The sequence below is a fragment of the Ranitomeya variabilis genome, chromosome 4 (assembly GCF_051348905.1).
Source record: "Ranitomeya variabilis isolate aRanVar5 chromosome 4, aRanVar5.hap1, whole genome shotgun sequence".
In the NCBI taxonomy this organism is placed as follows: Eukaryota; Metazoa; Chordata; class Amphibia; order Anura; family Dendrobatidae; genus Ranitomeya; species Ranitomeya variabilis.
The window spans coordinates 733,293,607-733,360,668 of record NC_135235.1 but is presented as its reverse complement, the minus strand read 5'-3'; the positions used below and the strand labels follow the sequence as shown (position 1 = coordinate 733,360,668).

At 44.5% G+C, this 67,062-nt stretch overlaps 1 protein-coding gene across 1 annotated transcript; it reads right to left on the bottom strand.

Moving 5' to 3' along the window:
* Positions 1-35,648: 35,648 nt before the first annotated feature.
* On the bottom strand, positions 35,649-64,556 carry LOC143768257 (uncharacterized). Its single transcript, XM_077256950.1, has 6 exons — positions 64,412-64,556; positions 64,103-64,282; positions 63,896-64,019; positions 63,715-63,812; positions 51,810-51,897; positions 35,649-38,632 (listed from the first exon to the last, which is right to left on the bottom strand). Exons 1-6 carry the CDS (start codon positions 64,487-64,489, stop codon positions 36,456-36,458), a joined length of 2,745 nt encoding a protein of 914 aa, XP_077113065.1. The 5' UTR covers positions 64,490-64,556; the 3' UTR covers positions 35,649-36,455.
* Positions 64,557-67,062: the final 2,506 nt, after the last annotated feature.

The following is a 67,062-nucleotide window of genomic DNA, read 5'->3' as shown; positions in this document are numbered from 1 at the left end:
GATAAATTGGGTTGATTTGGGTATTTATTGGCTGTAAGCCATAATCATCAACATTAACAGAAATAAACACTTGAAATAGATCACTCTGTTTGTAATGTCTCTATATAATATTTGAGTTTCACTTTTTGTATTGAAGAACTGAAATAAATTAACTTTTTGATGATATTCTAATTTTGTGAGATGCACTTGTACATTAAATCACGCCTGCAGGAGATGTGCTGGTATGGCTTGAGCCCTGGTATCATGGATTCACTCCATGTCCTAAATTACATAATGTTTTCAATCCTAAGAAATTCACATTACTGCTCAATCTCTCATGAAATGGGGCGCTAATACGTTCTGTTCTCTTCTGGTCAGGACTCACAGTAGCTCCAATGTTCCACCATAAATGAGTGTTAGTTTATTGTTGAAGCTCTCCCCTCAAACATATGTTGTTGTTAGAGATGCAACATACAATAAAAAAATGTCTTTTTTTTCCAGATTGATCCTTAATATAGTTTGATTGCGGTGGGATCGGCCTGCCTCACTTATGTGAGTCTACAACTCCCTGGTATCTTTAGAAAAGGGTCTCCATTTCTTCTGCCAAATGCCCGAGATCTAAATTTAAGACACCTCAGCTCTGCACTATTATGAAAAGTTCTCTTTAAATGTCCAATTTTCCTCTTGAATATCCTCTGACAGAAAATATTGGCCCTTGCAATAGTTTAGATTACCAAGAGCCACTGAGCCCCATACTCTAATTACCCCAGAGAGGTTTCACCACTAGTTACTCATTTTTTATTGAAGAAGACTGTTGAGTTTGATCATTTCAGTAGATCTTTTTTTGTTTATACTCAGTTTTTGACTACAGAAGTGAGTGTCCAAAATACTCTGAATTAACATCTTCCTGCAGCCAGTGTTGTGTTCCTAATCAGAGCCCATTTTTCAAATCTGACGTGTGTCACTTTATGTGGTGGTAACTTTGAAATTCTTCACAAAGGATAATAGGAAACAACTGGACCTTACAAATTATTTTCAAAATTCTCTTGAATCTTCTCGTTCCCATGTCTTCTCCACTACCAGCGCTGCCTGCTGAATGAATAAGGCGGCTCCTGCTGACAGAAGCAGACGTTGCAGGAGCAGATACCAGAGGAGATGGGACACGCTATGTGCACAAGACCTAATGTGACAAAAGTGCAGAAAACTAGAGCAATGGAAATCCCCATAAAGTGACACCATTTTGGAAATTATAACCCAGAATTAATTAAACTTTAGAATATTTTGACTCCACAGCCACTTTCTGGATATTAGCATGCAGTGGATGCTGGAGAGTGAAAATTGCCCTTTTTTAATTTTATTACCTGACACATAGTGCCCAGATTGTGCTCCAAGAGATGCGCACATTGTAAATTAAGTGGGTTCTTCTCACAATAGTAATCCCAAATACATTGATTCTAAATGTGGTTTGGGCACACCGCAAGGCCCAGAAGCGAGGGGGAGATTTGACTTTGGAAGAGCAGGTACTGCTGGACTGGTTGATGGAAGCCATGTTGCTTTTCAAGAGTCTTTGAACCACTAATATTGTGGAAACCTCTGTTTTTCCTTTGAAAGAAGATGGACCTGAGTGGTGATTTATTTTTTTTGTGAGATGAGTAGAAGTTTTTATTGGTATTATTTTTGCCTACATAACATTGTTTGGTGGCTTTTTATTCCATATATATGGGATGGAGGCAGAAGGAACAAACAGTTCATTCTATGGGGCTTTCTATTAGACTGAGAACTGTCATTGTATTGGTGAATAATTCAATATTTTTGCATAACTTGCTATTTTTACTGACAGTTTAAGTAGAAATGTTCAAAAATATAAAATTAAAGAATAATTTATAAAAAAATAATAATTGGTTTTATTCTTAGCAGATATCCCGAAACCGCTGTCTGTGGATGGATACCATGTTTTGGCATAGGTGGTTTTCCCTTATTGGATGCTGCCCTTCCCGTGGTTGTTCCTTCCCAGTGAAAGACCTGGCTATTCATTGCTTGCGTTGAGAAACACGTGATGGTGTCTCCGCGGTTTTTCTATATGCATTTGCATAGTTCCCATAAGGGATGGGGGCAGTGTTCTGGTTCACTGCGTTGAGAAACACGTGATGGTGTCTCCGCGGCTTTTCTACATGCATTTGCATATTTCCCATAAGGGATGGGGGCAAGGATCACTGCGTTGAGAAACACGTGATGGTGTCTCCGTGGTGTTGGATGTTTTGATCTCCCCGAGGTCATCATTCATCCTTATGTTCATAGCCTTTTCACTAGGCACTGCTCCTAATAGCCAGTTTCCTACTCCACACTGATGAGGGGCAAATAGCCCGAAACAGCTGTCTGTGGATGGATACCATGTTTTGGCATAGGTGGTTTTCCTTTATTGGATGCTGCCCTTCCCATGGTTGTTCCTTCCTGGTGAAAGACCTGGCTATTCATTGCTTGCGTTGAGAAACACGTGAGGGTGTCTCCGCGACTTTTCTACATGCATTTGCATATTTCCCATAAGGGATGGGGGCAGTGTTGTGGATCACTGCATTGAGAAACACGTGATGGTGTCTCCGTGGTGTTGGATGTTTTGATCTCCCCGAGGTCATTCATCCTTATGTTCATAGCCTTTTCACTAGGCACTGCTCCTAATAGCCAGTTTCCTACTCCACACTGATGAGGGGCAAATACCCCGAAACAGCTGTCTGTGGATGGTGTTGTGAATTCCGCTCTTGGGCTCCCTCCGGTGGTTGTAAGTGGCACTTTTGTGAGTTCTGCTCTTGGGCTCCCTCCGGTGGTTTTAAGTGGTACTGCTGCTTCTTGGATTTAGTAGTCAGCAGCTGCTTCCACTGATTGTCTTTCTGGCTTGGCTATTTAGCCTGGTTCTATCCTTCAGCCTGTGCCAGTTGTCAATGGTTCCTGGTTGGATTCACATCTCTGCTTGGATTTCCCTGATATTCTGACCAGTTCAGCAAAGATAAGTCCTTGCTTTGTTCTTTTGCAGTCCACTTGTTGTGGACTTAATCTTTCTGCACTTTCTATGTTTTTTCTAGTCCAGCTTGTCAGTATGGATTTATTCAGTTAAGCTGGAAGCTCTGGGAAGCAGATTTACCCTCCACACCTTTAGTCAGGTGTGGAGATTTTTGTAAACTCTGTGGTGGATTTTTCTAGTTTTTAATACTGACCGCACAGTATTCTTTCCTGTTCTATTTATCTAGCTAGACTGGCCTCCTTTGCTACATCCTGGTTTCATTCTGCGTATGTCATTTCCCTCTACACTCACAGTCAATATTTGTGGGGGCTGTCCTATCCTTTGGGGATTTTCTCTGAGGCAAGATAGCTTTCCTGTTTCTATCTTTAGGGGTAGTTAGTCCTCCGGCTGTGACGAGGTGTCTAGGGAGTGACAGGAACATCCCACGGCTACTTCTAGTGTTGTGTTTAGCTCAGGAACTGCGGTCAGTACAGGTACCACCTCCTCCAGAGCACGTCCCATGTTGCTCCTAAACCATCAGATCATAACAGGATGGATACCATGTTTTGGCATAGGTGGTTTTCCTTTATTGGATGCTGCCCTTCCCGTGGTTGTTCCTTCCCGGTGAAAGACCTGGCTATTCATTGCTTGCGTTGAGAAACACGTGATGGTGTCTCCGTGGCTTTTCTACATGCATTTTCATGAGATACTATCCCGTCACTGGGAATTAAGTGCTAGGTCACCTCGACGGGATAGTGCGTCATATGGGATTAAGAGGTTAATTATTGGTTATTGATTTATTCTTATTACACTCATTTCTGTACTGAGCCTTGTGGAAAGTTTTGCTGACATTACATGTGCTATTTCTGTATATTTAGCTCAGGGTAAATGATGACACCATGTAGAGAGAACACGTGCTCTGTGGGACACATATAACACATGACCCACAGGAAGAGAGGTCGCTTGGCTCTCTTCGAACACTTCGCTCACACTTCACACAGACATCAGATGGACAGCTGATATGTGAGTTAAACACGTGTTTCTTTCTTCAACCATGCTCTTGACAGAGACAGATTCCATTTACCATTCAGGGTCCTAGGAAAATGAGGAACAAACTTTGATATGGACAAATGGACAATTTCTTTTTGTAACTATTTCACATATTTTATGTTTTGCTGCAATGATGCTTTTTGGTGGACAATCCAATAAATAACTCAATTTTTTATAAGAAAAATCAGGACATTTTCTTTAGAGTATCGCATCTGGTAAAGAGTTTTAAATAAATAAATGTACAAAATAAATATTTTTAACATGACCTGGAGTAAACTTTATACCTCCGATCACAGCTGAGCGCTCACGCTGTCTTTTGACAGTGTGCGAAGCACGGCTCTCTGGCCAGCAGGGATAATTTCACCACCGATCAGAAGCGGTGTTTGCTGCGCTGTCATGTGCATGACACCCGGTGTTCATGAAGTCCGTGTTCGGTGTCCGTGCCTGAACAGTAGGTGTTCTGTACCGATGCCGAATTTTACTGTTGGAGTTCACCCATCTCTACTGATGATGGTTCCGGTGATGAATACAGCACCAGAACCATAATCATTACATGAATACCTCACCAGAACCATCAATAGTACATGAATACAGAACCAGAACAACTATCACTGCATTAAGAGGTCACCGCAATCGCCATCAGTACAGGAATATGAGACCAGAATCTGAATCCATAGAGGAATATGGCACCAAAACCACCATCAGTTTAGTTGCAAACTGTATTTGTTGCATGATGGGGTCTGTTTAGCTCCATTGGATTATCCACCAAATGCTGTGCTGCACACCTATTGAAACCAAATGGCCCCCATTACAGTTAATATTAGCTTCCATGATTGTCCTTGGGTTTGACACTTAATATATAGGATGTCAGGGATAAATATTGCTATTTTTCCCTGTAAATGGTCAAGCAATGAATGATTTCATATCTATATAAACATACTCCCTATTGAGCCTCCCCCTCTAAAGTACACAACTCTTTACTTTAGGGGCTATTTTTTGGTGAAAAAGGTAACAATTCTAGCAGAAGTGGTCGTCGAAGCTTGTTACATGGGGGATGAGGATTCATGTGGGCGGGGTCATCGGCATCAACTGCCTAGGGCACCAAAATACCTTGTTCCAGCCCCATGTACAGTAGGATCATCATACTGTGCATTCGGAGAGTTCTCTGCAGGAATTTACTTTGGGGGTATCTTACAGTATTTGAGGGCCAACTTAGTTGGCATCTCACTTTATAGGAGCAATTAAAGGGGAATCTAGGGCTTTAATAGGAGGAAAATTACTCTGTAAGTGCTGTAAAGTGAAATCTGCTCTTTTGGGCCCCATGATTTCTGTGTGCACCCCTGATTATCATCTTTTCATCTCTTTATTACTCACGTGTTTTGTTACCTGCTATGACCTTTCCTTGCGATTGGTCATGTTTGATCATGTGCATTGCAGGATATCATATAAGATGCTGACCAATTCACAATTGTGTGCAATGAATAAAGACAGCAGTCGGAAACGTGTTTGCGTGTAACAGACGGTTACCAGACTTGTGACCTTTTAAATATTTTTTCAATAGTGTTTTATGAAGATTTGGATGATGGAATTTCTGTACCTACCTTTTTCCTGTGGCACCACATGTTTCCTCTGCCTGGATCTTCCATATGTGGCTGAGCTGACCAGTTTCTCCTACTTTGTCGCTAGATTGGAGTTACTTCTGCGAGGATCTTCCTGAATCAACTCCAGTCTGGACAGATGAGTACTGAGGTGACAAGAATGGAGTTGTTGGAAGCAGTGGCGCACCGCTAATGGCACTATCCTCACAGCTGCTATGGGGTCTGTGAGACGGAGGGGGCCCACCCAACATCGTAGGTTGAAGTGTATCGGCATCCTGGATGCCAATACAGTTGAAAGCAATGATGAAATAGGGAAGCCGTCAGCTCCCTCCTCCATCATTCTCCCTTTGTAGATGGGTCATTTAATTGTGCCCCTGTGCCGAGAAGTGAAGAGTTTCAGAGCATTGTATTAAGGACTATGTGTGGACTATTATACTATATGGAAGGCAATGTGGTGGCCATTATACTATATGGTGGACTATGTGAGGCGATTATACTGTTTGAAGGGTTATGTGGGGGCTATTGTACTGTTTGCAAGGCCATTATACTTTTTTTTAGCACTTTGTGTGGGCCATTATACTGTGTTCAGGGCTATGTAGAGCCCAATATACTGTTTGAAAGGCTATTATAATGAATGCGAGTAATTAAATTGTGAAGGTTTGTGTGGGGTCCACCATACTGTGTGGAGGGCTGGGTAGGAGCCTTTATGCTGTTTGGAAGGCTGTGTAGAGTCCATCATATTGTTTTAAGGGCTAGCGGGGGCCATTACACGATGGTTGTGTTGGGGCTATTATTCAGTCTGGGGGCCATTATAATGTATGCAGGGCTATGTGGGGGTCATATTTGGACATTTGGGGTATCATACAGTGTTGGGGTCACCATACTTTTCTGGGGGAGTTGAGGTGGGGGAACAGGAGGGTCGTCATACTGTATATGTCATAGAATTCAATGTGAGGGTATCATACCATGCTTGGATGGGCAGTTTTTGTTGGCATCATTCTTTATGCAGTGCCTTGCGTAAGTATTCGGCCCCCTGGAACTTTTCAACCTTTCCCCACATATCATGCTTCAAACATAAACATACCAAATGTAAATTTTTGGTGAAGAATCAACAACAAGTGGAGCACAATTGTGAAGTTGAATGAAATTAATTTTTTTTTTACATTTTTGTGGAAATTCAAAAACTGAAAAGTGGGGCGTGCAATATTATTCGGCCCCTTTAACTTAATACTTTGTTGCGCCACCTTTTGCTGCGATTACAGCTGCAAGTCACTTGGGGTATGTCTCTATCAGTTTTGTACATCGAGAGACTGAAATTCTTGCCCATTCTTCCTTGGCAAACAGCTCGAACTCAGAGAGGTTTGATGGAGATCGTTTGTGAACAGCAGTTTTCAGCTCTTTCCACAGATTCTCGATTGGATTGAGGTCTGGACTTTGACTTGGCCATTCTAACACCTGGATATGTTTATTTGTGAACCATTCCATTGTAGATTTTGCTTTATGTTTGGGATCATTGTCTTGTTGGAAGACAAATCTCCGTCCCGGTCTCAGGTCGTTTGCAGACTCCAACAGGTTTTCTTCAAGAATGGTCCTGTATTTGGCTCCATCCATCTTCCCATCAATTTTAGCCATCTTCCCTGTCCCTGCTGAAGAAAAGCAGGCCCAAACCATGATGCTGCCACCACCATGTTTGACAGTGGGGATGGTGTGTTCAGGGTGATGAGCTGTGTTGCCTTTACGCCAAACATATCTTTGTTATTGTTGCCAAAAAGTTCGATTTTGGTTTCATCTGACCAGAGCACCTTCTTCCACATGTTTAGTGTGTCTCCCAGGTGGCCTGTTGCAAACTTTAAACAACACTTTTTATGGATATCTTTGAGAAATGGCTTTCTTCCTGCCACTCTTACATAAAGGCCAGATTTGTGCAGTGTATGACTGATTGTTGTCCTATGGGCATACTGTCCCACCTCAGCTGTAGATCTCTGCAGTTCATCCAGAGTGATCATGCGCCTCTTGGCTGCATCTCTGATTAGTCTTCTCCTTGTTTGAGATGAAAGTTTAGAGGGACGGCTGGGTCTTGGTAGATTTGCAGTGGTATGATACTCCTTCCATTTCAATATGATTGCTTGCACAGTGCTCCTTGAGATGTTTAAAGTTTTGGAAATCATTTTGTATCCAAATCCGGCTTTAAACTTCTCCACAACAGTATCATGGACCTGCCTGTTGTGCTCCTTGGTCTTCATGATGCTCTCTGCATTTCAAGCAGAACCCTGAGACTATCACAGAGCAGGTGCATTTACAGTATAAGGAGACTTGAGTACACACTGGTGGATGATATTTATCATCATTAAGCATTTAGGACAACATTGAATCATTCAGAGATCCACAATGAACTTCTGGAGTCAGTTTGCTGCACTGAAAGTAAAGGAGCCGAATAATATTACACGACCCACTTTTCAGTTTTTGAATTTGGACAAAAATGTAAAATAACCAATAAATTTCATTCAAGTTCACAATTGTGTTCAACTTGTTGATTCTTCACCAAAAATTTACATTTGGTATCTTTATGTTTGAAGCATGATATGTGGGAAAAGGTTAAAAAGTTCAAGGGGGCCAAATACTTTTGCAAGGCACTGTAGGTGCAATTAATGTGCGTCAATAGGAGGAAAATTAATTTGTAAGGGCTGCAAAGTTGTGAGATATGCTCTTCTGTGACTGCACCAAATATTTTTTTTGGGGGGGGATTCCATTTAGACACAAAATGAGAGACATCTGTGCTAAAAGCCTTCAGAGAAGGCTAGCCTATGGGAGAAAACAAAAGCTGCAAACAGGTATGTTGCACACCCAGTCAAACGTCTGCAAAGTTACATAAGATACACTCAAGAAACCATAAATAGGTATATAGCTTTTGCGCTATTATGCCGGTCTCAGGAACATGTAGGTGAGTGTGCTAAATTGTAAAAAAAACGTTATGTATACTGTACATCAAAAGCACAATAGGTATATATGTAAAAGAAAACCAATAAAAACACAATAAGCGGTAGTTTGTGTGCACTGTACACCGAATAGCAAGCTTTGGGGTAGTGACAAACCAGGCTGCAAATAGGTGATTTATAAAAATTAAAGTATGGAGATCAACCTAATCTGCCCAGCCTGCCATCGTTGCGTATGTGCCAGTAAGCATTCAGCTACACATTAAAAACCACAACAAACAGAGGAAACACTATACAGTAATGAAGTATGTAATTAACCCATTCCACACTATGCAGTCCAGCAAAGTTCTTAGTTACATCCACTTGAAAGGAGAGCCGCACTCGGCGGTGTACGGAGGTCCTTGGCGAAATAAAGAAGCAAGTAAAGCTGCAATATAGCCAACAGGCGGGCCTGGATGGTGGCGTGTCTGATCACAAAAACCAAGGCAATGCGGGCACAGGTACAGCAGCATGTGACGTCACATAGTCCACGGAGCACGAAAGCCGAAGCGATCCACCAGTCCTAGTCTATACACGTTTCGGAAAACTTGATTTCCTTCTTTAGAAGGTGTAACGTTGGTGGGTTTGTACCTTGCTAATCCAGCGTTAATCTGCATGTCTCTGCTTTAACCCTTGGCTCCTCTCCCCCTAACTAGCAGGGATACTGTTGTCTGTTACCTCTATGGATGCTGCTCAGTTCCCTGCTCTGCTGCGTAACGGTACATGTGTTGTGATCTCTTTGCTCCGCTGCATGACCATCCGCATGTGCGGTCCCTGGCTGCCACTGTGGAAGCTATCCGCGGGTTGCAAGGTCCTCTGCAGCTGGTGCATGACTTTTCATGTGTGTCCAGGCTTGCAGCCGCTGCCAGGTGCCCTAAGCCTCAGTTCCTGTGCTGACCGTGCTGTAATGGTTTCTGTTTGTGCTTAAGGTGCACGTGGCCACACCTTCCCTGCTTTTATTAGGGTTAGTGTGTGCACCTGAGTTGCCTTCCCCAGCCTATTGTTGAGGAGCAGCTCCTATATAAACTCCCTATTTCCTGTTGGGGTTGCCAGAGCTTCACATTAAGTTTCTGAGTCTTGCCATGTGTGTTGGGTGTTCAGCTCCTCTTCTGCCTGCATTCAATTCTGGGAAAGCTGACACCTGTTCTTCTGCCTACTCTGGGGGCTGAGTACCCAGATTCATTTCTGTTTGTGTCTTGTTTTTCCGCCTGCTCTGGGGGGCTGAGTACCCAGATCCACCTTTTCTAGAGGCTGCAAATCCAGGCCTGTTTCTGTTGTGTTTTGTTTCCCGCCTCCCTGAGGGCTGCATTCTCAGGTCCAAACCCTTGATCCTGTTTCCATTCCTGTACCTGACCCTGTCTGAACTGTGTCCTCTGTGTTATGTTCCTGAAGTCCCTCTGTGTCTGGAACCCTGTACCCAGTGGCTGTGAACTAACCTGGGTTCATCTTTTAAAGATGGAGTCTGGTGTTTTTGCTGAGCGTTTACTATGCTGTGCTCAGCCTCCTATGCGGTGCTAACTCCGTCCGGCCCCAGAACAACCCGACGGTGCTGGCACCATCCCGCTTGAGTTCCTTCCTAGCTCCAATGCCCGGAGCCTGACGGCCGTAGTTAGGAACCTGACAACTGCTGCCTGGTGCCTGGAGATGGTGTCCGATATCCGGAGACTGGCGACCGATATCTGGTTCCCGCAGCCCAAACACTGCTGCCTGGTTCTATGCCATCTGTGTCCCAGCTGATGACCTAGGCTGCCACACCGGTGTCCCGATGTCATGCCTGTGTTCTGATGTCCTGCCTGTGTACTGATGTCCAGCCTGTGTCCTGATGGTCAGATGTCCTGATGTCCAGCCTGTGTCCAGATGTCCAGCTTGTTCTGCCTGTGTCCCCTCGGTACCCCGGGGTCCACCCTGTGATGACGTCTGTCCTGGGTCGGTGCCTGATGTTCTCCTGCTGAGCCTGTGCTACGCTTGAGGCCTGAGAGAGGCTGTCCTAGTATACTCGTGCCAGATGACCCTGGACTGCATCAACCCATGATGACCCCTGCCATTGTCTGACGTCTGTCCGAGGTCGGTGTCTGATGTACTCCTGCTGAGCCTGTGCTACGCCTGAGAGGCCGTCCTAGTATGCCCGTAACAGATGACCCTGGACTGCATCAACCCGTGATAACCCCTGCCATTGTCTGACATCTGTCCGAGGTCGGTGTCTGATGTACTCCTGCTGAGCCTGTGCTACGCCTGAGAAGCCGTCCTAGTATGCCCGTACCAGGTGACCCTGCACTGCATCAGCCCGTGATGACCCCTGTTATCGTGTGAAGTCTGTCCGACGTCGGTGTCTGATGTTCTCCAGCTAAGCCTGTGCTACGCCTGAGGCCTGAGAGAGAGGCCGTCCTAGTATGCCCGTGCCAGATAACCCTGGACTGTATCAACCCGTGATGTCCTCCTGCCTTCGTCTGTTTCCCTGAGATGTGTTAACTTTCTTGATATGCGGAATCGGGAGCCTGGCATAGTTATGTTTTTTATGTACTGTGATTTTGTGTGAGTAAACTTTATATTTCTTCTTACCTGAAGTTGTGCGGTGTTATCTAGTTCTGCATGTCACCATCTCGTCCACAAGCTCAGCTGTCACAGACTCTGCTTGCTGCCCTTCCCTAGTCTGGGTAAGCCTAGGTTCTCTTCTGTGGTCCAGTGGATCCACATTCCGTTTCCCCTGGGACGCTCGCCCCACCTCGTCGTGGTATGGCGACATGGCGTCATCGGCTGGGCCGCGTCTGTGGTCGCAGCTGTAATAGGAAGCTCTGGCCATGGACTCCACTCAGCATGTGTGGACTGCAGAACTTTCCCCGAGCCCTCCCTTGGTCAGCGGATTAGACTGCTTGGACACCACCTGGTAGTGGAATAGATTTCTCAACCCAGCGTTTGGTCAGCAGTTTGGATTTTCTGAACTATGAACTTTGCTGCCATATTGTGAAATGTGGGACTTACCGCCTAACCTAAGAGAATTTTCTGGGGAATTTTTTTGGGTCTTCAGCAGAGGGGGCCTGAGGAGGGAATACTATAACGCCGGTGGGTTTGTACCTTGTTTCTACAGCGTTACTCTGCATGTCTCTGCTTTAACCCTTTACTCCTCTCCCCCTAACAAGCAGGGATACTGTTGTTTGTTTTCTCTATGGATATTGCTCAGTTCCCTGCTCCGTTGCAAATGTGTTTTGATGTGTTTGCTCAGCTGCATAATCATCTGCATGTGCGGTTCCTGGCTGCCGCTGTGGAAGCTATCCGCGGGTTGTAAAGCCTCTGCAGCTGGTGCATAACTTTCCACGTGTGTCCAGGCTTGCAGCCACTGCCCTAAAGGTACCTTCACACTGAACAACTTAACAATGATAACGATAGCGATCCGTGACGTTGCAGCGTCCTGGATAGCGATATCGTTGTGTTTCACACGCAGCAGCGATCAGGATCCTGCTGTGACATCGTTGGTCGGAGCTAGAAGTCCAGAACTTTATTTCGTCGCTGGATCACCCGCTGACATCGCTGAATCGGTGTGTGTGACGCGGATTCAGCGATGTCTTCACTGGTGACCAGGGTAAACATCGGGTTACTAAGCGCAGGGCTGCACTTAATAACCCGATGTTTACCCTGGTTACCAGTGTAAATGTAAAAAAAAACAAACACTACATACTTACATTCCGGTGTCTGTCGAGTCCCCCGGCGTCCGCTTCCCTGCACTGTGTCAGCGCCGGCCGGCCGTAAAGCAGAGCACAGCGGTGACGTCACCTGTTGTGAACTCTGTTTTCAGGCTGTGGTCACTGGTGGTATGGTTTGACTTTTGCTTTGGGCTCCCCCTGGTGGCTTTGTTTGTTATCCTGATGGTCTCTGGCTATCAGCTGGTTCGTTATCCTCTGGGAGGTTCCTATATAGCTCTGTTTCTCTTTCACTTGTTGCCGGCTGTCGATGTAATCAGTGCTACTCAGATTCCTTCTGACTACCTTGCTCCCAGTCCATCCAGGACAAGCTAAGTTTTGTTTGCTCATTTTTTGATCAGCAGTGTTTATCATGTTTTCTTGTCCAGCTTGCTAAAATGTGATTCCTTCGCTTGCTGGTTGCTCTAGTGGACTGAGTTTCTCCCCACACACCGTTAGTTGGTGCGTGGGTTCTTGAAATCTCAGGATGGATATTTTGTAAGGGTTTTTTATTGATCGCATAGACCCCTGCTCTATTTTCTGCTTTCTAGTACTAGTGGGCCTCTTTTGCTGAATCTGATTTCATCCCTATGTATGTGCCTTCTTCTTACTTCACCGTTAATATTTGTTGGGGGCTTCTATATCTTTGGGGATTATTTCTCTGGAGGCAAGCGAGGTCTTTCTTTCTCTTTAGGGGTAGCTAGTTCCTCAGGCTGGCTCGAGACATCTAGGAATTTTTTAGGCACGTTCACCGGCTACCTCTAGTTGTGTTGGATAGGTTCAGATTTGCGATCAGTTCAGTTACCATCTCCCTAGAGCTTGTCCTAAGTTTATTCACTTGCTGGTCTATTTGTGATCCTCAGCCACTAAGGATCATAACAGTACAGCAGGCCCTACAAAGTGTTAATTGCATGGCAGAAGCAGGAGAAAAGAAGCCTTGAGAAAAAAAAATTTTTGTTGTTGTTGCCGTGTGTCTAGCTGCTGTGGCTAGCTTCTCTCCTCCTCTTAATCTTGGTGTGGCTCTGAGTTCAGCTGCTGACATGGATGTCCAGGGCTTGGCTTCCAGTCTGGATCATCTTGCTGCTAGGGTTCAAAGTATTCAGGATTTTGTTGTTCACAGTCCTATGTCAGAGCCTAGAATACCTATTCCGGAGTTGTTTTCTGGAGATAGATCTAGGTTCACAATTGTAAGTTGTTTCTTTCTTTGAAATCTCGTTCCTCTGGTGATGCCGTTCAGCAAGTTAAGATTATCATTTCCTTTTTGCGTGGTGACCCTCAAGATTGGGCCTTCGCATTGGCGCCAGGGGATCCTGCATTGCTTAGTGGAGATGCGTTTTTTTCTGGCCCTTGGATTGCTCTATGAGGAACCTAATCTTGAGAACCAGGCTGAAAAAACGTTATTGGCCCTCTCGCAGGGGCAAGATGAAGCAGAGGTGTACTGCCAGAAATTTCGCAAATGGTCGGTGCTTACTCAGTGGAATGAGTGTGCCCTGGCTGCAAATTTCAGAGAAGGTCTTTCTGAAGCCATTAAGAATGTCATGGTGGGGTTCCCTACGCCTGCAGGTCTGAATGAGTCAATGACTCTGGCCATTCAGATTGATCGGCGTTTGTGGGAGCGCAAACCTGTGCACCATTTGGCGGTGTCTTCTGAACAGACACCTGAATCTATGCAATGTGACAGAATTCTGACCAGAAGTGAACGGCAAAATTATAGACGGCAAAATGGGTTGTGCTTTTACTGTGGTGACTCAGCTCATGTTATCTCAGCATGCTCTAAGCGCAAAAAAAAGGTTGATAAATCTGTCACCATTGGTACTTTACAGCCTAAGTTCATTTTGTCTGTTACCCTGATTTGTTCCCTGTCATCTTACCCGGTTAATGCTTTTGTAGATTCAGGTGCTGCCCTGAGTCTGATGGATTGGTCATTTGCCAGGCGCTGTGGTTTTGATTTGGAGCCTTTAAAATTCCCTATTCCACTAAGGGGAATTGATTCTACACCATTGGCTACGAATAGACCTCAGTACTGGACACAAGTGACCATGTGCATGACTCCTGTTCATCAGGAGGTGATTCGCTTTCTTGTACTGCATAATTTGCATGATGTTGTCGTGTTGGGTGTACCATGGTTGCAGACTCATAATCCAGTCCTGGATTGGAAAGCTATGTCTGTGTCAAGTTGGGGTTGTCAGGGAATTCATGGTGACGCTCCTGTGGTGTCAATTGCTTCGTCCACTCCTTCTGAAGTCCCTACGTTTTTGTCTGACTACCATGAGGTATTTGAGTAGCCCAAACTCAATTCTCTACCTCCTCATAGGGACTGTGATTGTGCTATAAATTTGATTCCTGGTAGTAAGTTTCCTAAGGGACGACTTTTCAATTTATCTGTGCCGGAGCATGCTGCCATGCGGAGTTATATAAAGGAGTCTTTGGAGAAGGGACATATTCGCCCGTCCTCATCCCCTCTTGGTGCAGGATTCTTTTTTGTGGCTAAGAAGGATGGTTCCCTGAGACCTTGTATTGATTATCGCCTTTTGAATAAAATCACGGTCAAATTTCAGTATCCTTTGCCATTGTTAACTGATTTGTTTGCTCGCATTAGGGGGTCTAGTTGGTTCACCAAGATAGATCTTCATGGTGCGTATAACCTTGTGCGTATAAAACAGGGTGATAAATGGAAAACTGCATTTAATACGCCTGAAGGTCATTTTGAGTACTTGGTGATGCCTTTTGGACTTTCTAATGCTCCTTCAGTCTTTCAGTCCTTTATGCACGACATCTTCCGTGAATATCTGGATAAGTTTATGATTGTGTATCTGGATGATATTCTGTTTTTTTCGGATGATTGGGAGTCTCATGTTAAGCAGGTCAGGTTGTTCTTTCAGGTCCTGCGTGACAATGCTTTATTTGTGAAGGGCTCAAAATGTCTTTTTGGAGTCCAGAAGATTTCTTTTTTGGGTTTCATTTTTTCTCCTTCTACTATTGAGATGGACCCAGTCAAGGTTCAGGCTATTCATGACTGGACTCAGCCTACATCTGTTAAGAGTCTTCAGAAGTTCTTGGGTTTTGCTAATTTTTACCGTCGCTTCATAGCTAATTTTTCTGGTGTTGTTAAGCCTTTGACGGATTTGACCAAGAAAGGTTCTGATGTGACTAATTGGTCTTCTGCGGCTGTGGAGGCCTTTCGGGAGCTGAAGCGTCGTTTTTTTTCGGCTCCGGTCTTATGTCAGCCAGATATCTCACTTCCCTTCCAGGTGGAGGTTGATGCTTCCGAGATTGGAGCAGGGGCTGTTTTGTCGCAGAGAAGCTCCGATGGCTCTGTGATGAAGCCATGTGCTTTCTTTTCAAGAAAGTTTTCGCCTGCCGAGCGGAATTATGATGTCGGTAATCGGGAGCTGTTGGCTATGAAGTGGGCATTTGAGGAGTGGCGACATTGGCTCGAGGGAGCTAAGCATCGTGTGGTGGTCTTGACTGACCACAAGAATTTGATTTATCTCGAGTCGGCCAAGCGGCTGAATCCCAGACAGGCTCGTTGGTCGTTGTTTTTCTCTCGTTTTGATTTCGTGGTCTCGTACCTGCCTGGTTCGAAGAATGTGAAGGCTGATGCTCTTTCTAGGAGTTTTGTGCCTGACTCGCCTGGAGATTCAGAGCCGGCTGGTATCCTTAGAGAAGGGGTGATTTTGTCTGCCATCTCCCCAGATTTGCGACGTGTGCTGCAAGAGTTTCAGGCGGATAGACCTGACCGCTGTCCACCGGAGAGACTGTTTGTCCCGGATAGATGGACTAAGAGTCATCTCCGAGGTTCATTCTTCGGTGTTGGCGGGCCATCCTGGGATATTTGGTACCAGAGACTTGGTGGCCTTCCTTGTCGCGGGATGTGCGTTCCTTTGTGCAGTCTTGTGGAATTTGTGCTCGGGCTAAGCCTTGCTGTTCTCGTGCCAGTGGTTTGCTGTTACCTTTGCCTGTCCCGAAGAGGCCTTGGACGCACATTTCCATGGATTTTATTTCAGATCTCCCTGTCTCTCAGAGAATGTCTGTCATCTGGGTGGTGTGTGATCGTTTTTCTAAGATGGTCCATTTGGTGCCCTTGCCTAAGTTGCCTTCCTCCTCCGAGTTGGTTCCACTGTTTTTTCAAAATGTGGTTCGTTTGCACGGGATTCCTGAGAACATTGTTTCTGACAGAGGATCCCAGTTTGTGTCTAGATTTTGGCGGACCTTTTGTGCTAAGTTGGGCATTGATTTGTCTTTTTCGTCAACCTTCCATCCTCAGACGAATGGCCAAACCGAGCGAACTAATCAGACCTTGGAGACTTATTTAAGATGTTTTGTTTCTGCTGATCAGGACGACTGGGTTACTTTTTTGCCGTTGGCCGAGTTTGCCCTTAATAATCGGGCTAGTTCTGCTACTTTGGTTTCTCCTTTTTTTTTGTAATTCGGGGTTTCATCCTCGTTTTTCCTCGGGTCAGGTGGAGCCTTCTGACTGTCCTGGAGTGGATGTTGTGGTGGATAGGTTGCATCAGATTTGGAATCATGTGGTGGACAATTTGAAGCTGTCACAAGAGAAGGCTCAGCTCTTTGCCAACCGCCGTCGCTGTGTGGGTCCCCGACTTCGCGTTGGGGACTTGGTGTGGTTGTCTTCTCGCTTCGTTCCTATGAAGGTCTCCTCTCCTAAGTTCAAGCCTCGGTTTATCGGTCCTTATAAGATTCTGGAAGTCCTTGGCCCTGTGTCATTTCGTCTGGACCTCCCGGCATCATTTGCTATTCATAATGTGTTTCATCGCTCGTTGTTGCGGAGGTATGTGGTGCCTGTGGTTCCTCCGGTTGAGCCTCCTGCCCCGGTGCTGGTTGAGGGAGAATTGGAATACGTGGTGGAGAAGATCTTGGATTCTCGTATTTCTAGACGGAGGCTCCAGTATTTGGTTAAGTGGAAGGGCTATGGTCAGGAGGATAATTCTTGGGTTGTCGCCTCTGATGTTCATGCGGCCGATTTGGTTCGTGCCTTCCATGTGGCTCATCCTGATTGCCCTGGGGGTTTTCATGAGGGTTCGGTGACCCCTCCTCAAGGGGGGGGGTACTGTTGTGAACTCTGTTTTCAGGCTCCCTCTTGTGGTCACTGGTGGTATGGTTTGACTTTTGCTTTGGGCTCCCCCTGGTGGCTTTGTTTGTTATCCTGCTGGTCTCTTGCTATCAGCTGGTTTGTTATCCTCTGGGAGGTTCCTATATAGCTCTGTTTCTCTTTCACTTGTTGCCGGCTGTCGATGTAATCAGTGCTACTCAGATTCCTTCTGACTACCTTGCTCCCAGTCCATCCAGGACAAGCTAAGTTTTGTTTGCTCGTTTTTTGATCAGCAGTGTTTATCATGTTTTCTTGTCCAGCTTGCTAAAATGTGATTCCTTCGCTTGCTGGTTGCTCTAGTGGACTGAGTTTCTCCCCACACACCGTTAGTTGGTGCGTGGGTTCTTGAAATCTCAGGATGGATATTTTGTAAGGGTTTTTTATTGATCGCATAGACCCCTGCTCTATTTTCTGCTTTCTAGTACTAGTGGGCCTCTTTTGCTGAATCTGATTTCATCCCTATGTATGTGCCTTCTTCTTACTTCACCGTTAATATTTGTTGGGGGCTTCTATATCTTTGAGGATTATTTCTCTGGAGGCAAGCGAGGTCTTTCTTTCTCTTTAGGGGTAGCTAGTTCCTCAGGCTGGCTCGAGACGTCTAGGAATTTTTCAGGCACGTTCACCGGCTACCTCTAGTTGTGTTGGATAGGTTCAGATTTGCAATCAGTCCAGTTACCATCTCCCTAGAGCTTGTCCTAAGTTTATTCACTTGCTGGTCTATTTGTGATCCTCAGCCACTAAGGATCATAACAGTCACCGCTCTACTTTAGGGCCGGCGCTTACACAGTGCAGGGAAGCAAACGCCGGGGGACGCGACAGACACCGGAATGTAAGCATGTAGTGTTTGTTTTTTTTACATTTACACTGGTAACCAGGGTAAACATCGGGTTACTAAGTGCGGCCCTGCGCTTAGTAACCCGATGTTTACCCTGGTTACCCGGGGACTTCGGCATCGTTGGTCGCTGGAGAGCTGTCTGTGTGACAGCTCTCCAGCGACCACACAACGTCAAAACAGCGACGCTGCAGCGATCGGCATTGTTGTCTATATCGCTGCAGCGTCGCTTAATGTGACGGTACCTTAAGCCTCAGTTCCTGTGCTGACTGTGCTGTAATGGTTTCTGTTTGTGCTTAGGTTGCACGCGGCCACACCTTCCCTGCTTTTATTAGGGTTAGTGTGTGCACCTGAGTTGCCTTCTCCAGCCTATTGCTGAGGGGCAGCTCCTATATAAACTCCCTCTTTCCTGTTGGGCGCTGCCAGAGCTTCACATTAAGTTTCTGAGTCTTGCCATGTGTGTGGGGTGTTCAGCTCCTCTTCTGCCTGCGTTCAGTTCTGGGAAACCCAGATCCGTTTCTGTTTGTGTCTTCTTTTTCCACCTGCTCTGGGGGCTGAGTACCCATATATGTCTTTCCTGGAGGCAGCAAATCCAGGCCTGTTTCTGTTGTGGTTTTTTTCCCGCCTCCCTGAGGGCTGCATTCTCAGGTCCGAACCCTTGATCCTGTTTCCGTTCCTGTACCTGACCCTGTCTGAACTGTGTCCTCTGTGTTATGTTCCTGGAGTACCTCTGTGTCTGGAACCCTGTACCCAGTGACTGTGAACTAACCTGGGTTCGTCTTTTAAAGATGGAGTCCGGTGTTTTTGCTGAGCGTTTACTATGCTGTGCTCAGCCTGCTATGTGGTGCTAACTCCGTCTGGCCCCGGAACAACCCGGCAGTGCTGGCACCATCCCGCTTGAGTTCCTGCCTAGATCCGATGCCTGGAGCCTGATGGCCGTAGTTAGGAACCTGACAACCGCTACCTGGAGATGGTGTCCGATGTCCGGAGACTGGCGACCGCTGTCTGGTTCCCAGACCCCGACCATCGCTACCTGGCTCTGTGCCATCCATGTCCCAGTTGATGACCTAGGCCGCCACACCGGTGTCCCAATGTCATGCCTGTGTTCCGATGTCCTGCCTGTGTCTGATGTCCTGATGTCCAGCCTGTGCCCTGATGTCCAGCCTGTGTCCAGAGGTCCAGTCTGTGTCCAGATGGCCTGATTTCCAGCCTGTTTCCTGATGTTCAGATGTCCAGCCTGTGTCCAGATGTTCTGCCTGTATCCTGATGTCCCGCCGGTACCCTGGGTACCACCCTGTGATGATGTCTGTCCAAGGTCGGTGTCTGATGTTCTCCTGCTGAGCCTGTGCTACGCCTGAGGCCTGAGATAGAGGCCATCCTAGCATGCACGTGCCAGATAACCCTGGACTGCATCAACCCGTGATGTCCTCCTGCCTTCGTCTGTTTCCCTGAGACATGTACCCTTTCTTGATGTGCGGAATCGGGAGCCCGGCATAGTTATGTTTTGTTTATGTACTGTGATTTCGTTTGAGTAATCTTTAACCTTCTTCTTACCTGAAGTTGTGCTGTGTTATCTAGTTCTGCATGTCACCATCTCGTCCACGTGGAGGCATCGGGTGGGCCACGTCTGCGGTCGCAGCTGTATCAGAGGGGACTGGTAACAAGCTTAACTGAGCAGCTTTTATGTCCCTTTAACGCAGCAGATTGGTGAGATTATGGTTAAATAACAAGTATATAATGACAAAATAAAATGAACATAAACATATACAAACAATTTATTTACAAAAGGAACTCAAGATTAAAAGCAAAAAAGATATATATTTAAAAATGTAAGTAAAATATGCAAATTATGGATATGCAAATACTGCCTTCAGAAGATGAATATACAGATGTATAAGGGGTATCGTTTCTCCTTATGGAGAGTGACATACCATCTCTGGCCATAAGGAGAAACGATACCCCTTAGACCCCAGTCCAGAGCCTCTCACCTAGCCAAATCAGTTCTCATGCTTCGCACTGACGAGGGCCAACAGCCCGCAACACCACCAAAGTAAACCTTCTGTCAAACCCCCCCCCGTAACCAAATTATACCGACAGACACACAGCCGAGATTCATTACCAAATTTAATTCAAACTGGATGGAGATCAATCGAATTTTTAAGAAGCATTGGCCTATTTTATTAACAGATAGAGACCTACAAAGACAACTTACACCCTATCCCTCCATTACATGGCACAAATCCCAGACTTTAGGTGATACATTATGCAGAAGTCATTATATACCCCCTATAAACAACCCTTTTTCAATTAATAGCAAAGGACCACCTTTGGGATGTTTTCCTTGTGGAAATTGTTCTGCATGCCGTAACATCATTAGGACAAAGGAGTTTTTAAACTCAAAGGGTGACAAGACATATAAAATAGTCCATCACATGCAATACAGAAGCAGTCGTATACCATATACGTTGCCCTTGTGGCCTTATATATATTGGCATGACGACTAGAGCATTTAAAATCCGGATCCAAGAGCATATAGGAGATATCAAAAACGCAGAATGCCTAGAACCACATCTCTTAAAAACCATCCCAAAACATTTCTTGGATGCTCATCAATGCAACCCAAAGGGTCTTATAGCCCGTGGCATTGACCATGTATACATGGGTATTCAGGGAGGGAACCTTAAACAAAAACTCTTGCAGAAAGAAACACGGTGGATAGTGATACTTGATACTATTACACTTAAAGGCCTCAACGAGGCCATCAGCTTCAAGCCCTTCCTCTAAACATCTATTTGTGGGCTAATTTTAATTGGGTCATGGATTATGTTTGTTTTTATTCTTTTGATATTTATTGTTTGTTTTGACTTTTTAGATGTTGTCCTGTCCTATCATCAAGCATACCGTTCTCTCTGGGAGATTCAGCCATGTATATTATTTTCATTGGATAATTCCGAATAAATAATCTGGACTACTGGTGGATCCAATGAATGCTGCTGAACAGTCTGGACTAGTAGTAACCTTTACTGAAAACAATGCTGACTACTTGGTGGCCTGTGTTTGATACCTGTTTTAACCTGTCACATTTAAAAGCATAGATGTTTTCACTTTGTATATGTTTTGATATTATATATATATATATATATATATATATATATATATATATATAACCACAAGCAGAAGTGAAAAGTAGAACGGCACTAGAGCAATGTGAGTTTCCAATAGACAGGACTAAAAGTGGACAGCTGGTAATCAGGCGTCACGAACGCTAAGGGTTTTTTGGTGCTCTGCATGAAGATATCAGGAATGTTCCAAAAGCCATCCAAAGAGAAAAGAATATGCGGCACTCACCCCAGGATAGCAGTGATGTTCGTGAACTTTATTGGAGAAAATATATGCAAAACATCCGTCAGGACATCAGGAATACAGGTATACAGGAGGGTGCGGTATTGGAGTGTGAACGACGGCCGTTTCGCACAAAAATGTGCTTCGACGGGTCCAGAGAGTAGATTACACCACGTCATTTCCTTTTAAAGGATCTCAGACGTGTAACCATAATTAGAAACATAAAATTTCAAAAATTGTGAACAATTTGTGATTGTGACATATAAAATAATCTACATACAGTCATACAATCTAGATCGGAAGCTTCATTTTTACATTTTCTCAAACCATCATACGATATACGATCGCAACTTATTTATAAGAATTACTAAATGACCTCTCTAATATCATCAGTGCCATACCGTATTAAAGAATCTTATAAAAATGCAGACATATCCAGTTTGTCATTTAAGCCAATTGGCCCCTGAGCGTTTGCGTTTAGAATCCATTTGGCTTCTTTTTGTAAGAGAAATCTCTTTTGATCACCTCCCTGCGAGGAATACGTCACGGTTTCTATACCAGCAAAGCTGAGTAAATCAGGGTTGGCTCCGTGTTTTTCTTTCATATGTTGAATTAATCTTAGGCAGCCCTTACCAGTTGAAATTGAATTATAATGCTCTCCAAACCTCTTAATCAAAGGTCTTATTGTTTTTCCGATATAGAAATATCGGCAAGGGCAGAACAAAACATAAACAACGAATTTACTCTTACAAGAAATAAAATCTTTTACGACATGAGTAATAGAACCTATTTGTAAAGGATTTTTTGTTGTGTGGAGATGACAAAACCTACAATTGCCGCATTTATAATTCCCGGTTGATGTATTACCGGTAAGCCAATTATTTCTAGGTACAGATATACTATTATGTGCCAATAAATCCGAAAGATTATGGGCACACTTATATGCACATTTTGGAGCGTTTTTATAGATTGATGATAAATCTTTGTCATTCTGTAGCACATGCCAATTTTTTCGGATAGAGACATGGATAACTTTGTCTAAATTACTGTGCTTAAAACAGAAAGCGAAATTCTCGTTTTTTTCCAAACCAGGTTCATTAATTCTTTTTCTCTTTCTTTTCAAGAAATCTTGTGAATTTATCTATTTCAGCTTTCTTTTAATATTTGTAGGGGGTAACCTCTCTTTGTAAATCGAGATTTTAACTCATTAATTTGATCATTAAATGTTTTATTACTATTATTGATTTTTCGTAATTTTACCATGGATTCTAAACGCAAACGCTCAGGGACCAATTGGCTTAAATGACAAACTGCATATGTCTGTATTTTTATAAGATTCTTTAATACGGTATGGCACTGATGATATTAGAGAGGTAATTTAGTAATTCTTATAAATAAGTTGAGATCGTATATCGTATGATGGTTTGAGAAAATGTAAAAATGAAGCTTCCGATCTAGATTGTATGACTGTATGTAGATTATTTTATATGTCACAATCACAAATTGTTCACAATTTTTGAAATTTTATGTTTCTAATTATGGTTACACGTCTGAGATCCTTTAAAAGGAAATGACGTGGTGTAATCTACTCTCTGGACCCGTCGAAGCACATTTTTGTGCGAAACGGCCGTCGTCCACACTCCAATACCGCACCCTCCTGTATACCTGTATTCCTGATGTCCTGACGGATGTTTCCTATGTTCTGGCATATACCGAATGCTCTGTTGATATTTACATTCTGTTATGTGGATGACGATTGGCATCTGAGTATCAGCTGACTTGAGCAGCTCTTACCATGGTGCAGCTCTGGTATCCTCTGCCGCTGATATCCGGGAACCAGTTCAGCCCAATTGAACATAGCGTTTAGCGCAGACGCGCTCTGCTCGCGCGCTGCACCCGCCCCGTGCTGGTGGGCGGCTCGAGCGTGTTGCTGCGGTGATGGAAGGTGATGACGGAAGTCCTCCCTCCCATCGCCCGCGTCGCGCGCCGGGCCTCCACCACGGGGGGCGGGGCATCGCGGGCAGCAGCGCGTCGATTCGCTGATTAGCCCCCTCTGTCACATATTTAAATCCGTGACCCTCACCTTGTAACCACGCCTCCTGACGAAGCCGTAGGCGGTGAAACGCGCGTCGAGGCATAGCGCGTCCCAGGGACACGGCGGCAGCACACAGAGAGCATCATGTCACAAGGTAAAGCATTCTAACTTTCATTATGACTGCTGCCTGCTTTCGATTTAGGAGACAGATTTGAAACGCTTATCTTATATACTAACCACTGTCTCTCACCGGACACTAACATTAAAACCCCTAAGCTCACCAATGGTTGCTCACATGGTCATATGCCTTGGCAGAACATGTAGTGAAGCATGCAGCCTTTCAGTGTAAGCAGTAGCCTGGGGTTCAATCAGATATGATACATAGAAAGTCTAATGGCACTTTTCGGTTATAACTGAATACGACCTGTTTTTTATAAACTGCATGCCACTTATGCTCCTTGTCTTTCTTATTATCGTGTGCGAGGCCGTGTTTATTGGGACGCGTTTATTTCTTTTCATTCCGGCACCCTCTGCTATATTTTTGTACGGTGCCGGTGTGCACGTCTTTTTACTGTATTCTACCCATTTACATACTTGTCCTAAATATTTTGTATTGATATATGTTTATATGTTTAATAAAACCATATCTGTTTATTACATTAACTCCCTCTGGTTATTCTATGATCTCTTGAGAAATATATGTCACTTGGGCTTCAATGTAGTTGCCCATTATTCATCTGAACATGGAGATTTAAACTTTTGTTGCTCTCTTTTGAGCATATCTTTCGGTATATATATTTGAAGCCACAGGGGGATGTTTTCCGTTTTGGCCACGGATCTCTTTGTAGGTTTATAGCCCGCAACACCACCGTGTCTACGAATTGAGATACTGATTTGGCTTTTATCCTAAGTCATATTGCACGACTCGTTAGAGGGTTGATTGTGACTTGTAGGATCGCTACTTCCAACAGGTGGCGCTATAGAGTTAAGTCCACTTTTTCTCAGAAGAGGCAATTTGCATATACAGATGTATACACACATCATAAGATATTAATCACAAAATATATGGACACACATGGCCATCTGCACATGCTGTCCGCAAGAGGGAAAAATACATTTTTAAAAATGTATATACAGTATACACATCTCAAGTCAAAACTATCGACTCCACAGCCCAGCTCTATGGGGCTAAGGTCAGGCGAGTTTGCTGGCCAATCAAGCACAGTGATTTTGTTGTTTGTAAACCAGCAGGGCCGTATTTTCTACTAGGCACTTGAGAGCACGTGCCTAGGATGGTGACAATGCAGGGGGCGGCACCTGAGCAAGGTTTTTTTTGTTTGTTTGTTTTTTATAAGTCCTGGGTCACCTCCCAACCGACCGGTATATGCCCATATTCATGACCTTAATGAGCGGTATCACATGACCGCTCACGCAGGAAGGTGCTGCGTCGGGAGTCGGGACAGAGCCAGAAGGATGTCGGCGCGGCCACGCGGTGTGGGACAGGTGAGTATGAGGGACGGGGGGACAGGTGAGTATGAGGGACGGGGGGACTTGCATACAGGTGGGGGAATATGAGCCATGCATTCAGGGGGGAATATGAGCCAAGCATACAGGGGGGGGGGAATATGAGCCATGCATTCAGGACGGAGAATATGAGCCAAGCATACAGGGGTGAATATGAGCCATGCATACAGGGGGGGAATATGAGCCATGCATACAGGGGGGGAATATGAGCCAATGCATACAGGGGGGGAATATGAGCCAATGCATACAGGGGGGGAATATGAGCCATGCATACAGGGGGGGAATATGAGCCATGCATACAGGGGGGGAATATGAGCCATGCATACAGGGGGGGAATATGAGCCAATGCATACAGGACAGGGGAATATGAGCCATGCATACAGGGGGGGAATATGAGCCATGCATACAGGGGGGGAATATGAGCCATGAATACAGGGGGGAATATGAGCCAATGCATACAGGACAGGGGAATATGAGCCATGCATACAGGACAGGGGGATATGAGCCATGCATACAGGGGGGGATATGAGCCATGCATACAGGGGGGGGGATATGAGCCAATGCATACAGGACAGGGGAATATGAGCCATGCATACAGGGGGGAATATGAGCCATGCATACAGGGGGGGAATATGAGCCATGAATACAGGGGGGAATATGAGCCAATGCATACAGGACAGGGGAATATGAGCCATGCATACAGGACAGGGGGATATGAGCCATGCATACAGGGGGGGATATGAGCCATGCATACAGGGGGGGATATGAGCCATGCATACAGGGGGGGGATATGAGCCATGCATACAGGGGGGGAATATGAGCCATGCATACAGGGGGGGGGAATATGAGCCATGCATACAGGGGGGGTTTGAGCCATGCATACAGGGGGGAATATGAGCCATGCATACAGGGGGGGAATATGAGCCAAGCATACAGGGGGGGGGGAATATGAGCCATGCATACAGGGGGGAATATAAGCCAAGCATACAGGGGGGGAATATGAGCCATGCATTCAGGGGGGGGGAATATGAGCCATGCATTCAGGGGGAATATGAGCCATGCATACAGGGGGAATATGAGCCATGCATACGGGGGGATATGAGCCATGCATTCAGGGGGGGAATATGAGCCATGCATACAGGGGGGAATATGAGCCATGCATACAGGGGGGGAATATGAGCCATGCATACAGGGGGGAATATAAGCCAAGCATACAGGGGGGGGGGAATATGAGCCATGCATACTGGGGGGAATATGAGCCATGCATACAGGGGGGAATATAAGCCAAGCATACAGGGGGGGAATATGAGCCATGCATTCAGGGGGGGGGGGGAATATGAGCCATGCATTCAGGGGGAATATGAGCCATGCATACAGGGGGAATATGAGCCATGCATACGGGGGGATATGAGCCATGCATTCAGGGGGGAATATGAGCCATGCATACAGGGGGGAATATGAGCCATGCATGGTGGGGGAATATGAGCCATGCATACAGGGGGGAATATGAGCCATGCATACAGGGGGGGGGAATATGAGCCATGCATACAGGAGGGGGAATGAGCCATGCATACAGGGGGGAATATGAGCCATGCATACAGGGGGGGGAATATGAGCCATGCATACAGGGGGGGGGGAATTTGAGCCAAGCATACAGGGGGGGAATATGAGCCATGCATACAGGGGGGAATATGAGCCATGCATTCAGGGGAAGGAATATGAGCCATACATTCAGGGGGGAATATGAGCCATGCATGGAGGGGAATATGAGCCATGCATACAGGGGGGAATATGAGCCATGCATGCAGGGGGGAGGGAATATGAGCCATGCATACAGGAGGGGGAATGAGCCATGCATACAGGGGGGAATATGAGCCATGCATACAGGGGGCGGAATATTATGATCCGGTGACTTTGGAGCCGCATGAAACTTTCTCTGGAGTAGGTGGAAACTGTACTGACCGCAAAACCTGAACTAACACCGCAACTAGAAGTAGCCGTGGGGTGTGCCTAACAAACCCTAGACACCTCGACACAGCCGGAGGACTAAATACCCCTATAGATGGAAATAGGAATACTACCTTGCCTCAGAGTAGAACCCCAAAGGATAGGCAGCCCCCCACGAATATTGACTGTGAGTAGGAGAGGAAAGATACACGCAGGCAGAAAACAAGATTCAGCAAAAGAGGCCACTCTAGCTAAATAGGGAAAGATAGGACAGAATACTAAGCGGTCAGTATTAAAACCCTTCCAAAAATATCCACAGCAGATAATACAAAAAGTTCCACAATCTAACTAAAGGCATGGAATGTATATCTGCCCCTCCAGAGAATCCAACAAGACTGAGAAAATACTGACACAATCTAAGCTGGACAAAAAAACACTGAATAGCACAGAATTATTAAGCACACAGCATGTGTGCCACAAAAACAAAACCAGACACTTATCTTTGCTGATTTGGCAGAAGGCAGATAGAACTAAACCAGGACCAAAACCTCCCAACAACCATGGACAACTGGCAAGGACTAATGAATCCTGCAAGCCTAAATACCCCAGTCAGAACTGCAATCAGCAGATACACCTGACCAGGACTGCAACTCAGGGACAACTGCATTACCACCTACAACCACCGGAGGGAGCCCAAAAGCAGAATTCACAACAGTACCCCCCCCCCTTGAGGAGGGGTCACCGAACCCTCACCAGAGCCCCCAGGCCGATCAGGACGAGCCAGATGAAAAGCATGAACCAAATCAGCAGCATGGACATCAGAGGCAAAAACCCAAGAATTATCCTCCTGGCCATAACCCTTCCATTTGACAAGATACTGAAGCCTCCGCCTTGAAAAACGAGAATCCAAAATCTTCTCAACCACATACTCCAACTCCCCATCAACCAACACAGGGGCCGGAGGATCAACAGAGGGAACAACGGGTACCACATATTTCCGCAATAAAGATCTATGGAAGACATTATGGATAGCAAAAGAGGCCGGAAGCGCCAATCGAAAAGACACCGGATTAATAATCCCAGAAATCCTATAAGGACCAATAAACCGAGGCTTAAACTTAGGAGAAGAAACCTTCATAGGAACATGACGGGAAGACAACCAGACCAGATCCCCAACCCAAAGCCGGGAACCAACACACCGATGACGGTTAGCAAAACGTTGAGCCTCCTCCTGAGACAACACCAAATTGTCAACCACCTGAGCCCAAATCTGCTGCAACCTGTCAACCACAGAATCCACACCAGGACAGTCAGAAGGCTCAACCTGCCCAGAAGAAAAACGAGGATGAAAACCAAAATTACAAAAAAAAGGCGAAACCAAAGTAGCCGAACTAGCCCGATTATTAAGGGCAAACTCGGCCAATGGCAAAAAGGCCACCCAATCATCCTGATCAGCAGACACAAAGCATCTCAAATAAGTCTCCAAGGTCTGATTAGTTCGCTCGGTTTGGCCATTTGTCTGAGGATGAAATGCAGAGGAAAAAGATGAATCAATGCCCAGCCTAGCACAAAAGGCCCGCCAAAACCTAGAAACAAACTGGGAACCTCTGTCAGACACAATATTCTCTGGAATACCATGCAAACGAACCACATGCTGAAAAAACAACGAAACCAAATCTGAAGAGGAAGGCAATTTAGGCAAAGGCACCAAATGAACCATCTTAGAGAACCGGTCACAGACAACCCAGATAACCGAAATCCTCTGGGAAACCGGAAGATCAGAAATAAAATCCATAGAAATATGCGTCCAGGGCCTCTCAGGGACCGGCAATGGCAAAAGCAACCCACTAGCACGGGAACAACAAGGCTTGGCCGCGCACAAGTCCCACAGGACTGCACAAAGGAACACACATCACGTGATAAAGAAGGCCACCAAAAGGACCTACCAACCAAGTCTCTGGTACCAAAAATACCAGGATGACCAGCCAGCACAGAACAGTGAACCTCGGAAATCACTCTACTAGTTCATTTGTCAGGAACAAACAGTTTCCCCACCGGACAGCGGTCAGGTCTGTCAGCCTGAAACTCCTGAAGAACCCGTCGTAAATCAGGGGAAATGGCAGAAAGGACCACCCCTTCTTTCAGAATGCCGATTGGCTCAAGAACCTCAGGAGAATCAGGCGAAAAACTCCTAGAAAGGGCATCAGCCTTAATATTCTTAGAACCCGGAAGATACGAGACCACAAAATCAAAACGGGAAAAAAACAAGGACCATCGAGCCTGTCTAGGATTCAACCGTTTGGCAGACTCGAGGTAAATCAGATTCTTATGATCGGTCAAGACCACAATACGGTGCTTAGCTCCCTCAAGCCAATGTCGCCACTCCTCAAATGCCCACTTCATAGCCAACAACTCCCGATTGCCGACATCATAATTGCGTTCAGCCGGCGAAAATTTACGGGAAAAGAAGGCACACGTTTTCATCAAGGAACCAACAGGATCCCTCTGAGACAAAACAGCCCCTGCCTTAATCTCAGAAGCGTCAATCTCAATCTGAAACGGAAGAGAAACATCCGGTTGGCGCAACACCGGAGCAGAAGTAAATCGACGTTTAAGCTCCTGAAAAGCAGAAACAGCCGCAGAGGACCAATTCGACACATCAGCGCCTTTCTTTGTCAAATCGATCAAGGGTTTAACCACGCTGGAAAAGTTAGCAATGAAACGGCGATAAAAATTTGCAAAACCCAAAAATTTCTGAAGGCTCTTTACGGACGTGGGTTGAATCCAATCATGAATGGCCTGAACCTTAACCGGATCCATCTCAATAGATGAAGGAGAAAAAATAAAACCCAAAAAAGAAACCTTCTGCACCCCAAAGAGACACTTAGACCCCTTCACAAACAAAGCATTGTCACGAAGAATCTGAAATACCCTCCTGACCTGTTCCACATGAGACTCCCAATCATCAGAAAAAATCAAAATATCGTCCAGATATACAATCAAGAATTTATCAATATAAGTCCGGAAGATATCATGCATGAAAGATTGAAAAACAGATGGAGCATTAGTGAGCCCGAACGGCATCACAAGGTATTCAAAATGGCCTTCGGGCGTATTGAACGCAGCTTTCCATTCATCACCCTGCTTAGTACGAACAAGATTATACGCCCCCGAAGGTCAATCTTCGTAAAACAACTAGCCCCCTTAATCCTAGCAAACAAATTGGAAAGCAAAGGTAAAGGGTATTGAAACTTGACCGTGATCTTATTCAAGAGGCGATAATCAATACAGGGTCTCAAGGAGCCATCCTTCTTAGCAACAAAAAAAAATCCCGCTCCCATTGGTGAAGAAGATGGCCGAATATGCCCTTTCTCCAAAGACTCCTTAACATAACTCCGCATAGCGGTATGTTTAGGCACAGACAGGTTGAAGAGTCGGCCCTTAGGAAACTTACAGCCTGGAATCAAATCAATAGCACAATCACAGTCCCTGTGCGGTGGAAGAGAACTGGACTTGGGCTCATCGAATACATCCTGAAAATCAGACAAAAGCTCTGGAATTTCGGAAGAGGAAGAAGAGGAGATGGACATTAAAGGAACATCATTATGAACCCCCTGACAGCCCCAACTAGTCACAGACATAGACTTCCAATCCAACACAGGATTATGTACCTGCAACCAGGGAAAACATAGCACGATAGCGTCATGTAAATTATGCAACACCAGAAATTGACAATCTTCCTGATGGGCTGGCGCCATACGCATGGTCACCTGTGTCCAAAACTGGGGTTTATTTTTAGCCAAAGGTGTAGCATCAATGCCCCTTAGAGGAATAAGGTTCTGCAAAGGCTGCAAGGGAAAACCACAACGCCTGGCAAACTCAAAGTCCATTAAGTTCAAAGCGGCGCCTGAATCCACAAACGCCATGACAGAAAATGATGACAATGAACAGATCAAGGACACAGATAACAGAAATTTAGGTTGTACAGTACTGATGGTAAATGAACTAGCGATCCTCTTTGTCCGCTTAGGGCAGGCTGAAATGACATGAGAAGCATCGCCACAATAATAACACAACCTATTCTGACGTCTGAATCCTTGTCGTTCTGTTCTAGACAGAATCCTATCACACTGCATTGGCTCAGGACTCTGCTCTGAGGACAACGACACAGCGCGCACAGTTCTGTGCTCCCGCAAGCGCCGATCAATCTGAATGGCCAGAGACATAGAATCACTCAGACCGACAGGCGTGGGAAACCCCACCATAACATCTTTAACGGATTCAGAAAGACCCTTTCTGAAAATTGCCGCCAAAGCATCATCATTCCATTTAGTCAACACAGACCATTTTCTAAATTTCTGACAGTATAATTCTGCCGCCTCTTGACCCTGAGACAGGGCCAACAAGGTCTTCTCCGCTTGATCCACAGAATTAGGTTCATCATATAATAGTCCTAAAGCCTGAAAAAAGGAATCTACATTAAGCAAAGCCGGATTCCCAGATTCCAGGGAAAATGCCCAATCCTGTGGATCGCCACGCAGCAGGGAAATAACGATTTTAACCTGCTGAATGGAATCACCAGAGGATCGAGGTCTCAAAGCAAAAAACAGTTTACAGTTGTTTATGAAACTCAAAAATTTGGACCGGTCACCAAAAAACAATTCAGGAGTAGGAATCTTCGGCTCTAAAACAGGAGTCTGAACAATATAATCAGAAATTCCCTGTACCCTAGCAGCAAGCTGGTCTAAACGAGAAGCTAATTCCTGAACATCCATGCTAACACAAGACTCCTCAGCCACCCAGAGAAAAAGAGGGAAGAAAAGGCCAAGCAAACTGCAGAAGAGAAAAAAAAAAAATGACTCAACACCTTTCTTCCCTTCTTCTGAGATGCATTTAACTCATTATTGGCCAGTTGTACTGTTATGATCCGGTGACTTTGGAGCCGCATGAAACTTTCTCTGGAGTAGGTGGAAATTGTACTGACCGCAAAACCTGAACTAACGTCGCAACTAGAAGTAGCCGTGGGGTGTGCCTAACAAACCCTAGACACCTCGACACAGCCGGAGGACTAAATACCCCTATAGATGGAAATAGGAATACTACCTTGCCTCAGAGTAGAACCCCAAAGGATAGGCAGCCCCCCACGAATATTGACTGTGAGTAGGAGAGGAAAGACACATGCAGGCAGAAAACAGGATTCAGCAAAAGAGGCCACTCTAGCTAAATAGGGAAAGATAGGACAGAATACTAAGCGGTCAGTATTAAAACCCTTCCAAAAATATCCACAGCAGATAATACAAAAAGTTCCACAATCTAACTAAAGACATGGAATGTATATCTGCCCCTCCAGAGAATCCAACAAGACTGAGAAAATACTGACACAATCTAAGCTGGACAAAAAAACACTGAATAGCACAGAATTATTAAGCACACAGCATGTGTGCCACAAAAACAAAACCAGACACTTATCTTTGCTGATTTGGCAGAAGGCAGATAGAACTAAACCAGGACCAAAACCTCCCAACAACCATGGACAACTGGCAAGGACTAATGAATCCTGCAAGCCTAAATACCCCAGTCAGAACTGCAATCAGCAGATACACCTGACCAGGACTGCAACTCAGGGACAACTGCATTACCACCTACAACCACCGGAGGGAGCCCAAAAGCAGAATTCACAACAGGGGAATATGAGCCATGCATACAGGGGGGGGGATATGAGCCATGCATACAGGGGGAATATGAGCCAAGCATACAGGGGGGGGGAATATGAGCCATGCATACAGGAGGGGGGAATATGAGCCATGCATATGGGGGGGAATATGAGCCAGGCATACAGGAGGGGGAATATGAGCCACGCATACAGGAGGGGGGATATGAGCCATGCATACAGGGGGAATATGAGCCATGCATACAGGAGGGGGAATATGAGCCATGCATACAGGAGGGGGGATATGAGCCATGCATATGGGATGGGAGATGAGCCATGCATAAAGGAGGGGGGTCATTATACAATATTGAGCATCATGTGGGATCATTATACAGTATGGAGAACTGTGTGTGGCCATTATACAGTATTGAGCATCATGTGTGGTCATTATACAGTATGGAGCATCATGTGTGGCCGTTATACAGTATGGAGCATCGTGTGGCCAATGGCCATTATACAGTATGGAGAATCATGTGTGGCCATTATACAGTATGGAGCATCATGTGTGGCCATTATACAGTATTGAGCATCATGTGGGATCATTATACAGTATGGAGAACTGTGTGTGGCCGTTATACACTATGGAGCACTATGTGTGGCAATTATACAGTATGGAGCACTGTGTGGCCATTATACAGTATGGAGCACTGTGTGGCCATTATACATTATGGAGCATCATGTGTGGCCATTATACACTATGGAGCATCATGTGTGGCCATTATACACTATGGAGCATCATGTGTGGCCATTATACACTATGGAGCATCATGAGTGGCCATTATACAGTATGGAGCATCATGTGTGGCCATTATACAGTATGGAGCACTGTGTGGCCATATTTTTTTGTTTATAATTATTGTATATAAAACAGTGTGATCAGCAGTGCTAAATGGCTGTGGTTGGGACGTGGATATGGGTGTGACTAGTTGTGAAATGGGTGTGGTCAGAGGCGTGGCCTAAAATTTGCCACGGCGCACTACGCGAGCCGCAAACTTTATACCTCCTTCAAAAGTTGGGAGGTATGGTACCGCATTTGCCAGATCATGGCAAGTGCTGCAAATCCCATAGGGAATGAATGAGGCCGAACCCAGTGTTGCCGTAAGTGATCCGTTACACGGCACATGCAGAAAAACTGCCGGATCTGCTGCAAAAGGCGACATTCACATCAGCGATTCTTGCCAAAGTCACTGCCGATAGTGTCATACTCACCAAAGGGGGAGGCAGCACTAAAAGTGCCTAGGGCAGCAGAAACTCTAAATACGGCCCTGTAAACCAGGTATTGGTACTTTTGGCAGTGTGGACAGGTGCCAAGTCCTGCTGGAGAATGAAATTTTAATCTCCAAGAAGCTTGTTGGTAGAGGGAAGCATGAAATGCTCTAAAATTTCCTGGGAGACGGCTGTGCTGACTTTGGTCTTGGTAAAACACAGTGGACCTACACCAGCAGATGATATGGCTCCCCAAACCATCACTAATTGTGGAAACTTCACACTAGACCTCAAGCAGCTTGGATTGTGTGCCTCTCCACTCTTCCTCCAGACTCTTTATTTACTGAGATAATGACTTTTGGATTTTCATTGGCTGTTAGCCATAATCATCAACATTAACATAAATAAATACTTGAAATAGATCACTGTGTTGAGACTGACCTTAGCAACGATGTACAACTTGTGGGACAGAGGAGAGACTTTGGGGATAAGGGAATACTCTAATTTTACCCCATTATGGCAAAATCAGCGACTGGTGACAAATTTACTGGTTTCTGAGGTTGGGATCAAGGGGAATTCAGACTTTAGAACAGTTAGTAGGAAATGGAACACTTAAAAGCTTTAAGGGTATGTGCACATGTTGCAGATTCCATTGCAGATTTTTCCATGCGAATTCTGCCGAATCCGCAGTTAAAACGCCCTGCATTTTACCTGCGGATTTTGTGTGGAATTCGCCTGCATTTTTACACCTTCGGATTCCTATTATGGAATAGGTGTAAAACGCTGTGGATTCCGCACAAAGAATTGACATGCTACGGAAAATAAACCGCTGCATTTCTGCTGGAATTTTCCGCAGCACGTGCACTGCGGATTTTGTTTTCCAAAGGTTTATATGGTACTGTACACCGCATGGAAGACTGCTGTGGATCCGCAGGGCCGGATCCGCAGCCAAATCTGCAACGTGCACATACCCTAACAAACTACATAAAAGAGTTTGGATTGCCTCACGGCCTCTTCTTTCGATACCTACAACTTATGCATGCCTATCTAACTTAGTTTAGCGCTGCGGCACAGGATATACTGAAAAAGTATTTACTAGACTCAATAGCAGCGGCAAAATACACGACCGGCTTAATTTCAAACATCTATCATAAACTCTCTCAGTCTCGCATTGGGAGACCATCCCGACAGCTACATTAAAAGAGGAAGCAGATGTGATGCTGATTACGGAAGTTTTAAATCCACAATGGCTGTAGGTCTTTTGCGAACATTGTATCAAGCTCGCAAACTTATTGCACAACATTGAACAGACACTCAACCACCGACAGTTAATGAGTTAATAAATAAGCAAAACAATATTATTTGGTTGGAAATTTGACAACACCTGAGGATCCTGGATGAATGTTCCAGGCCTACCATCTGGAGTACTCCTGAGAGGACACATGGCAATTTCTGGCTTCATGAACACTTGTAGTATCATCAATCCAGGTGAAATTATATAAGAAGGGCAAGTACACATGTAAACTACAGTAATTATGATAACTGAATGGCAGATATTCTAATGTATACACATCATAAAAAAATAATAGTATGAATACAGATTTATCTGGAGTGTTATCGGGGAGGGGGGTTGTATTAGTTTGAATGAAAAAAAAAAATCGAATCCTTGGAAGATGACAACTTTATTGTATTTTATGTACAACAATAACATCTAATGATACCATGTAACATTGAAAATATCTTTGTTCTACTGATGTCTCTTTGTAAAAACTATTGTGTAATTTTCTTAATAAAATGATCTAATAAAAAAAGTGTGTCTTATAGTCTAAGAAATATAGTAAGTTCTAAAGTAATTTCCCTCTCTCATTCAATAATACGTCCGTTAAATGTTTTTGTACAATTTGTCAATAACGTATATAGTTTGAATTATTTTTGATGGTCAACAAAATAATATTTTCCAGTAATTAATTTTTCACACTCTAGGTATGATCTCCTCTGTATGGGATTTTGACTTCTCATTCCTCATGTTTGGTCCTGTTAAAATATAAACACTTCTATAAACCTCCCATGCTGGGTCAGTTCCAGCAGTGTCAGCACTTGCATTTCGGAGGTTCAGGTTTTTATGTCATATGAGCCCTGCATCCAATTAGTGGTGGCTTCACTGTTCTCATCTTCAAACAAATCGAACAATAAGAGGAAGTCAAAGAGAAGTCACAGCACTGGCTTCCTGTTCATGTTCAATACGTCTGAGGGTGGGGACAGTGAAACTGAGGCTGATTGGACACAGGGCTCGTGTGATGCAACAACCTCATATTTGAGTCCCAAGAATGCAAGTGACGATACCACTGGAACAGCACCGGCACGGAAGGTGAATATGATTTTTTTTATTTTAACAAGGCCAAACATGATGACAATTCCTTTAAGAAAATACCATTTCCGTTTAAAACATTTCCCACATTAAGAACATGGAAAAGGCTTCTACGCTGTGTGGGTTCTCTGGTGGTGATCAAGAACCGACTTTCGGTTAAAACATTTCCCACATTCTGAACATGAAAAAGGCTTCTCCCCTGTGTGAGTTATTTGGTGCATAACAAGATGTGATTTCTGGTTAAAACATTTCCCACATTCTGAACATGAAAAAGGCTTCTCCCCTGTGTGAGTTATTTGGTGCTTAACAAGACTCCCTTTCTGTTTAAAACATTTCCCACATTCTGAACAGGAAAAAGGCTTCTGCCCTGTGTGAGTTATTTGGTGTATAACAAGACTCCCTTTCTGTTTAAAACATTTCCCACATTTTGAACAGGAAAAAGGCTTCTTCCCTGTGTGAGTTATTTGGTGCATAACAAGATGTGATTTCTGGGTAAAACATTTCCCACATTCTGAACATGAAAAAGGCTTCTGCCCTGTGTGAGTTATTTGGTGCATAACAAGACTCCCTTTCTGTTTAAAACATTTCTCACATTCTGAACAGGAAAAAGGCTTCTTCCCTGTGTGAGTTATTTGGTGCATAACAAGATGTGATTTCTGGGTAAAACATTTCCCACATTCTGAACATGAAAAAGGCTTCTCCCCTGTGTGAATTCTCTGGTGCTTAAGCAAATCTGATCTCTGGCTAAAACATTTCTCACATTCTGAACAGGAAAAAGGCTTCTGCCCTGTGTGAGTTATTTGGTGTATAACAAGACTCCCTTTCTGTTTAAAACATTTCCCACATTCTGAACATGAAAAAGGCTTCTCCCCTGTGTGAGTTATTTGGTGCATAACAAGATGTGATTTCAGGTTAAAACATTTCCCACATTCTGAACATGAAAAAGGCTTCTCCCCTGTGTGAATTCTCTGGTGCTTAAGCAAATCTGATCTCTGGCTAAAACATTTCTCACATTCTGAACAGGAAAAAGGCTTCTGCCCTGTGTGAGTTATTTGGTGTATAACAAGACTCCCTTTCTGTTTAAAACATTTCCCACATTCTGAACATGAAAAAGGCTTCTCCCCTGTGTGAGTTATTTGGTGCATAACAAGATGTGATTTCTGGTTAAAACATTTCCCACATTCTGAACATGAAAAAGGCTTCTCCCCTGTGTGAGTTATTTGGTGCTTAACAAGACTCCCTTTATGTTTAAAACATTTCCCACATTCTGAACAAGAAAAAGGCTTCTTCCCTGTGTGAGTTATTTGGTGCATAACAAGATGTGATTTCTGGGTAAAACATTTCCCACATTCTGAACAGGAAAAAGGCTTCTGCCCTGTGTGAGTTATTTGGTGTATAACAAGACTCCCTTTCTGTTTAAAACATTTCCCACATTCTGAACAGGAAAAAGGCTTCTTCCCTGTGTGAGTTATTTGGTGCATAACAAGATGTGATTTCTGGGTAAAACATTTCCCACATTCTGAACATGAAAAAGGCTTCTGCCCTGTGTGAGTTATTTGGTGCATAACAAGACTCCCTTTCTGTTTAAAACATTTCTCACATTCTGAACAGGAAAAAGGCTTCTTCCCTGTGTGAGTTATTTGGTGCATAACAAGATGTGATTTCTGGGTAAAACATTTCCCACATTCTGAACATGAAAAAGGCTTCTCCCCTGTGTGAATTCTCTGGTGCTTAAGCAAATCTGATCTCTGGCTAAAACATTTCTCACATTCTGAACAGGAAACAGGCTTCTCCCCTGTGTGAGTTCGTTGGTGCATAACAAGATTTGATTTCTTGTTAAAACATTTCCCACATTCTGAACAGGAAAAAGGCTTCTCCCTTGTGTGGGTTCTTTGGTGTCTAACCAAATCTGATTTCTGGTTAAAACATTTCCCACATTTTGAACAAGAAAATCTGTTCTCTGCTGTGTGAATTGTTTGATGTTTAATAAAAGACTTTTCAAGGGGAATGCTATTTCCATATTCGGAAGATGAAATCGGCTTCTTTGGTTTAGGAACAGTTCGCTTTTTAAAGCTTATTTTGTGACTTTGATTTTCCTTAGTAGTTGGTAATGAATCAGAAGACAGGACTTGTTTCAAAAGATCAGATGACAGATCTTTGCTGTGAAGGGATGATGGTACATCTGGCATAATGACATTCACTTCAATTGTATCCTGTGTGATCTCAAGATCATCTGATTTATAAATTGAAGATGTCAGCGGCACCTCTGATCTCCTGGTACAGTAATCTGCTAAGAATAAAAAAATATTTTTCAATGAAATATCCTCAAACTTAATTTTTGAACATTTCTATTTAAACTGTCATTAATAATGGCAAGTTATGTAAAATATTTGAATTATTCACCGACAAAATGACAGTTGACAGTCTAATAGAAAACCTCATGGCATAAACCAGTGGAGTGTGGTGTTCAACTGTTTGTTCATTCTACCTCCCAAATATGGAATAAAAAGCCACCAAACAATGTTATGTAGACAAAATAATACCAATGAAAAGTTCTACTCATCTTACAAAAAACAAGTCCCCACTCAGGTCCATCAACTGTCAATGGAAAAACAGAGGTTTCTACATTAGTAGTGGCTTGAAAAGCAACATGGCTTCCATAAACCAATCTTGCAAAATGCACTCTTCCAAAGTTACATCTCTCCCTCGCTTCGGAGCCTTGCAGTGTGCCCAAACCACATTTAGCATCCATGTATTTGGCATTACTATAGCGAGAAGAACTCACTTAATTTATGGTGCGTGTGTCTTCTGTAGCACAATCTGGGCACTATGTGTTGGGTAATAAAATGGTATATTTTTAATTTTTACTCTCCAACATCCACTGAACGCTAATTACCGGAAAGTGGCTGTGGAGTCAAAATTGTCACTACTTCTATAGATTAATTCACAGAGGGCTATACTGTCCAAAATGGAGTCACTTTATGGGGATTTCTACTGCTCTGGTTTTCTGACATTGTCATATTAGGGAGTCTACAAATGCTGTGTCCCATCTTCTCTGGGATCTGCTAATATGACGTCTGCTTATTCATTCTGTAGGCGGCGCTGGTAATGGAGGAGACAACAGAACCAGAAGCTCTGGGGGGCACAGACTGTCGAGCCACCAAGTTTAAGGTGCCTGCAACCTGTGATAACATCTATTCTGGCGGGGGTACCATCCATTCTGGCAGTCTGGGTGTGCACGCTGTCCAGCTAGAGTAATTTGCACCCTACTTCAGCCAACTGGAAAGCACCGCACTCCACTGAAGCTTGAAGCATATTGCCGGAAGCTGCAAGATACAGGCTTGTTCTCCTCTGGTTCAGTCCTCTGTACTCAGCTCCCAGCTTGTGTATTTGTTTCTTGTTGTGACCCCAGCTTGTTTACTGACTACTCGTACCTTTGATTTTGTATTTTCTCTTCCCTCACGGTTGCAGTCAGACTACCTGACTATTCTTCTTGCCATCTCATACTACTGAAAAGCAAGTATCAATGTGGCCCAAACCTAGGGGTCTGTGTGTAAGTCCAGATGTAAAGGGGTTAAAGAAGTTAAAGGATGATGGGCAAAACTACGACTATATAACACACCTACTGAAATAATCAAGCTGAACAGTCTTTTTAAGTACAAAAAAGAAATGAGCAACTAACGGCAAAACCTCTTTGGGGTAATTAGAGTATGGGACTGTTAGCAATATAAACTATTGTAAAGGCCAATATTTTCTATCACATTAATTTCAACAAGAAATATACTTTTAAATAGAGCTATTTATAAGGTTGTGTGCGCACGTTGCGTATTTGCTTGCAGAAATTTCTGCAAGGTTTCTGCATCTCTTGGCAGAAAAATGCAGCTGATAATACGCGCGGTTTTTCTGCATTTTTGTGAATCCAAAGAGCTAAATAAAGATATATTAAAAAAAATAAAAAATAGTTGTGATGTCATTTCCTTGTTAAACCTCTTCAGCCTGATACCCTCATTAATATTAAATAAAGACAGACACACACCAGCCTATGTCGGATCATTAATATAATTAACCTAGATATGCTGTAACAAAAAAACAATTATCAGAAATCTGCGTGAAATGCTATATCTGTTTATATTTCAAAATATTTAAAAAAAATTGTGTGGGCTCCCACTTAATTTTCATAACCAGCAGACAGCAGCTGACAGCTGATATTAATATTCTGAGGAGCCAATACCCAAAGGTTCGCAGGCTACGAGTATTAATATCAGCTCACAGCTGTTTGCTTAGCCTTTAGTGGCTAGTTTACAGGGAAACCCCAGAAAAAAAAAAATTGACAGGGTTCCCCCTATAAAATCAAACCAGCAAAGGCTAAACAGACAGCTGTGGGCTGATATTAATAGCCTGGGAAGGGGCCATGGATATTGGCATCCACCAGGCTAGAAACATCAGCTCTCAGCCGCCCCAGAAATGTTGCATCTTATAGAGGCACCAATTCTGGCACTTAGCCTAGCTCTTCCCACTTGCCCTGTAGCGGTTACAAGTGGGGTTAACATTTGTGGGGTTGATGTCACCTTTGTATTATCAGGTGACATCAAGCCCACAGGTTAGTAAGGAAGAGGAGTCTATAAGACACCTAATCGTTACTAACCATAGTGATTTTGTATAAAACTCAGACTCCTTTATTGAATCAAAATTTACCATTCTTACTGAACGCCTAATCTCCGAACTCCCTTGTCTCCTGCAAACAATCAAAAAATGATAAACCAACATATAATACTATCCTGTCCACCGTAGTCCATTTAATACCGAGTGTCCCACAGCGATCTCACGTGTAGAACAGTCACATCAGGAGATGTGACTGCTCTACCCGGCCTCTGGCGATACACTGCGGGAATAATTACCTCCTGTCAGTGTATCACTGCGCTGCCGTGAGAGTTTACCGGAGTTCATCAACTCCGATGCACTCATTTACGGCACTACCGCTATGTGAGAACTTTCCCACGCAGCGATGCCTTAAGTGAGAGCACCGGAGCTGATCAGCTGATTAACTGATTAACTCCAGTGAACTCTCACCGCAGCTCAGTGATATACTGCGGGAGCGATTACCTCCTGTCAACAGACGTAGCCGGATGGGAGTAGTAGTCCCATCAGATGACGCATGGGTATACACGTCGCATGAGTACACACACAGACACACATGCACATATTCTCCACCCACACACAGACACACGCACATATTCTCCGCCCACACAGAGACATGCGCACATATTCTCTGCCCACACACTCTTCCTCCTTCTGACATTAATTCTCTTTGACAATTAGCTGCGTTTTTGGCAGCAAATCCACAAACCTTTTTACACCTGCGATTTTGCTGCAGATTTGACTGACTCAATTAAAGTCAATGAGTCAAAAATGCTGCAGAAACGCAAAAAAAATTGACATGCTGCAGAAAATAAAAGCTGCAAATCCGGACAGAAATTTACTGATAATGTGTAGAACACTTCAGGATTGTCATTGAATTACTTTGCTTTAGTATTCCATCGCGTTTTTTGGAGCATTAACACACGTAAAAAAAAAACCCCAGCAAAAACGCATTGTGTGCTACAGCCTAAGGCCAGCGTCACACTAGAGAGTTTTACAGACGTAAGAGAGGCGGAAAAACAACGCATTGCACACGGACCGATTCTCTATGGGGCAGCTCCTATCTGCCGTATATTTCTCGGCCGTATTTAACGGGCTGAGAAAATCACAGCATGCTGCGTTTGTCAGCGTATTGCGCAAAAAATCCGCCAATGAAAGTCTATGGGGGTGAGAAAAATACGGATTACACACTGACCATGTGTGTGACTTGCGAGAAATACGCACCAGTGTCCTATAGAAAAGCTGGCAATTCAGTGCGGTGTACAGTAAAATCACACTAACAGGTTAGAATAGATAGAATAAATGTCTACACATAGTAAAGGAAGGTGTGTGTGTGTGTGTGTGTGTGTGTGTATATATGTTATACATATACTCCATATTATCTAATATATAAAGCTGTGTGTGTGTGTGTGTGTGTGTGTGTGTGTGTGTGTGTGTGTGTATGTGTATGTATGTCCGGGATTGGCATCTGCACCCCGCGCGTTCCAATTCACCAAACAATTTTGCCCCTATCTACATAATGGGGAAGAAGTGAAAGGAAAAGTGTTGGAGGCAAATTGACAGATGCCAGATGTGAACAAGGGGGACTTAAAGAATGAGAGCGATGGTGCCAAAGAGTATATACCGTAATAAAGAAAGGCAAGGCGCACAACTGTAAACCAAATAACAGGGAGGTGCCAAGAGGCCGGTAGTAAAAGCTACATGTGCACGGAAGAAAAACAGACACTACCGTAAAGCCTGCACACTACACCAATTTTTAACAATATATGAAATTTTTATTGGGTACACCAAAACAGCAAAAAACACATAAAACATAAGTAAAAACAGAACAATCGCACCCCACTCATAGGAACCCCTTAAGGCACTATATCTATATTCTATATGATTAATAAAATGATGACGATAAATACCACAAATATATCAATACAAATATACCATAGTCCCCACAAACATATGGAGCAATACAAATGTGCCTAAAATGACAAATGGGAGGGACCTCCTATAGAGAACATGAAATGTACATGAACCTATGCCACCGCTAATTTTGTGGCTAATATAAATCCTGCTCGGACCAGTGTGCAACCATAACAAAATAAAGTAGAAATGGCCACGGTCTCAAATAGAGCCATAAGCAAGCCACCATGGCCCATAAAAGACAGGTAATAGGATGGCTGTGAATCACAGATCCATCATATGTGCAAATAAGATAGCACCGAACTAAATATATAAGCCATGATGGAAATCACAAACGGACCAGGATAAAGGAGGATACCAACCAGAGGGGGGCCCAGATGAAAAATTGGAGCAGGGTGCAACCCAACGCGTATCGCCGTAACCCGTACGGCTTCGTCAGGGGAAGATGGATTCAAATGAGCGCAGCACATATAAATACCTGCTCGCTGATAGGTGCATCGGGCGCTGATGTGAAACACAGGTGTGCAGGAGAGGCACACATACCGGAGCCGGAAATGAGCTGGATGAAGCAACGTAAGACCGCGCATGGGCACAAAAGTACAGCCCAACAGCGCCTGCGTGAGAAGAACAAAAGAGTAGGCGGCCAACGTACAGACAGCGGCGCTGGTCCGCACACGTGCACAAGATCATGGAGCCACAGCGCCTGCGTAAAAAGATCAAGGCATGAAATTACGCCAGGCCAATGAGGCCATAGTGCAAAAAGTACATGCACAGGAGGCCCACCTAGCCAATCTGTTCTAATATAGAAGTGCGCCCGATCAAAATAGAACTGTGGTGCCATAGTCACAAATGACGAGAGCAGACACAAGCCGATCAGCATAGGATCAGCCCAGGGACCTAGAAGCACCAGTGCAAAGAAATAAAAAGAAAAGAAGGGAAAATACTGTATGACGGGCCCGATGAGAATAACAGAAACATAATACACATAAATAAAGAAAACCTATTAAACTAAATAAACCGTGCACAAAACAAGACAAGGCGCCACAACACATAGGGGGATACTTACACAAACATATAAACATATATCCACACATACCCATGTAAACCAACATATACACTCACCGGCCACTTTATTAGGTACACCTGTCCAACTTCTTGTTAACACTTAATTTCTAATCAGCCAATCACATGGCGGCAACTCAGTGCATTTAGGCATGTAGACATGGTCAAGACAATCTCCTGCAGTTCAAACCGAGCATCAGTATGGGGAAGAAAGGTGATTTGAGTGCCTTTGAACGTGGCATGGTTGTTGGTGCCAGAAGGGCTGGTCTGAGTATTTCAGAAACTGCTGATCTACTGGGATTTTCACGCACAACCATCTCTAGGGTTTACAGAGAATGGTCCGAAACAGAAAAAAAATCCAGTGAGCGGCAGTTCTGTGGGCGGAAATGCCTTGTTGATGCCAGAGGTCAGAGGAGAATGGGCAGACTGGTTCGAGCTGATAGAAAGGCAACAGTGACTCAAATCGCCACCCGTTACAACCAAGGTAGGCCTAAGAGCATCTCTGAACGCACAGTGCGTCGAACTTTGAGGCAGATGGGCTACAGCAGCAGAAGACCACACCGGGTACCACTCCTTTCAGCTAAGAACAGGAAACTGAGGCTACAATTTGTACAAGCTCATCGAAATTGGACAGTAGAAGATTGGAAAAACGTTGCTTGGTCTGATTAGTCTCGATTTCTGCTGCGACATTCGGATGGTAGGGTCAGAATTTGGCGTAAACAACATGAAAGCATGGATCCATCCTGCCTTGTATGGAGCATCTTTGGGATGTGCAGCCGACAAATCTGCGGCAACTGTGTGATGCCATCATGTCAATATGGACCAAAATCTCTGAGGAATGCTTCCAGCACCTTGTTGAATCTATGCCACGAAGAATTGAGGCAGTTCTGAAGGCAAAAGGGGGTCCAACCCGTTACTAGCATGGTGTACCTAATAAAGTGGCCGGTGAGTGTATATATATAATGTAACATAAGAAATACATAAAGACGAAAAAAGTATACTAATAAAGAAACAGAAGGTAGAACCATAAACACCAGGGTCCATGGAAGAATATATGTATGCGTCAATACCCATAATGTGGCCATAGACACAATAGACAAACTTACAATAAGGAAAACAGAGGAAAGTGCAAAATTACACATATGTGTATACATAGCAGCAAGGCCCGAAACAGGCCCAAAATGACGTACCCAGAAAACCCACCAAAAGTAAGAAAATCAATAATCACGGGTCACATCAGGTCCAGAGGGGCGGCACATTAACAGTAATAATAAATAATTATCCAAAACAGGAGACATGGAACATGTCCAAAGGAAATAGCAAAGTGTACAGTCCGTAAAAAAGTACGACGATGACCAATGTAGATAAATATGCGCCTCCATAAAGTTCCAGAGAGACCGAAATCCAAGGATCTGTAGAGTAACGATATGTAATTTTGTACAGGTACAGTTTCGGAATGCCGGGATTTTATCGGGGCACTAAATTGCAATATGCACAATATTATCCTGACATATGCAATTTCCCCGTTATCAGTGACATTTTTGGACCTTCGGATTACTAAGGAGAATGGATCACTTGTTACGAGCCTGTTTCGAAAACCTACGGCTACGAATTCCCTCTTGGAGTATTGTAGTTTTCATCCAGCACATACCAAGAGAGGGGTGCCTACCGGACAATTCCTACGGGTAAGACAAAATTGCACTGAGGACAAAGATTTTCGTTTAGAGGCACGGCAACTTACATCACGACTTAAGGATAGAAGCTATCCAAGGCGGTGTATTTCATCAGCCTATGAGCGGGCTAGGTCGCAAACCCAGGTATCCCTATTGACTGCTAGGACCAAGGTGACCAACACTAGGCCTCATTTTATTACTACTTTCAATTCCCATTGGTCACATGTAAGGGGGATTCTTCGCAGACATTGGGATATCTTGACGACCGACCTTCAGACCTCTAAAATTGTTAGTAGACACCTCTGCTCACGGCGAGAAGGGCTCCTAACTTCAAGGACCTTCTCACCAAGAGCCATTACACGAGACAGACGAAGAGGCTACAGCGGGGTGTGATCCTAAAGGGTTCTTTTGCGTGCGGTAGCTGCAATGTATGCCCTTACATGTGTGCTAACAGAGATTTTTTCGTTAATCCCAGGGATGGTACCAGATATACCTTGAAGAACTACATTAATTGTAAAAGCAGCTGTGTCATCTACGCCTTAATATGTCCATGTCACATGGTATACGTGGGACAGACATCCCAGGAACTTCGACGACGTATACAGAAGCATTTCTCAACCATTAATCTGGCATCTGTGGATCAAGCGAAGGGTAAATTGCTTACCTCGGTGGCATCCCATTATCTTACCCACCACTCTGGCAAAATCAACAACACACAAGTGGTTGGGTTAGAAAGGATACAACTGTCCAATAGGGGGGGATGCCCTAGGAAATTGCTTCTATGGTCGGAATCCCGCTGGATTTTCAATCTTAATTCAACAAGCCCAGGGGGTCTTAATGAGGAGCTTTTATTTACTGTTTTTTTGGGTGAATAGCTCTTTAATATATATATATATATATATATATATATATATATAACTTTTTGTAGATCTGTTCCTTTGGGGTCATTAGCTGTTTTTGCCAATCATTTTATTATTAGTTTTTTGCTTTTCTCTTTTTTTTAGATGCTGCTTTTTCTTTTTCCACTCTTGGCATACATCGCTATGCAGTCATCAAGTTTCTATACCATTGGCCTGGATACAAGATGTACCTCAAGTGTCCCTGTGATTGACTATAAATATTACGGATGTATTACATATCGTTACTCTACAGATCCTTGGATTTCGGTCTCTCTTGAACTTTATGGAGGCGCATATTTATCTACATTGGTCATCGTCGCACTTTTTTACAGACTGTACACTTTGCTATTTCCTTTGGACATGTTCCATGTCTCCTGTTTTGGATAATTATTTATTATTACTGTTAATGTGCCGCCCCTCTGGACGTGATGGGACCCGTGATTATTGATTTTCTTACTTTTGGTGGGTTTTCTGGGTACGTCATTTTGGGCCTGTTTCGGGCCTTGCTGCTATGTATACACATATGTGTAATTTTGCACTTTCCTCTGTTTTCCTTATTGTAAGTTTGTCTATTGTGTCTATGGCCACATTATGGGTATTGACGCATACATATATTCTTCCATGGACCCTGGTGTTTATGGTTCTACCTTCTTTTTCTTTATTAGTATACATTTTTCGTCTTTATGTATTTCTTATGTTACATTATATATATGTTGGTTTACATGGGTATGTGTGGATATATGTTTATATGTTTGTGTAAGTATCCCCCTATGTGTTGTGGCGCCTTGTCTTGTTTTGTGCATGGTTTATTTAGTTTAATAGGTTTTCTTTATTTATGTGTATTATGTTTCTGTTATTCTCATCGGGCCCGTCATACATTATTTTCCCTTCTTTTCTTTTTATTTCTTTGCACTGGTGCTTCTAGGTCCCTGGGCTGATCCTATGCTGATCGGCTTGTGTCTGCTCTCATTTGTCATTTGTGACTATGGCACTACAGTTCTATTTTGATCGGGTGCACTTCTATATTAGAACAGATTGGCTAGGTGGGCCTCCTGTGCATGTACTTTTTGCACTATGGCCTCATTGGCCTGGCGTAATTTCATGCCTTGATCTTTTTACGCAGGCGCTGTGGCTCCATGATCTTGTGCGCGTGTGCGGACCAGCGCCGCTGTCTGTACGTTGGCCGCCTACTCTTTTGTTCTTCTCACGCAGGCGCTGTTGGGCTGTACTTTTGTGCCCATGCGCGGTCTTACGTTGCTTCATCCAGCTCATTTCCGGCTCCGGTATGTGTGCCTCTCCTGCACACCTGTGTTTCACATCAGCGCCCGATGCACCTATCAGCGAGCAGGTATTTATATGTGCTGCGCTCATTTGAATCCATCTTCCCCTGACGAAGCCGTACGGGTTACGGCGATACGCGTTGGGTTGCACCCTGCTCCAATTTTTCATCTGGGCCCCCCTCTGGTTGGTATCCTCCTTTATCCTGGTCCGTTTGTGATTTCCATCATGGCTTATATATTTAGTTCGGTGCTATCTTATTTGCACATATGATGGATCTGTGATTCACAGCCATCCTATTACCTGTCTTTTATGGGCCATGGTGGTTTGCTTATGGCTCTATTTGAGACCGTGGCCATTTCTACTTTATTTTGTTATGGTTGCACACTGGTCCGAGCAGGATTTATATTAGCCACAAAATTAGCGGTGGCATAGGTTCATGTACATTTCATGTTCTCTATAGGAGGTCCCTCCCATTTGTCATTTTAGGCACATTTGTATTGCTCCATGTTTGTGGGGACTATTGTATATTTGTATTGATATATTTGTGGTATTTATCGTCATCATTTTATTAATCATATAGAATATAGATATAGTGCCTTAAGGGGTTCCTATGAGTGGGGTGCGATTGTTCTGTTTTTACTTATGTTTTATGTGTTTTTTGCTGTTTTGGTGTACCCAATAAAAATTTCATATATTGTTAAAAATTGGTGTAGTGTGCAGGCTTTACGGTAGTGTCTGTTTTTCTTCCGTGCACAAAGAGTATATACCGTACAGTTGATAAGGTGGGGCTCCGACATGGGATACTCACCACACACGGGGATATGAACACACACACAAAATGCGCCACACACTACCACGTGCTTGAACACATATACCACCCTCAGCACACATTTCACCACACATACACCAACCTCGCCACATAAAAGTCGAAACACAAAAGTCGCCGCTCAAAACTCGCCATGCGCAAAACTTGCCACATGCAAAACTAGGCTCACGCAAAACTCGCCACACGTGCAAAACTCACCTCATGGAAAACTCGCCACACGCAAAACTTGCACACTCGGAAAAATTGCCACGTGCACAAAAGTTGCAACACATGCAAAAGTTGCCTCACACAAAACTTGCACATACTCAAAACGCACCACACATAAAACTCGCCACGCACAAAACTCGCCATGCGCAAAACTTGCTGCACACAACTTGCTACACTGACCTGTCACATGCAACTCGACACACAAAAAGTTGCTACACGCTTGTCGCAACACAAAACTCATCTCCCAAAAGTCGCTACATGCATGTCGCCACTCGCAACTCAACACACACAACTTGACACATGAAACTCGTCCTAAAACACACACAAGTCTGGTATTATCCTTCAAAAATAAAAATCTGATTAATAAGCAGACAAACTGCAAGAGCACCAAATGTACCATATAGGAAATACGGCAGCTGTCAGTCACATGACCTGTCTATTATGTGTATGTGTGAGCTAATATATACTGCCAGGGGGGAGGGCTTCTTGTTGGCTGGGGATTTATCAGGCTGCCAATTTAGCTTACAAATACTGAGGTAAAAATACTGAACAAATAACGTGTGAACGCGGTCTAATACAGGAGGAGATGACATACAGATATATACTATATACAGGGGAAATGACACACAGATATATACTATATACAGGAGAGATGACACACGTACAGTACAGACCAAAAGTTTGGACACCTTCTCATTTAAAGATTTTTCTGTATTTTCAAGACTATGAAAATTGTAAATTCACACTGAAGGCATCAAAACTATTAATTAACACATGTGGAATTATATACTTAACAAAAAAGTGTGAAACAACTGAAAATATGTCTTGTATTCTAGGTTTTTCAAAGTAGGTTCTTAAAAGTAGCCACCTTTTGCTTTGATGACTGCTTTGCACACTCTTGGCATTCTCTTGATGAGCTTCAAGAGGTAGTCACTGGGAATGGTTTTCACTTCACAGGTGTGCCCTGTCAGGTTTAATAAGTGGGATTTCTTGCCTTATAAATGATGTTGGGACCATCAATTGTGTTGTGCAGAAGTCTGGTGGATACATAGCTGATAGTCCTACTGAATAGACTGTTAGCTGCTTTTTTCTTGCCACAATACAAATTCTATGTAAAAAAAAAAGAGTGGCCATCATTACTTCAAGAAATGAAGGTCAGTCAGTCTGAAAAATTGGGAAAACTTTGAAAGTGTCCCCAAGTGCTGTTGCAAAAACCATCAAGCGCTACAAAGAAACTGGCTCACATGAGGACCGCCCCAGGAAAGGAAGACCAAGAGTCAACTCTGCTTCTGAGGATAAGTTTGTCCGAGTCACCAGCCTCAGAAATCTCAGGTTAACAGCAGCTCAGATTAGAAACCAGGTCAATGCCACACAGAGGTCTAGCAGCAGAAACATCTCTACAACAACTGTTAAGAGGAGACTTTGTGCAGCAGGCCTTCATGGTAAAATAGCTGCTAGGAAACTACTGCTAATGACAGGCAACAAGGAGGAGAGACTTGTTTGGGCTAAAGAACACAAGGAATGGACATTAGACCAGTGGAAAGCTGTGCTTTGGTCTGATGATTCCAAATTTGAGATCTTTGGTTCCAACCACCGTGTCTTTGTGCGATGCAGAAAAGGTGAACGGATGGACTCTACATGCCTGATTGCCACCGTGAAGCATGGAGGAGGTGTGAGGGTGTGGGGGTGCTTTGCTGGTGACACTGTTGGGAATTTATTCAAAACTGAAGGCATACTAAACCAGCATGGCTACCACAGCATCTTGCAGCGGCATGCTATTCCATCCGGTTTGCGTTTAGTTGGACCATCATTTATATTTCAACAGGACAATGACCCCAAACACACCTCCAGGCTGTGTAAGGGCTATTTGACCAAAAAGGAGAGTGATGGGGTGCTACGCCAGATGACCTGGCCTCCACAGTCACCAGACCTAAACCCAATCGAGATGGTTTGGGGTGAGCTGGACCGCAGAGGGAAAGCAAAATGGCCAACAAGTGCTAAGCATCTCTGGGAACTCCTTCAAGATTGTTGGAAGACCATTCCTGGTGACTACCTCTTGAAACTCATCAAGAGAATGCCAAGAGTGTGCAAAGCAGTCATCAAAGCAAAAGGTGGCTACTTTGAAGAATCTAGAATATAAGACATATTTTCAGTTGTTTCACACTTTTTTGTTAAGTATATAATTACACATGTGTTAATTCATAGTTTTGATGCCTTCAGTGTGAATGTACTATTTTCAAAGTCATGAAAATACAGAAAAATATTTAAATTTAGAAGGTGTGTCCAAACTTTTGGTCTGTACTGTATATCATGGCACAGGTGTAATGTATTTTATGTAGTTTATCACAATCTTCCTTGACGTTATTTGGTTTTAAAAGAAATTGAAAATTCAGTATAAAGGGAAATGCTGTACAGAAACAATACAGAAATTCACACTTGGCCTCACTGCACATTTCATTTTGTCGATCATAAAAGTGAAGTTTGAGCAGAAAGACTGGACCTGGTCTTGTAGGGATCATATGAGCACATTCAGCAGCACAGAAGGAAAAGAGGTAGATTCATCCAATAAGGTATCAGGGATCTAGGAAGCCAAAAGCATCATTATCCTCCGCTTTCCCTTACAGGCCCATCATAGTATTTTTCTTCAAGAGATTTTCTAACTTGTCAGCACATTTTATGCATGCTGTCATTTGGCTTTGCAGTTTACAGACCTGGGCAGGTTACGGTCAGCGTCTCCTAATTTCAGGAGGTAGGTGGATCCTCCAGGCTATATGTTCTATAGAAAAGGGCTTTTAATGCCCAAAGTCATTTGAACAGTTTTGGATGGAGGAGAATGTTGTGGTCTAGAGGCAAAATGGTGATCACACGATTGTGATACAGCCAGACTACACCACCAATAAAGCAGCCACAGCCGGTGACTGAGAAGAATCTGTGACTTCTCTGCATTTAGTTGTTACTACTCACCTGGGTAGTCATATGTAGGAATCTCCTTACACCGCTCATCATCCCTCTCATATGACTCTGTAGTATTAATATGGGTCAGATCTTCACCCTGAAACAAATATTATAAAAGTCACAGACAGAAGGAGAAGTCACATCTATGATCAGCTCTAATACTGCCATCTCCACCGTTCTCATGACAAAAGTATAAACCGGATTACTTACCGGTAATTGTATTTTATGGAGTCCACGACAGCACCCACAGAGAGGAGATTTGCCCCCAGGAACAGGGAACCTACAGATAAAAAAGGGGCAGTCCCCCTCCCCTCCAGAATTGATTACAGAGTACAAGAGGAACCGCCAAAAAAAATTAGAACATCTTCATAAAAACCACTCAATATGTATAAACATATACCTCAATATACAGTGGCATGTAAAAGTTTGGGCACCAATGGTCAAAATTACTGTTATTGTGAACAGTTAAGCAAGTTGGAGATTAAATGATCTCTAAAAGGCCTAAAGGTAAAGATGACACTTTTCCTTTATATTTTAGGCAAACAAAATAAAATATATTGTCTATGCAAAGGTTTGGGCACCCTTGGATATTTCTGTGCTAAAATAATTTTGACCAAGGTTTCAGAACTTAATTAGCCTGTTAGAGTTATGGCTTGTTTACTATCATCGTTAGGAAAGGGCAGTTGATGCAAATTTCCCAGCTTTATAAAAACCTAGCCACCTCTAACCTTGTGCCAAAATACAACAGTCATGGGTTATTCTAAGCAGCTGCCTTGCACTCTGAAAATGAAAATGGTGGTGGTCCACAAAGCAGGAGAAGGCTATAAGAAGATAGTAAAGCTTTTTCAAGTTGCTCTTTTCTCAGTTTGAAATTAATTTAAGAAATATCAGTTATCAGGAACAGTGGAGGTCCAGATAAGGTCTGGAAAAGCAAACAAAATTTCAGTGAGAGCTGCTTGTAGGATTGCTAGAGAGGCAAATCAGAACCCCTTCTTGACTGCAAAAGACCCTCAGAAAGATTTACCAGACCCTGGAGTTGTGGTACATTGTTCTACTTTTCAGAGACACCTGTACAAATATGGCCTTCAGAAGAAAACCTCTCATGCATCCTCACTATAAAATTCAGCATCAGAAGTATGCAAAAGAACATCTAAACAAACCTGATGCATTTTGAAAACAAGTCCTGTGGACCGATGAGGTTAAAATAGTACTCTTTGGTCACAAATGGAGTAAAAAAAGCACCGATTTTCAGGAAAATATATCTCTAACCATTAAGCTTGAGGGTGGCTCAATCATGCTTTGGGGTTGTTCTGTAGCCAATGGCACGGAGAACATTTCACGGGTAGAGGGAAGAATGGATTCAATGAAATTTCAACAAATTCTTGATGCAAACATAACACAATCTGTAAAAAAGCTGAAGTTGAAAAGAGGATGGCTTCTACAAATTTCAAAATCCACAATAGACTACCTCAAATGGTGCAAGGTGAAGGTTTTACAATAACCCTCACAGTCCCCTGACCTGAACATCATTGAAAATTTGTGGCTAGACCTCAAAATAGCAGTGCATGTAAGATGACCAAAGAATATCACAGAACTGGAAGAATTTTCCAAGGAAGAATGGATGAAAATCCCTCAAACAAGAATGGAAAGACACTTGGCTGGCTACAAGAAGAATTTACAAGCTGTGATACTTTCAAAAGCGGGAGCTACTAGGTACTAACTAGGTACTGCACCCTGCTTGTACATTAGTATTGAGGCCTATACAGACAGGTAAGCATCTCTGCCTGTTTTTGGTGTTTTTTCTTGAATTGTTCCTTTTTTGGTGTTTTTTTGTTAGGTACTAACCATGCAGGGTGCCCAAACTTCTGCATTGGCCCATTTTCCTTTTTGTAATTTTAAAATGTAAAAAAATATATATATATATTTCCTAAACTACAAAGGAAATTTGCCGTCTTTAACTTTAGCCCTTTTAGAGATCATTTTATCTTCAACTTGTTAAATTGTTCACAATAAAAGTTATTTTGACAAGGGATGCCCAAACTTTTACATGCCACTGCATACTACCATCACCCGGAGTGAATTACATACACATCTCTATTATGTGCTACTAAAGGGAGGGAAGTGAGTGGGTGCTATCGTGGACTCCATAAAATACAATTACCGGTAAGTAATCCATTTTTTTTATTCTCGCCACGACAGCACCAACTGAGAGACATCCAGAGAACCATCATCTGGAAGGGACCACCATATTGAGGACAGATCTCCCGAAAACCAAGTCAGAAGATGATGACAAATCGAGTCTATAGTGGTTGTAAAAGGTAGATGTTGAAGAACATGTTGCAGCATTACATATCAGATCAATCAAGATGTCCACCTTCTCAGCCCAGGAGGATGCCATAGCCCATGACGAATGTGCCCTTATTCCATCCGGAGGACCTTCACCCTTTGCTGAGTAGGCCAGACAGACTAAATCTCTGATCCAAAGTGAAAGTGCTCCTTGTGACTCTAAACCCCTTCCTGTGGCCCTAAGAAGACACAACCAGAGCTCTACTCTGCCTCCAGGGATGAGTTCTGTCTATATAAAACTCAGGACAGCTCTCCTCATCTAAGGTGTGGAATCTCTCTTCCTCAGCAGTAGAAGGGTTATCAAAAATGGAGGGAAGGAAAATCTCCTGACTTCTATGAAACCTGGCAGCTCCCTTAGGGAGGTAGGAAGGTTCTGGCTTCAGCACTATCCTATCAGGAAATACAGGAAAGGAGGGTCGATAGATAGAGCCTGTATGTCACTAACTCTTCTAGCTGATGTTAAAGTAACTAACAGAGCAGTCTTTAATGATATGAACTTTAATGCGACAGACTCTAAAAGGTTCAAAAGTAGGACCTGTCAGAGCATCAAGGACCAGGTTCAGGTCCCAAGGAGGCAAGCGAGCAATGTGTACAGAGTCGCTACGCTCACACCCTGAAATAAACAGTGCAACCCATCTATCTCCCACAATATTATGACTAGATAGGGCTCCCAAAGCGGATAGCTGAACCTTTAATGTGTTAACTGAAAGATCCAGCTCCTGGCCCTTCTGCAGAAACTCAAGAATTGCAGCAATTGGAACCTCACTAGAAAAGGGCAAAGTATGAAAATTAAGGAACTTCCTCCAAACTCTACTGTATATCTTCGTCGTGGATTCTTTCCTACTCTGTAGAATGGTACTAATCAGGTTGTCAGAAAACCCGCTTAATTTCAACAACTGCCTCTCAAGTTCCACGCCGTCAAGTGGAGACCCCTCACCCGAGGATGACGGAATGGACCCCAAGAGAGCAGGCCCGGATCTGATGGGAGGATCCAGGTGTCGGATATGGACATGGCTCTGAGCCATGAAAACCAGTCTCTTGCGCCAGAAAGGAGCGATGAGAATTACCCTTGCTCTATCGTCCCTGATCTTCCTGATGGAAGCACCATCATTAGGGGAAAAGCATAGGCCAGACTGAACCACCAAGGGAACTGGAGGGAGTCGACCATCTCTGGCTGATCAGCCCTGTTCAGGGAGGCAAACCTTTGGACCTGTCTGTTGCCCCGGTAGCAAACAAGTCTATTTCTGGAAGCCCCCACACTAACTTCCTGAATACTTGGTGACTGAGAAACCATTCTCTCTGATATAATGTATGGCGACTGAGGAAGTCTGCTTTGAGATTTTCCACTTCCCTGATGTGAAGGGCTTAGAGGGACAAGAGATGGGCTTCGGCGAGTTCCAGAATCTACAACCGCAGTAGACATCAGCACTTTGGATCGAGTTCCGCCTTGCCAATTTACGTATGCAATTTACGTATGCAACTGACATGGTATTGTCTGTCAAAACTCTCACATGAGACCCCCACAGCTGTGGGAGAAAGTGATGTAAAGCATGGCTGACTGTCTTTAATTCCTTTAGATTTGAGGAGTCATCAGCCTCCTCTATGGACCGCTGTGTTATGACCCCAATGGCGAGGGTCTCAGAGGAACGTGGAAGTCTGCAGAGTACAAAAATCCAGCTCATAGGGCAGTGGTAACTGGGTTGACCATATATCTACTCCTAACGCCAACACTAGAAGTAGCCGGGGATCATTCCTACGTTGATTCTAGATGACACGCGCCAGCCGGAGAATCTAGCTACCCCTAGTAGAGGAAAACAAAGACCTTTCTTGCCTCCAGAGAAGGGGACCCCAAAGCTGGATAGAAGCCCCCCACAAATAATGACGGTTAGGTAAGAGGAAATGACAAACACAGAAATGAACCAGGTTTAGCACAGAGAGGCCCGCTTACTGATAGCAGAATAAAGAAAGGTAACTTATATGGTCAACAAAAACCCTATCAAAATCCACACTGGAAATTCAAGAACCCCCGAACCGTCTAACGGTCCGGGGGGAGAACACCAGCCCCCTAGAGCTTCCAGCAAAGGTCAGGATATAGATTTGGAACAAGCTGGACAAAAATACAAAACCAAAACAAATAGCAAAAAGCAAAAGGCAGACTTAGCTGATATAACTGGAACCAGGATCAGTAGACAAGAGCACAGCAGACTAGCTCTGATAACTACGTTGCCAGGCATGGAACTGAAGGTCCAGGGAGCTTATATAGCAACACCCCTAACTAACGACCCAGGTGCGGATAAAAGGAATGACAGAAAAACCAGAGTCAAAAAAACTAGTAACCACTAGAGGGAGCAAAAAGCAAATTCACAACAGTACCCCCCCCTTAGTGAGGGGTCACCGAACCCTCACCACGACCACCAGGGCGATCAGGATGAGCGGCATGAAAGGCACGAACCAAATCGGCCGCATGAACATCAGAGGCGACCACCCAGGAATTATCCTCCTGACCATAGCCCTTCCACTTGACCAGGTACTGAAGCCTCCGCCTGGAGAGGCGAGAATCCAAGATCTTCTCCACCACGTACTCCAACTCGCCCTCAACCAACACCGGAGCAGGAGGCTCAGCAGAAGGAACTACAGGCACAATGTACCGCCGCAACAAGGACCTATGAAATACATTGTGAATAGCAAACGACACAGGAAGATCCAGACGAAAAGATACAGGATTAAGGATTTCCAATATCTTGTAAGGCCCAATAAAACGAGGTTTAAATTTGGGAGAGGAGACCTTCATAGGAACAAAGCGGGAAGAAAGCCATACCAAATCCCCAACGCGTAGTCGGGGACCCACACCGCGGCGGCGGTTGGCAAAGCGCTGAGCCTTCTCCTGTGACAACTTCAAGTTGTCCACCACATGATTCCAGATCTGCTGCAACCTATCCACCACAGAATCCACCCCAGGACAGTCAGAAGGCTCCACATGACCCGAAGAAAAGCGAGGATGGAAACCAGAGTTGCAGAAAAAAGGCGAAACCAAGGTGGCGGAACTAGCCCGATTATTAAGGGCAAACTCAGCCAACGGCAAGAATGTCACCCAATCGTCCTGATCAGCAGAGACAAAACACCTCAAATAAGCCTCCAAAGTCTGATTGGTTCGCTCCGTCTGTCCATTAGTCTGAGGATGGAAAGCAGACGAAAACGACAAATCAATGCCCATCCTACTACAAAAGGATCGCCAGAACCTGGAAACGAACTGGGATCCTCTGTCTGACACAATATTCTCAGGGATGCCGTGCAAACGAACCACGTTCTGGAAAAACACAGGAACCAGATCGGAAGAGGAAGGCAGCTTAGGCAAAGGAACCAAATGGACCATCTTGGAGAAGCGATCACATATCACCCAGATAACGGACATGCCCTGAGATAGCGGAAGATCAGAAATGAAATCCATGGAGATATGTGTCCAAGGTCTCTTCGGGACAGGCAAGGGCAAGAGCAAACCGCTGGCACGAGAACAGCAAGGCTTAGCTCGAGCACAAGTCCCACAGGACTGCACAAATGACCGCACATCCCTTGACAAGGAAGGCCACCAAAAGGACCTGGCCACCAGATCTCTGGTGCCAAAAATGCCCGGGTGACCTGCCAACACCGAGGAATGAACCTCGGAAATGACTCTGCTGGTCCACTTATCCGGGACAAACAGTCTGTCAGGTGGACAAGACTCAGGCCTATCAGCCTGAAATCTCTGCAACACACGTCGCAGATCCGGAGAAATAGCTGACAAGATAACTCCATCTTTAAGAATACCAACAGGATCAGCGACTCCAGGAGCATCAGGCACAAAGCTCCTAGAAAGAGCATCGGCCTTCACATTCTTTGAACCTGGTAAATACGAGACAACAAAATCAAAGCGGGAGAAAAACAATGACCAGCGGGCCTGTCTCGGATTAAGGCGTTTAGCAGACTCGAGATACATCAGATTTTTGTGATCAGTCAAGACCACCACACGATGCTTAGCACCCTCGAGCCAATGACGCCACTCCTCAAATGCCCATTTCATGGCCAACAACTCCCGATTGCCCACATCATAATTTCGCTCGGCAGGCGAAAACTTCCTAGAGAAAAAGGCACAAGGTTTCATAACAGAGCAACCAGGGCCTCTCTGCGACAAAACGGCCCCTGCCCCAATCTCCGAAGCATCCACCTCAACCTGAAAGGGAAGTGAGACGTCAGGCTGGCACAAAACAGGCGCCGAAGTAAACCGGCGTTTCAACTCCTGGAAAGCCTCCACGGCAGCAGGAGCCCAGTTAGCTACATCGGAGCCCTTCTTGGTCATATCCGTCAAAGGTTTCACAATGCTAGAAAAATTAGCGATAAAACGACGGTAGAAGTTAGCGAAGCCCAAGAACTTCTGAAGACTCTTAACTGACGAGGGCTGAGTCCAATCAAGAATAGCTCGGACCTTGACTGGGTCCATCTCCACAGCAGAAGGGGAAAAAATGAACCCCAAAAAGGGAACCTTCTGTACACCAAAGAGACACTTTGAGCCCTTGACAAACAAAGAATTTTCACGCAAAATTTTAAAGACCAACCTGACCTGCTCCACATGCGAATCCCAATTATCAGAAAAAAACAAAATATCATCCAGATAAACAATCAAAAATTTATCCAGATACTTCCGGAAAATGTCATGCATAAAGGACTGAAAAACTGAAGGCGCATTGGAGAGCCCAAAAGGCATCACCAAGTACTCAAAATGACCTTCGGGCGTATTGAATGCGGTTTTCCATTCATCACCTTGCTTAATGCGCACAAGGTTGTACGCACCACGAAGGTCTATCTTGGTGAACCACTTGGCACCCTTAATCCGGGCAAACAAGTCAGACAACAGCGGTAAAGGATACTGAAATTTGACAGTGATCTTATTTAAAAGCCGATAATCAATACAAGGTCTCAAAGATCCGTCCTTTTTTGCCACAAAAAAGAATCCCGCACCAAGAGGGGAAGAAGACGGACGAATATGTCCTTTCCCCAGAGACTCCTTGATATATGAACGCATAGCGGTATGTTCAGGTACCGACAGATTAAACAGTCTTCCCTTAGGAAATTTACTGCCTGGGATCAAATCTATAGCACAGTCACAGTCCCTATGAGGAGGCAGTGCACTGGACTCAGACTCACTGAAGACATCCTGATAATCAGACAAATACTCCGGAACTTCCGAAGGCGTAGAAGAAGCAATAGACACAGGCAGGGAATCCCCATGAATACCACGACAGCCCCAACTTGAGACTGACATAGCCTTCCAGTCCAGGACTGGATTATGGGTCTGTAACCATGGCAGCCCTAAAACAACCAAATCATGCATTTTATGTAAAACCAGGAAACGTATCACCTCGCGGTGTTCAGGAGTCATGCACATGGTAACCTGTGTCCAATACTGCGGTTTATTTGCTGCCAATGGTGTAGCATCAATACCCCTAAGAGGAATAGGATTTTCTAATGGTTCAAGAGTAAAACCACAGCGCTTAGCAAATGAGAGATCCATGAGACTCAGGGCAGCACCTGAATCTACAAACGCCATGACAGGATAAGATGACAGTGAGCAAATCAAAGTTACAGACAGAATAAATTTAGGTTGCAAATTACCAACGGTGACAGGACTAACAACCTTAGCTATACGTTTAGAGCATGCTGAGATAACATGTGTAGAATCACCACAGTAGTAGCACAAGCCATTCCGGCGTCTATGAATTTTCCGCTCATTTCTAGTCAGGATTCTATCACATTGCATTAAATCAGGTGTCTGTTCAGACAACACCATGAGGGAATTTGCGGTTTTTCTATCACATTGCACCGAATTAGGTGTCTGTTCAGACAACACCATGAGGGAATTTGCGGTTTTGCGCTCCCGCAACCGCCGGTCAATTTGAATAGCCAGTGCCATAGTATCATTCAGACCTGTGGGAATGGGAAAACCCACCATAACATTCTTAATGGCTTCAGAAAGGCCATTTGTAAAATTAGCGGCCAGTGCACACTCGTTCCAATGTGTAAGCACGGACCATTTCCGAAATTTTTGGCAATACACTTCAGCCTCGTCCTGCCCCTGAGACATAGCCAGCAAGGCCTTTTCTGCCTGAATCTCAAGATTGGGTTCCTCATAAAGTAAACCGAGCGCCAGAAAAAACGCATCAAGATCAGCCAATGCCGGATCTCCTGGCGCCAGCGAAAAAGCCCAATCCTGAGGGTCGCCCCGTAAGAACGAAATAACAATTTTTACTTGCTGAGCAGAATCTCCAGATGAACAGGGTCTCAGGGACAAAAACAATTTACAATTATTCACGAAATTCCTAAACTTAAACCTGTCTCCGGAAAACAGTTCAGGAATCGGTATTTTAGGTTCTGACCTAGGATTTCTGATAACATAGTCTTGTATGCCCTGCACACGAGTAGCCAGCTGGTCCACACTTGTAATCAAGGTCTGGACATTCATGTCTGCAGCAAGCATAGCCACTCTGAGGTAAAGGGGAAGAAGAAAAAAAAAACTCAGAATCTTCCTTCTTATAATCCCTCTTCTGCAATGCATTAAACATTTAATACTGGCCTGGCAAACTGTTATGACCCCAATGGCGAGGGTCTCAGAGGAACGTGGAAGTCTGCAGAGTACAAAAATCCAGCTCATAGGGCAGTGGTAACTGGGTTGACCATATATCTACTCCTAACGCCAACACTAGAAGTAGCCGGGGATCATTCCTACGTTGATTCTAGATGACACGCGCCAGCCGGAGAATCTAGCTACCCCTAGTAGAGGAAAACAAAGACCTTTCTTGCCTCCAGAGAAGGGGACCCCAAAGCTGGATAGAAGCCCCCCACAAATAATGACGGTTAGGTAAGAGGAAATGACAAACACAGAAATGAACCAGGTTTAGCACAGAGAGGCCCGCTTACTGGTAGCAGAATAAAGAAAGGTAACTTATATGGTCAACAAAAACCCTATCAAAATCCACACTGGAAATTCAAGAACCCCCGAACCGTCTAACGGTCCGGGGGGAGAACACCAGCCCCCTAGAGCTTCCAGCAAAGGTCAGGATATAGATTTGGAACAAGCTGGACAAAAATACAAAACCAAAACAAATAGCAAAAAGCAAAAGGCAGACTTAGCTGATATAACTGGAACCAGGATCAGTAGACAAGAGCACAGTAGACTAGCTCTGATAACTACGTTGCCAGGCATGGAACTGAAGGTCCAGGGAGCTTATATAGCAACACCCCTAACTAACGACCCAGGTGCGGATAAAAGGAATGACAGAAAAACCAGAGTCAAAAAAACTAGTAACCACTAGAGGGAGCAAAAAGCAAATTCACAACACCGCTGCCCCTGGACCAGGTTATAGTACCATATCAGCACCCCATCCATCAGGACTAGCATCTGTAGTAACTGTCCTGGACGGTTTCACTACCCATGGAATCCCCTTCCCTCCTGGTCTCCCGGGACCTCCACCAGGACATGCTTAGATAATAGACATAAAACCTCCAACTCAAGAGCCTCCTGTTGTGCCGGGGATCTAAGAGAGGTCATGACAAAGGAATCTGGGGGGGAAATGCCGAAGTTTCAACCCCAATGTTACTAAGCCCAGGGCCCAGGGAGTAGAAGTGATCTCCTGCCATCTGTGGCAAAAGAATTTTAACCTGCCGCCCACAGGAGGGTCAGGGTCAATGGAATTTATTACTCTTCCTGGGAGAGGATCCGCTAAAATAGGCACCTTTTTGTTTGGTCTCCTTTGTCGCCCAGCAATCTCAGTTTTCGTAAGGCCACCTTCTACCGAATGGCTGCTTTCTGAAGGCCCTCCTGTAGCATGGAATAGACTGGTTAGGGAACTCCTTCTTTCTCTCTCCCGCCTTGGTGAGGATCTCATCGAGCACGCTACCAAACAGGAACTCACCCTGGCATGGAATTGCGCACAATTTAGACTGATTACACATCCCCCTTCTAGCACTTCAGCTATAGGGCATGACGAGCAGAATTACCAAGACCAGCTGACCTTGCCGCCAGGTGTAGGGAATCCACAGAAGCATTGGCTAGATATTCTGTAGCTCCCCTGATCAATGTAATAGAGGACAAGAGCCTCTCTCTAGACAATCCATTCTTGATCTGTTCCTCCAGCTTGTCCACCCAAACAAGTAGAAAAATTCACAGCAAATACGATTTGTTGGGAAAATGATCAAAAAAGCAGATTCACAGAAAAAAATCCCAATTATTAAAAAATACCTTTTATTCTTATTTATGTTTAAAAACTGCTGCAGACAAAACCATCACCAAAGAAAAAACGTCTATTAAAGAAAAGCCCTAGGGGGGTGCCTAACCCTATGGGCCTATCACTATACTGCACCCTACCTGGCAGCGGAGGTTGGCACCCTATTTCCTACGCAATGGCGCCCGCGCTCACCGTCGGCTATCCCTTCTATTCTAACTATCCCTATAGGGAAGGGGTAGAAAGACAGTTAAATTCCCTAATTCTGCATATAAGGCTATGGGCCTGAGGATATGACTTTTGGAGACCAAAAAATATACTGAATTGCCCCTATTCTGATCCTGCCTCATAGCGGGGGTTGGCACCCTAGATTTCTTTGCAACATGTGGCGCCCCCACTCCTTGACGGCTGTCCCAATTCTGACCCTGATAGAGAGATCTTAATGTGCAAAAAATAATTTAGCAAAAAAATTGATGGGCTTACAGTTGCTGGAAAAGCACATTAATGATTATCTATTCAATTTAATTATGATTATCTGACAATTTTCATAAATCTAATCCCACTAATTAATGTCAAGATGTCTTCTATAATGATAAAAACAATGAGGATAAGAAAGAACAGGGGCCCCTATTTAATAAAGATAACCACTATGCACGCTATCCAGAGGGGATCCACCCTGTGTGTCTGTGACTACATCGTTATGCCACAGGATATTTGACATCACCAAGCTAAGTAGCAGACTTTAACAAAATGTGTATTTACTCCTGATGAACCTCGGTGTTGAGGGGAAACGCGTCAAGCTTTATTCTATATACACATGTCCTTTTGCAATATGTTGGGCTCATAAGCTTTGGTTGTTTTTTTTGGCACTAAGTATCATTATGGGGAGAACATGTCCAAAGTGGTTATCTTTAGGAAATAGGGGCCCCTGTTCTTTCTTATCCTCATTGTTATCATCATTATAGAAGACATCTTGACATTCATTAATGGGATTACATTTATGAAAATTGTCAGATAACCATTATTAAATTTGCTAGATAATCATTAATGTGCACAGGCGGCAGGCACAGGCCCAGGTAACCTTTCCCCTGCAGGTTCCCACAGGAACAGGAAACCAACACAGGAGGCGAGGGGGACCACCCCTTTTTGTCTGTAGGTTTCCTGATCCTGGGGGCGGATCTCCTCTCTCAGTGGGTGCTGTCGTGGCGATAATAAAGAAAACATATAATACTGGTGGATAAAACAAGACTGAGCACAAAACCTTCAGTTGTCTACACATCATAGGGGAGATCTCATGACACCTTCTCTCCATCTACCTGATGATCCTGAGGAACATTGGGATCTCCTTGTTTACAGTCCTGTGGAAGAAGAGGACGGGGACATCTCTCTGGTGTTGTCATCTTACTGGATAGAACTGGAAAAAACACATACAGGGACTGAATTCATTCTTTACATGCAGATAATTATAGGTCGTGTGTATTTAGTCCTGTCTATTACCTGGTGATGTGAGGGGCTGGGGAACCTCCATCATGACGTCCTTGTACAGATCTTTGTGTCCTTCTAAATACTCCCACTCCTCCATGGAGAAATAGACAGCGACATCCTGACACCTTATAGGAACCTGACACATACAATGACACCGTCATCCCCCCGATCCCTTCATAGTGTTACTGTATAATGTCCCAGCATTCCCAGCAGTGTCACCTCTCCAGTCAGCAGCTCAATCATCTTGTAGGTGAGTTCTAGGATCTTCTGGTCATTGATGTCCTCATGTATCAGCGGGTGAGGTGGAGGAACCGTGATTGGGCTCAGGGGTCTTCCCCATCCCTCAGACACAGGGTCCTGACAGCGCTCACTAGAGGTCTTCTTCACTACTGTGTAATCCTGGTTATGGAGAGACACATTAATAAATCTCACTACAGACATTTCCAGAGTCCTCACCTCTCCAGTTCTGTCCATCTGTTATTCCCATAGATAAGAATGATGTAATGTGACTTCATCAGAATCTCTCACCTCTCCAGTAAGCCGGAAGAGGATCTCTAGGGTGAGGTGTAATATCCTCTCCGCCATCTTGTCTCTGTCCATATCCATCTGTAATGGGTAAATCAGGAAAATTCTCTTCTATAGAAGATCTTCACTGAGAGGATCCGATATTGTAGAGACCTGAATGTGAAGAATATGAGACGATGTAACATCATATAAATCCTGTGCTTCCGTGCGGTAGTTGCACACGTCAAATCCCGCATGCAGATGCATCCGCATACAACACACGTCCCTGTGTACCCAATGTTAAAGATAGGTACGCAGGACGCATGCAGAGTAGGTGGAGATTCAAGGAGGAAGAAGGGAGGAAGTACACTGCTATCCGCAGCCCTCCCGACCACAAATGTGAAACCAGCCTGAGACATCTCCTCCATGCTCCCAATCTCTGGCTATGTTACTCACTGCTTCAGCAACTGATTGGCTGTAGGAATCACAAGTTTGTTAGGACTGAGCAGGAAATACGGAGACTGGCGGGGACCCAAGCAGCAATGGGATTTTTTTTATTATTTTGCAACATACCGCCTTTTTCCCTGACATCTACTAATAAAACCTATAGAAACAAGCAGTTTCTTCCTTGGAGTCGGCAGCTGAATACGTTCCTCATAGACTCATCTTCCATAACGCTAATTCTCGCCTCATTTACCGACCCTGGAATCGGCATTAGTAATACTGCAGGAGATATTCATTACACGTGACAGGAGAAATAACGACTTCATGATGAGGACGACATCTTCATCTTCTACTGCGGCTCTAGGAACAGATCTGTCCAGAGTCGGTCACTGACTCCATCCCCACCGGCCTCTATATGGAGGTTTCCCGTCTTCCCCGCACTGGAATCTTCTAGCACATTAGATCTCAGCTCTGATTCACACACAGAAGTCTGAGGCTTTTATAGGAGATTGTTGGTAAGAACAAGACCGGAGATATCTGAGGCCAATGTCTCCATGTACGGGGTTTATTTCTCCGGATATGATGGTTTTTGGGGGCATTTTCCCATGGGCTTCCATATGTTACATGAAAAAACATTACACTGTGTGGAGGCCCCGTACTATGAGTGTAATACATGTTTCTTTGGTTCCCGTCTTTCATAGTTGGGTCGTTTGTATCTATCAGCGGAAAAGGAACAAAACCATTGTGATTCTTATAAGGAGACAACACAAACCCCCTAAATATAACATTTTATAACAACCCCACAATCTGTGACTCTTCAGGGTAAATCGCTCTCTCACCATTGGATTAGAGCTGATACTATGGAGCTAAAGGGACTAAACAGACTTTCTGTCACCTCCATAAAGGGGCACTTTTCTGTGTTTGTCAGAACTGTCCGAGGATTATTAGAGATGATAGTTTCCCCCCAATTAGAAGGGACACCTGTGGATATTGGGGTCTTTACCTGCTACAGTTCTGGTGTGTGGAGCCTCAACCTGCAGAGCCGCACAGGACCTGTGATGAGGTCACAGGGGGGAGGAGTCAGGGGTCACATGATCAGGGCCTCAGTGTATACAGGACTCTGCTGTGCTGGTTGTCATGGTGCTGGATGAGGGGAAGTTTCTGTGTGAGGTCAGGAGGGGTTTACAGTGTGGATGTAGCAGAGCCATGTGTGTACGAGGTGTACGGAGCGGAGCCGTGTGTGTACGAGGTATACGGAGCAGAGCCATGTGTGTACGAGGTATACGGAGCAGAGCCATGTGTGTACGAGGTGTACGGAGCGGAGCTGTGTGTGTACAAGGTGTACGGAGCGGAGCCGTGAGTGTACGGAGCAGAGCCGTCTGTATGAGGTGTATGGAGCAGAGCCATGTGTGTATGAGGTGTACGGAGCGGAGCCGTGTGTACAACATGTGCGGAGCGACGTGTGTACGAGCTGTACGGAGCGGAGCCATGTGTGTACGAGGTGTGCGGAGCCATGTGTGTATTACATGTACAGAGTGGCGCCGTGTGTGTACAAGGTGTACGGAGAGGAGCCGTGTGTGTACGAGGTGTACGGAGCAGAGCCGTGTGTATGAGGTGTACGGAGCAGAGCCGTGTGTGTACGAGGTGTAAGGAGCGGAGCCGTGTGTGTATGAGGTGTACGGAGCAGAGCCATGTGTATGAGGTGTACGGAGCGGAGCCGTGTGTGTACGAGGTGTACGGAGCGGAGCCGTGTGTGTACGAGGTGTACGGAGCAGAGCCGTGTGTGTACGAGGTGTACGGAGCAGAGCCATGTGTGTATGAGGTGTACGGAGCAGAGCCATGTGTGTATGAGGTGTACGGAGCGGAGCCGTGTGTGTACGACATGTGCGGAGCCGTGTGTGTACGAGGTGTACGGAGCGGAGCCATGTGTGTATTACATGTACAGAGCGGAGCCATGTGTACGAGGTGTACAGAGCGGAGCCGTGTGTGTACGACATGTGCAGAGCGGAGCCACATGTGTACGAGGTGTACGGAGAGGAGCCGTGAGTGTACAAGGTGTACGGAGAGGAGCCGTGTGTGTACGAGGTGTACGGAGCTGAGCCGCGTGTGTACGAGGTGTGCGGAGGTGTGCGGAGCAGAGTCCTCTGTGTACAAGGTGTATGGAGTGGAGCCGTGGGTGTATGGAGCGGAACCGTGAGTGTACGAGGTGTCTGGAGTAGAGCCGTGTGTAT

Coding starts and splice junctions, on each gene's coding strand:
- LOC143768257 (XM_077256950.1), bottom strand. CDS start 64,489: ATGGATATGGACAGAGACAAGATGGCGGAGAGGATATTACACCTCACC. Junction 63,813..63,895: donor CCAGCCCCTCACATCACCAG/GTAATAGACAGG, acceptor TGTTTTTTCCAG/TTCTATCCAGTAAGATGACA. Junction 38,633..51,809: donor TCCTACATATGACTACCCAG/GTGAGTAGTAAC, acceptor TATTCTTAGCAG/ATTACTGTACCAGGAGATCA.